Source organism: Danio rerio, chromosome 16 (genome assembly GCF_052040795.2).
Source record: "Danio rerio strain M-AB ecotype USA chromosome 16, GRCz13ab, whole genome shotgun sequence".
Taxonomy (NCBI): Eukaryota; Metazoa; Chordata; class Actinopteri; order Cypriniformes; family Danionidae; genus Danio; species Danio rerio.
This window is the reverse complement of record NC_141036.1, coordinates 47,641,628-47,713,716: the sequence shown is the minus strand read 5'-3', so window position 1 is coordinate 47,713,716 and position 72,089 is coordinate 47,641,628. Positions and strand designations below refer to the sequence as shown.

At 34.8% G+C, this 72,089-nt stretch overlaps 2 protein-coding genes across 7 annotated transcripts in view; one reads left to right on the top strand and one right to left on the bottom strand.

The window, feature by feature from the left end:
- si:ch211-225p5.8 overlaps window positions 1-2,635 on the bottom strand; it is an 8,837-nt gene extending 6,202 nt beyond the window's left edge. For 2 of the 3 annotated variants that reach the window (XR_015510491.1, XR_015510492.1), the window contains exons 1-2: window positions 2,310-2,635; window positions 184-350 (exon numbers count right to left, since the gene is read on the bottom strand). Coding sequence is in view for 1 of the 3 variants with exons in the window: in NM_001111151.1 (NP_001104621.1) it covers window positions 184-350; window positions 2,310-2,361 (219 nt within the window). In the remaining 2 variants the exon portion in view is untranslated. 3 annotated transcript variants of the gene reach the window in all.
- Window positions 2,636-11,546: 8,911 nt separating this feature from the next.
- gramd1a (GRAM domain containing 1A) lies at window positions 11,547-70,665 on the top strand. 4 transcript variants are annotated; one of them, XM_087287700.1, is made up of 21 exons: window positions 11,547-11,864; window positions 14,512-14,625; window positions 20,791-21,794; window positions 35,562-35,760; window positions 38,927-38,947; window positions 39,034-39,118; window positions 39,234-39,337; window positions 42,502-42,597; window positions 42,733-42,813; window positions 47,632-47,750; window positions 49,801-50,059; window positions 53,109-53,271; window positions 53,435-53,578; window positions 56,368-56,489; window positions 58,332-58,474; window positions 58,562-58,665; window positions 62,377-62,598; window positions 62,956-63,049; window positions 66,726-66,833; window positions 66,920-67,040; window positions 69,302-70,665. In XM_087287700.1, exons 3-21 carry the CDS (start codon window positions 21,364-21,366, stop codon window positions 69,395-69,397), a joined length of 2,712 nt encoding a protein of 903 aa, XP_087143826.1. In that variant the 5' UTR covers window positions 11,547-11,864; window positions 14,512-14,625; window positions 20,791-21,363; the 3' UTR covers window positions 69,398-70,665. The 4 variants fall into 4 exon arrangements, with proteins under 4 accessions (XP_087143826.1, XP_087143825.1, XP_087143827.1 ...); XM_087287699.1 differs by having other exon boundaries at window positions 20,778-21,794; XM_087287701.1 differs by lacking the exons at window positions 11,547-11,864; window positions 14,512-14,625; window positions 20,791-21,794 and adding an exon at window positions 15,666-16,258.
- The last annotated feature ends 1,424 nt before the right edge of the window (window positions 70,666-72,089 follow it).

The following is a 72,089-nucleotide window of genomic DNA, read 5'->3' as shown; positions in this document are numbered from 1 at the left end:
GCATCATCGAACCACGCCATTGTTTGTTGTGACTTTGTGCACTTTAGTGGTGAAAATGACGTACTGTGCCTTTAAGTTAAATTAGCAGCACTCTATACTTTGTTATAAACTTTTGTTGAAAATTCTGTTTGCTGACTGAACAACCTGACAGCATGCTTTTTGATCCACAGAATCACTACTAACCTGGATGAACTCCTCATCTCCAGGTGGTTTGAAGTGCCAGCTCACGATAGCAGAAGCAGGCACTTCTTCTCTTCTTTTGCAGGAAATGCATCCTAATGTGAAACTCTCTCCAGCCACTGCTTCTGTCATGGAATCCACTTCAGCACATCCGGTTTGGCCCTGTGGCACTACAGGTGAGACATATATGGGTAATGATAGAAATATTGGTCATGGATCTTTTTTTAATTCTAAATCGTCAAGGTACAAAGACACAAAGGTGCAACAATAATATAAAATATGTTCATAGAGCATCCCATTATGGAGTAAGTTTAGATTCAAGTTAGTTAGTTAGATTCAAATGGGTAACTGTTGTAAAAAATAAAATCTGGTAAAATCTTAAATCATCTGGTTAAATCTTAAAGACTTTAATGTCATAATTTAACAATAATTTTCTTCTAAAATTAACATTTTTATAAGGCTACAGTGTATACATTTTCTAACAGAGGCTCATTCTGAAAATGTGCCGCTATATACATTTCTGGAGAGTGCCAAATACTCTACAGGCTTACACACACATTCACAACTGTGCCTTGACAATCACTGCCCAACCCCACATTCCACCGGCAGGCCTGTGCAGAGACTGTCCAAAAGGGTTGTTGTTGTTGTCGTCGTCATCGTCGTTGTCGTCGTCGTTGCTGTCGCTGCACGCATTCTGATCAGTAGTGTTGTCACGCGCCTACTGAAGGGTGCATGTGCCTGCCCACTGGTGTGGGTAGGCGGGTTTGTGACCAGTGCCTCTTGGCTCCAGGACCAGATGGCTGCTGCCTTTATCGGACTATATTCACATCCCCTGTTGCGATGTGATGTCTATGTGCTTGTGCTGGGGCTTTGTCCCCCCTCAATCTCACACTGTCCTACTTCAAGGAAAGTGTGAGAGGGGCTTCTTTTCGCCTCTGACTCCCCTAATGTTTCTTATTTCCACTTTCTAAAAGCTGCCTCTCATTGACCTGTCTTCCCCTGAAATGTGTGATGTTTGTGTATGGTTGGGGGGTACATTTTCACTGCATGTAAAAGTTTATGTGACAAATAAAGGTTTTTCTTCTTCATTATCATCATCAGGAGCTTTTTTTTTTGCGGTTTTTGTTTTCACAAATCCACCAGAGGGCGCTGTGCTTTTTGAGATCCTACATTTCTCTCGCGAGTGCCATTCGCACCTGCTGTTCTTAAGTAAATCCACTAGAGGCTGCTGTTGACTGACTGAATGACTGACTGACCAATCGACTGACCCACCATCCTCCTTTCCTAAACCCAACCTATAGTGTTTTCAAAAGCACCGATTGACCCGTGGGAAGCTATGAACTGGTAACAGCAGAAAAGCCATCCACAATTAGGTAAGCGGTCAGCTGGTTACCGCGAAAAGCAATGGTGTCATACTGCCCTGTAGCGTTTTACTGACAAAAAGCAGCCATACATACTTCTGGCTGCATAATTCGCGATCTCAAAAAATGTTCATAGGGGTATGTTTTCAGAATGAGCCTGTGGCACTTTCATGGCTAAGAATATGTTGTTTTTATGGTCTTCAAAATGAAATAACTCAACATAAACAGAAGAGCCTAAGAATAATGTTCATTTTCGATGGAAATTTCAGACATTTGGAGGTTTTTAACTCGTATTTTCATGTTATTTGAGAATTTTTCTTATTTGCTTGGAAAGTTTTTTACAGATTTTAATTTATATGCTCCTGTTTCTGATTTTATCAAAAGATAAATGTAGAATCTTTAAAAGTATAGAATGTACACTGTAAATGCTGGGTTCCACACTTTCATGTTGTCCCAACACAAATCAATTAAGTTAACTTGATTGTTTTTACAAGTTTAAGTGGATTGAGGATAAAAAAAGAACCTCAAGAATTGTTGATTCAGCTCATGTTAAATAAGTAGTTTGGACAAGCAGCAAAAATTTTTTTGAGTGTAGCTTAACTAATGATGGCCTATAAAATGCACATGATTATTGAAATGTTAAAAATCCACTTTAATTTTGCCTAACACTTAAAATCCAATTTAACCTCAAACATATGATCATCATTATGTTCTTTAAATAATTTTAGCATTAAAAGTGTGGTTTCATTGGCATGTTTAATAACTTACCTTGAATACAAAAGATGCAAACAGACAAAAACGAAATGAGTCCCAGCTTCATTTTCCCAGTTTACACTGCTGTATAAACTGATTTGAAATACCGTGTCTCAAGTCTTGTCTTATTTATTTTCAGTTTCCCACACACTACAAGACGACAATAACTTCATTTCTTATTTTAAATCCAAAAGACATTGCTTTAGACGATTATTTCTTCAGTAGTTAGTACTTTTAAATAAATCCTTTAGCCTCCAAATTATTGAAAAAGTTTTGAAATAATATCGCGTCACAGTAAAACAGATAGTGTCTTGCAGTAGACTTTGACGTTTAGGAGAGCTAATTATAAACCGTGTGAATCCTTGTGCTCGCAATCATGACGGAATTTGAGAAGTGACTTTCAGATGCGTCCAGTTGCTGCTCACATGGCAGGCAGTTTTATCATTTAGCCACGATTATTTAGCCTTTATTTTATATTTAGTTCTTGGTTTGCAGCAAATACTCATTTTTAGAAATATTAGTTGCTTTACTGTTTAATAAATAAATACACATTTTTGTCATTGAATTCTACAGAGATCTGTGATCACATCAGTTCTGATGATAATGAGTATTTTCCTTTTTGTTTATAGGGGAGCGTGAGGCACAAAGAAATGTGGGGTAAAATGTAACAGACTTTTAAGGTGTTTGCCCAGGGTTGACCATGGCATGCTTCCAAGGTTTTCACCAGTGTCGACAGACGTCTTCCTGACAATTATTGAAAAAGTTTGACAAATTTTGGATAAGAAACACAAGAGGAAACATTTTTGCAGCATAAAAGTATTTTTTTACAGCTGATTTTTATTTGTTTATTTATTTTTATTTAAAATCTGTGAATGTAAGTAAAATAATTTATTGTCGTGATTACCGTCTTCTAGGCTAAAAGATGAAACCATTTTGAAAAATGTAAAAATAAAACACAGTGACATTCATTATTTGGCCAAAACCAAAAAGTGTTACTTTGTGCCTATTTCTGTTTTATTACAAGGGAAAAAGAAATGTAAGTGTACGGAAATGAATTAATGAATTACACTTGACAAAAAATATTATTTCCAAATTGAGTTTAACTTAATCTGCTTCTTTTCATCTTAATATTTGAGCTATTTATAGCAATCTCTGTGGAATATTGTTTCTGCAGCAAACTCTTTTTAGTGTAATTTGTATTTATTAGATTATGAGATTTTTAGAGTGTGTGGCTAGTGCTTACTTTTTTATAATTTTGTCAAATGACAACCCAATCACGCCAAGAATCTTGGAATTATTTTTGATCCACTTTTGCAGTTTGAGAAGCATGTAAACGCAGCTTTTACCAGTTTAGATTGGTGGTAAAAGTTAAACTGTTTCTGTCTAAAACAAAGTTCTAGAAATTGAAACTCATGGTTTAATTTCCTCCCGGTTACACTACTGTAACTCTCTGTACATTGGTCTACCTCAGTCAACATTGTCTCGATTACAGTTGGTTCAGAATGCAGCCGCCAGATTGATAACAGGAACAGTCTCCCTCTGAACATCAGGATTTATCCATCATTGGATGCTTTTAAATCTAATTTAAATATTTATTTTTACTCCATTGCCTTTAAGTGATGCATGCATTTTATATCTGTATTTCCGTTTATATACATATAATTTTTTTCTCTTATATTTTTAATACAAGTTTTATTATTCATAATTTTTTATTTATTAAATATTTTATTTGATTGTGAAGCACTTTGGATCAACTACAGTTGTGTAAAATTGTGCTCTATGAATAAAGTTTGTCTTGCCTTGCCTATAATTACTCAAAACAACTACTTTATCTAACTTTACACAATTAAATATTTTAATAAATGTATAATAATAATAATATTTACTATTACACAGCCTATAATCTAAAGTACATTTATCAGTAAATAAAAATAATAATAATAATTTTGAAATTTAATTGTAATTTTTGTTTTTAGTTTAGCCGGCAGCTAGCTCTCTGCAACTATCACATTGTCGCCCACTGAAGCTAAGCATGGCTGCACCTGGATGGGAGACCACATAGGAAAGCTATATTGCTGCCGGAAGTGGTGTTAGTGAGGCCAGCAAGGGGCGCTTAACTTGCAGTCTGAGTCCTAACACCCCAGTATAGTGAAGGGGACACTGCTCAGTGAGCTCTGTCTTTAGGAAGAGACATTAAACCGAGGTCCTGACTCTCTGTGGTCGTTAAAAATCCCAGGATGTCCTTAAAAAAAAAATAGTGGTTTAACCTTGGCATCCTGGCCAAATTTGCCCACTAGCCTCTGTCCATCATGGCCTCCTAACCATCCCCATATGATAAATGGGTTCATCGCTCTGTCTTCTCTCCACCAATCAGCTGGTGTGCGGTCTGGTGTAATTTGGCTGCCGTCGCGTCATCTATAGATGCTGCACACTGGTGGTGAATGAGGAGAATCCCCCAAAAAATGTGTAAAGCACTTTAAGTCTCCAGAAAAGTGCAATATAAATGCAAGGAATTGTTGTTGTTGTTGTTGTTGTTGTTGTTGTTGTTGTTATTATTATTATTCATTACAAAAATACTGTCATTATTCATCCTCAGGAATAAGTTCAAACCAAAGAGCAAACATTTATGATAACGAAAATTCAAATGTTGGACAGAAAATCAGAAAGCCGTGGTTTTATTATACCATTGTAATGATGGTGGGAATTATTGATGGAAACCATACCTCAGGTACTAATTTTGACATCTAGCACTAGTTTTGACATCTCTTTCTTGTCTTGCAGTAAAAAAAACTTTTGTCATCATGCTAAACAGACAATATAGTTTTCAATATACTCCTTGATATTGTTCTTAGTGTGAACAGGTCTTAAGTGTTAAAATGGCTTGCCACATTAAATCAGCACATAAACCAATGCCTGTCATGCTTTCCAATGTTCAAGTTTTAAGAAAATATATTTATGTTTTTAGTTAGACTTACGAAATGAACACACACACACAAACAAACACAAATAACTCATTGGACGAGCTTAAATTATTGAGACATTTTTTAATAAATTAATAAATTAGTTTAGAGCCAAGATGCTCTGAAGATGCAGATTACACAATGAATACAACAGATTTGGTCCAACACAATTTTATCAAATAGTAATTCATATATCATCAATCAATCAGTGAATAATTTCTATTTTATTTACCTCAAACATTGAATCATATATTATAAATACAGGGCAAGAAATACGATCTTTTCAGCTGTTGTGCTACTGAAAATTAATAAACAAGAATATGGACAATTGTTATAAAAGTTTTATATCTCATCTCATATAAAATATAATGTATATTATGGTACTAGGAAAACATTTGCATACTCCTTGTTTGTTAGACAGCTGCAGATGTAAACTACAATCACTTCAAATGTTACAAACTTCATGCTTTTTATAATCACTTTCCTGTGAAATAAAAGGTTATTTTTTCTCCTTTAAGAATTGGCATCAATAGATTTTGCTTTTTAGCATTTTGCAATATGGGAGCTGCTATAGGGGATACAAAACAGAGTCAGCATGCAAAACATGTCTGCTTAGATTTCCACAGGATTTCACTGGCAAATGAGCTTCGAATAAATTTACAATGGAGGTGCTTTTTAAAGATGCTATACAGGAGAACTGGTTTACAAGCTGCAAAAGTTCCCCACAGGAGAGTTTTTGTACTTTTTAAAGTATATGGATGAATTATGTTTGGTTTGAAGTCTCCAATAAGTACATTTAAAAATGTGTAACACAACATTAAATGTAATTTAAATGAGAATGTCTTGTTTTTTTTTGCAAAGTAATGACTGTCATACACTACCTGACAAAAGTCTTGTCACCTATCCAAGTTTTAGGAACAGCAATAACAACTTGACTTCTAGTTGATTATTTTGTATCAGATGTGGCTTACATAAAGGGCAAAGGCCTCTAGATTACACTTATTTTACTAAAATAAAATATGATCATGCCTTGATTTTGAATGATTTAATTATAGGACAGTAAGGTTTGACTTTGCTTAGACAAAAGTCTTGTCACTGAAAAGAAATAATGTACAGTATACAAAATAAAGTCATGGTCCAGTGGAAAAAGAATGAATATTGTATGACTCCTATGAGCCTGTACGACTGCATCCATACACCTCTGCAATGACTCAAATCACTTAATAAAAAAAATGATCTGGAATGGCAAAGAAAGCGTTCTTGCAGGACTCCCAGAGTTCATCAAGATTCTTTGTTCATCTTTAATGCCTCCTCCTTTATCTTACCCCAGACATGCTCAATAACATTCATGTCTGGTGACTGGGCTGACCAATCCTGGAGCACCTTGACCTTTCAAGAACTTTGATGTGGAGGCTGAAGATGCGCTATCCTGCTGAAGAATTTGTCCTCTCCTGTAGTTTGTAATGTAATGAGCAGCACAAATGTCTTGATACCTCAGGCTGTTGATGCTGCCATCTACTCTGCAGATTTCTCGCACACCCCCATACTGAATGTAACCCCAAACCATGATTTTTCTGTATCTTGTAAACTGTATTTTGAGTTCATGCAGGTTCCAGGTCTTCTGCAGTTACAACTGGGATCAACGACAAGACTTTTGTCAAGTAGTGTAAATTTTACATGATTTTGTCAGCCATACAGCAGGTAAAATAAGTATTAAACACATCATGACTTTTTTCTGGTAAATATATTTCTAGAGCTGTTGACATGGAATTTAACCAAAAACAAGCTAAACATACAAATAATCCTTAACAATAAAATCTGAAAAATTAGTTATTAGATATCAATAATAATAATACAAGGAGAGAGAATTGAACAAGAAAAGAAAACTGGTTTAATACTTATAAAAGGCTGTATTTGTAATAACAGCTTCAAGATGCCTCATGAATGGAAAATGGAGTCGCATGCATTTTTTTTCTAGACTAGTCTATACAAATCTCAACCCAGGCTCATTCTGATAACCTACTCTCATATACATTTCTTGTTTTCGCGAATCTACCGAGGCCACTGTGTATGCTTTGTCAGATCTCAAATTTCAGTCGTGAGTGCCATTCACGCCTGCTCTTCTCTCGTAGAGCCTGCTCCCGCTGTCGACTGACAGACTGACTGACTGACTGGCTGACTGACTGACCGACGTTTACCTCCACCCTCCTCCTTCCCTAAACCCAACCAATAGTCTTTTTTAAAAAGCATCAATTGACCCAACCACCCCCTTTCCTAAACCCACCCGCATTGTTTTGAAATGCAATCCAGAAAAAGAAAAGCTCTCTGATTTTTACAACGTTTTTACATTTTACCATATTCTTACCCTGTTGTTTACTTGTTTATTAAACATTTTAGCTTTTGTTTTTATCTTACCCGCTTTCTGGAGCTATTCTTCACCAGACTCCAACCCTGTTGTCGTGGTCAACTCCGCTTAGCATCTCATGTCTGCCGACATGCATGTCAAGCTACCGGACAAACTGGTAACAGCAGGAAAGCTGTCCATACGGAGGGAAGCGGTCAGCTGGTAAGCGAGAAAAGAAACGGCGTCATACTACCCCGCACTGTCCTTTTTAAAGATGAAATGCAGCCATACATACCTCTGGCTACATAATTCACTATTTCCAGAAATGTATATAGGGCTACATTTTCAGAATGAGCCTGATGTTGACAAATCTTGACGGTCCTGTGGGTGTCTATGAACTCTTGATCTTCTTATTTTCTGTTGGATTAAACTCAGATGATTGGCTCGGCCATTATAGCAGCTTTATTTTCTTCTCTGAAACCAGTTGAGAATTTCATTGGCAGTGTTTGGGCTCATTGTATTGCTGAAAAGTCCACATTGGTTTCTTCTTCATCATCTGGTATTGTAGGTGTTGGACTGAAGCAGATAATATTAATTTACAATGAGCCTTTGTACACGTCTCTTCCTTTATGTTCAATATGTTTTCCCTGTGTCATATCATTTTAGTACACATAACTTGTTTTTTTTCTTTGCATGTATGGATTACTTTAGTTGTTAATGACATCTGGTAAAAAAACTCAAGTCAACAGCACCTTTAGAAATATGTTTTCTGGGGAAAATAGTGACATGTTCAGTACTTTTTTTACAAACTGTATTAAGAATAATGATCATTTAATGACTTATTAAAAGAATCATTATCAATTTTTAAAAATCGCTTAAGGATCACAGTGCAGCCTTCACAACTGTCATTTTAAATATGCGTACTCTATTTGTAATAAATAATTAACAATAAAGTACATACTAATATAAATATATAACATAAATAATCATTGAAATCTCCAGAGGATGAATTCAAATGGTTTAGCCACTATAAGTTGTGTTTGTGTGGTGAAACAGGTTTATTTTGCTGAGGTTAATCACACAACTCTATTGTTTTCATTTCATGGAACTGATGCTCGGTGTCAGTTTACTTGGTCTTGTGCACAACAAGGCCATTTCATTGGAGAACAAGGTTAACTAAATACGCCCTAATGGAAAATGATCATTCCATTATCTCAGTCATCTAGTCTTTGTAATGACACATCCAAAAATAGAAACTATAGTAATTTAGAGTACCAATTGTGTTTTTGAATCGTCTAGTAAATTACTTGATTTAAACTTGTGATTTTTTAAATAGTTTTTGTAGTGTTACAACAACAAATTATCAACTATAGGCTGTACTACACCAGTTAACTGTGGTAAAAACTAAAATATACTACAGTATTAAGTCAATTTATAGGTTCACAATATTAATTCTATAATTCATTAACACATAGAGTATTATAACTAACACATTATAATAAACTATATACATTTTTGGTTCAAAAACACGTACAGTGCAAATTACTATAGTATGCCATTTTCATGAAGACTCTTATATACTAAATACTAAATAATTAGTTGTAAATTCTATATTAAAGTCTATTATACTCTATAGTTTATTACATATGTATCCATATTATATATACAACTCTATGTAAATGAAATATCCAGCATACTGTGTTAACTGTGGTTGATTGAAAAATTGTAATAAATACTGTAGTATAATTTAGTTTTTACTACAGTGTACTATAAAGTATATAGTTGTAGAAAAATACAGTATTTGATATGTTTATATTATTATTTAGTTGTTCCCATAGCAAATCATTACCACAACAGATTAATTCAATCTATATGAAACTATACTGTACCATAATATATGCTATACTATACTATACTATACTATACTATACTATACTATACTATACTATACTATACTATACTATACTATACACTCAAAAAATAACTCTGGATGAACTCAATTTAGTTGAGGGCCGGATTTCCATCAAATAAATTTGTTTAATGCCAACAAAAAAAAATATTTACGCAATTAAATGCAATAAAGTTGGCCCAACATGATGATTTTATTAAATAAAAGTTAAAATACATTTGTTTATATTTAACTTAAACTTGAACGTTTGATATTATCATTTATGTCTATTATGAGTACGTTTCGAAGTCTTTTAGTTTTATTTCAAGTTATCTTTAAATAAACTAAAAGAAACATTTTAAGCAAATTTTATGAGTTATATGCAGTTGATTGAGACTGATCCCAGAACCAATTTAGGAAAGGTTTTGCTTACTGAACAAAGCAACAAACTGCATAATTGCTAATTAAGCTGCCAACACATAAAGCTAGGGGATTCTGCAAAGTGGCAATCTCAAAACTCAAAACTTTACATAAAAATCTTCAAACTGAAGTGAAGATTAAACTCTTACAAGTCTTTCTATTAACTTTAAACACCTTTAAAGATTACCTTTATTGTCAACATTTCCCTCTCTTAATTCAATCCAGCGCAAAGCATGCTGGGAACTACAAATCCCCTAAACAGGTACTATACTATACTATACACTACCAAATAAAACAATTCATTGGATTGACCAATGAAAAAATTAGTATGGGCTGAATTTAAGGAAACAAAAGTTGAACATTACTAACTTGTTTGTTAAAATTCAGTCCAAATAAATTGTTAGCAACCAAGTTAAAAAGTTAGAAAATTCAATTAATGTTTTTTTTCAGTGTAATACTATACTATACTATACTATACTATACTATACTATACTATACTATACTATACTATATTTTACTATACTATACTATACTATAATATACTTTACTATACTATACTTTACTATACTATGCTATGCTATACTATACTATACTATACTATACTATACTATACTATACTATACTATACTATACTATACTATACCATACCATTTGGGCTTATTGGAACCCAAATTAGAATAAAACCTAAGTATCATCCTTGCATATGATGTACTTTCTGAGATAAATTATGTCTTTTTCCTGACTGTTTTTCATGCATTAATAACACACACATATATATTGAACATGTTTTGACTGTCAGAGAGTAAAAACTAAAAAATTGCCCATTTTGTACAGTTAAAAATAGTGTTTGAGACATTTCATACATTGCAAAACAGTTGCAGGATGACTATATGTCTGTACCAAAATATAAAACGTTCAAAGTATTTTAAATAGCCGCTTAAAAGCTAAAATGTGCTGTACACGTATGTGGCCACAAAGCCCTAAGCTTGTCGTCCTCAGAAAAATCATACAAAAAAGCATAAAATCATACAATGCAATGCCAGAACACGTCCTTGATCACTTTCAGCTTCTTCTCCGTCAAATTATGTCAGCCTTAAACGTGTATTGCATGCATTTTATGTTAAATCTAATGCAAATGTGACAGGACTGACAGAAACATGGGGACAATTGTAAATGTATTTGTATTATATATTTGTAGTATTTATTTGTAGAATTTATTTGTTTTTAATTAATCGATGTGAATGATAACAACTTAAACTTGCTGTTTCAGAAGTGTTTTTTTTTTCTAAATAAAAATTTTCAGAATAACAAAACTATTGAAGTTGTAGGTTCAGTTGGGCTGAGGACAAGGACAATGGCAGGGTTTGAATATTAGTATTTTTAATAGGGAGCAAAAATCTGATAACTAAATTAATAATAAAATTCATTTACAAAACAACTCAGTATATTTTGGAAATGTTTGGGATGAAATACTTTTTATTTACTTTATTTATGCTTTTATTTCAGATAATGTACGTTTCTGGTAAAATATCCCTTACATGCATTTTAACTTCTGCTATATTTCTGTCAAATCACTGTCCTTCAGATCATGCACGTGTTCGCGTAAAAGGTATTTACCCTGACTTGTCATGTCATGTCACAGATTGCGTCAGGGGTTTAAGGGACTGACTGATAAAGTGAAGGTTGTTGTTTTGGTCCTCGAGGCTCTAGCGTCAGACCCTCCCCACACACGAGTGGGCTGCACATTAGATTTCCTGCTGGACCCACGAGCTGGTGCACTTTTATATTTAGCAGAGCTCGAGTTTCCAGAAGCCCATTCACTGCCAGCAGACGAACAGAGGCACAACGAATATCTCTCTCTCTAGGCTACAAGACGAATCACGCGTGTGTGTTTATGTCCTTGTGTGTGTGAGACAGAGAGATGGCAAGTGTCGTAACGCCAAAATGCGAATTAAGAGGTGAGTCAAGGTTATTTGATATTTTATGAAGTAAATGTTCTCGCGGAAAACTGATTGTAGTAGGAAAGCTGTAAGCAAAACACTGGAAGCATGTGAATATGAGTTATGGCATAATGTATAGGCTAGAACCATACAATTGTATCTGTTGCTGTCCACATTCTCCAGCCTACACAACGTAAACGGATAATATTTAACTTTTAGCTCGGTGGTTGAATCATTCAAATTCACTGCTGAGAAAATTGTTTTGTTATTTTTTTAACAATCAGTTTTCACTAAAAACTAATAATTTAGCTAAATATAGGCTAATGTTTTTGGTGTGGTAATTCTAGTATGTTTGCTACAGCTATAGTAGCCTAATATAAACAAATTCTACAATACTGTAGTTTTCAACAACCATATTTAATTGAGGTAAAGTTAGTTTTACATTCAGACATAGGAAAATTTCCCCTTAATAATATAAATTCACAAAAATATTCTTCTAAATAGTGAAATCATATTAGCAGCCTGTGACTATCAAAGTACATCATTGTTCACAGTCAAATACATAGTGCTTTTGTTGTTTTCAAGTCATACTTGCATGTAATTTCAGACCGAATATTCAAATTACCATGGTAAACAATATAGGGAGCATGTCAAAAGTTGTCAGAATGAATGTACACATATAAAACCAACTTTACCTCAATATATTATTTTGAGCAATTTCATGCAAATGTCAACTTTGCCATGAAAAAAATTACGTTTTCACCAAAACAGCAAAACTGTTTCTGCGTTTTTTGTTTTTTTTGTGTGCAAGGAAGTATTTTACAGTGCTTTAAAATAGTCAAAATGTCTTTTTTTTATGTTTTCGAACAGTTATATTTGATTTACCAAAATCACACATGTGGCAATTTCACATCTGTCACATCTATAACGGAGAGATGTCACATCCATACCAAAGCTTTTCCCTCATAAATGCAAAAAATATCAAATAAAATAAATAATTTTTGTTCTATCGTTAGCCAACTCTTATCCTTTTGATTAGCAGCATTTATTTTGGATTGTGCAGTTTAATTCATAGAATTTCTACAAAGTATGCTGTATACTGAAGATTGATATTTTTCTGCTCCCATAACTCTGTGGTGAATTGTTTTGAAAAATATAACCAGATATTTCAATATAATGTTAACAAATACTTTCTGTGTGAGTTTATGTCTTGAGTTTTTACTGCAAATGTCACATCCATAACGCTGGAATTGCTCATATATAAAACCTTGCCATGAAAAAAAGTTTAGTCACTAAAATAACAAAACCATTTCTACGTTTTTTGTGTAAGCAAGTATTTTACAGTACTTAAAAACATTCAAAAATGGGACCTTTTACCTGAAATCTACATTATCTGTTCCTGAAATAAAAAAGTACAGTGAATAAAAAGTATTTCATCCCAAAAAAATCTAAAATGGGCTGATGGTTGATTTCTGTGAGTTGTTCTGTAAAGGAATATGTCATTCATTTGCTTCTCAGATTCTTGTTCTGTATTAACAACACTTTACACTGTACAAACTCTGTTATTGTCCTTGTTCTCAGCCCAATTGAACCTACAGCTTTAATAGTTATTTAGAAGGGAAAAAACTTCTGAAACAGCAAATAACTATAAATAAATTCTACAAATAAATACTACAAAAATATAATACAAATACATTTAAATTTTCGCTGTGTTTCTGTCAGTCCTGTCACATTTACATTAAGGATATAACTCAGAAGTGTCATCATTTGACGGAGAAGAAGTTGACATTGATCAAGGATGTGTTCTATCATTGAATTGTATGATTTTATGCTTGTTTTTGTATGATTCTTTTGAGGACGACAAGCTTAAGTCAGGCCCTGTCACATTTTTTAAAAGTGAAAATGTACGTTTCTGGTAGAACGTCCCACATGTCTGTCAATGTTTTCAAACATTTATATTTGATTTATCAAAGTCACACAAGTGCCAATTTCACATCCGTCACATCCATAACAAAGAGATGTCACATCCTTAGTGAAGCTTTTTCCTTATAAATGGAAATATGTCAAATAAAATAAAATCAGTCATTTATGTTCTATAAAGAACAACTCTTATCTTTTTAATTATCATTGTTTGTTTTGTGCAAGTTAATTAATAAATTCACAGAAATTATGTTGTATACTGTAAACTGGCTAACTTTTTTTGGTCAAATCCATAACGCTTGATTATTTCTCTCATTTAAAATATAAAAAATTTTGTACAGATTGATATTTTTCTGATCCCATCACTCTATGGTTAGTTGTTTTGAAAAATATAAACAGATATTTCAACATAATATTAACATATACTTTCTCTTTTACTGCAAATGTCACATCCATAACGCTGGAATTGCTCATACGTATACAATAAACCGCATAGCCTACTGTAGTAAAGTAGCCTATTTATTAGTTTTCAGTTCACTAGTTAAAACTACATTATGCCAAAGCATTCATTGAGAAAGTGTTGTAAATTCTATATTATATAGGCTACAACAATACACTTCATAAACACTGGAACACTGTATTCACTATAAATTAGCCTATAGTAGTAGTAACCGTTTTTTTATGTGGGCTGGAAAAAGTTACCTTGAGGATATTTATAATATAAATTGTTTGTGTTTTTCTTTAGCCGAATGGTGACCTTCTTGGGGAGAAAAGGGCTGGTGAGAAAATAATTTCCAAATGCATCTTGCAATGATTGACAGAATAATGAAAATGATATTTGCTGATACAAGCAGTCGAGGTAAGAAATTTATTAACTATGTTTTCATGCTTTAATCTTTTAGGATGACTATTACATTACTAACAGTCCTAATGTACAAAGTAATATTGTTGGACTCCCATCTTATTAAGGTATTCCTCCTTTAATTTGAATTAAACGCGCTACACTTAATGTCCTGAAGAGGGCGCAGTAAGCGAATAAATCATAGGTATAATAAAAAGAAATAAAGTCGAGGGATTAAATGAAATATAGCAGGGGCTTACAAAACAAGCATTTATTTACACATTTACTTATTATGGTAATTAACATGATTGACTTATGTACTTTTAAAAGAAAAGTTAACATTTCTATCTTATTTGTATTTAGTTTTTGAATCTAATGTTCATTTATATTAAGGTTTGTATCATTTACTCAAATTTTATAACTATGGGGGTATGGAAATATTTTTGTTCTTTAATTATTTTGTAATAATAAATATCCTTTTATTATTTAAATCCAAGTTTGTATAATTCTAATGCATATCTTAATCAAATGTTTGATTTTTAAAAAAATAATAATCATATTTTCCTTAATTGAATGTTTTTTTTTCATATATAATTTTTTGTTGATCTATAATTTGCTATGAAACATTATTCACTTTGACAGCTCTTAATAAAGCATTGGTAATATGAGCATATAGTCTAATTCAAATATTTAAAATAACCAATTTATTCTGTCAATTGTAAGCACTTTATAGCTATTTAAAATGAGTAATGTTTGTTCAGGCCTGTTGTACAAAACACCAAAAGCACCCGTTACTTTCTGTCTGTGTTCGCTGAAGAGCCTTTTGATGAGTTCTCGCTCGAGCGTACCATAACGTATACCAAGAGGGGGGTGTATGTAATCAAGTATAATCTCCATTTAATAACTTATGCCATTTTGAGTCGTGTTTTTATAAGGACAGTATTCATAGTTCATATTCTCATCTTTTTGCTTCAAACCTTAATTTACTGAAGTCACAAACTGCCACTATGCGTCTTGTTGTCTACATGCACCCCTGTCACTTTTTTGCCCGTTTCGTTGGAAACTGTTCAATCCTACTATCTCTTCACGAAGCATTTAAAGTTAGGAAAAGTTCGTGTATTTAATGTGTAATGGCTTCCTGATTTAACGAGCATATTTTCATAGAACTAACTATGAAATCCTCATTTAGTCCAGCGATTATGAGTTTAGAACGGCGAAGAGGCGAAATCACGGATGAGAAAAAGTAAACAGAGGACCGTTTTCTCTCCCACCGGTATCTTTAGCATTCTGCTAGCAGCCAACTAGCGTCTAGGATCCGATCCAACTGTCTGAATAGTACTGCTGACCGGTTCGTTAGCACCGCTAACCCCTATCATGGTTTGTTTACCTAAGTTTGATTTGTCATTTACGCATTTTCCTGCGTATATAATGTCGACTCGACGTTAAAATTAAATTCATCTTTAGAAAAAAGTGACTAAATTTGAAAACTGGCGACGAAAGATACTTTTTTTGTTAGCTTGCCGGCTAAAGTAGGGGTGCTGATGTGTTCCTACGAGAAAGTGGATTTTAACATCACCCCTCGTACTGTCGCCCGCCTGGTTTATGAGGCCGAACAAGAAAAAAACAATGGGGGAAATTCGTCTAATGGAAGGTAGGCATTGTTATTATTAATTAAATGATCAACATTTGTTGTTGTGTCATAGTTGCAGAAGATAAAGTGCTACTGTTAGTTTGACTTATTTGACTCTAATTAGGTTTATGAAGTACCTGTCATCGTTGTCCTTTATTCATTTGAATTTGATATTGATCGTAAAATCATTTTTAATTACTGCATGTTGTGAACTGATTGTATGTGTAAGTGAAAGTATTAATAGCTGTGGTTTGACTTGCTCAAACAAAACCTGAACATGATTTGGCTTGTTCAAACAGGAGAGTAAATAAAGTGGTAGATCTTGTCCCTGCCTTGGATAAATGGCTGTCAGTCTTGTTTTGAAACCTAGTGATGAAACTGGTCTGTAGGAGGAATTTATATCTTAATAATCTGATAATAATCAGGAAGTTTCTTAACAGTTTTAAAGGTCAAGATTGATGACTGCTGATCTGGCTATTTTTTGTGTGTGTGACAGAATATGTTACTAGTGTTTAACTCTGTCCTTTTTGTTTTTAGTAAAATTGTCAGTGGGTATTCTTATGGTAATAGTTTTAAGTGCAGGAGTGCATTTTTGTATGTGTGTGCACGCTTGTATTGTTATGGTTGAGTTTCCTCTGAATGGCTCACCAGGTTGTGGTACTGCTGACGGGAAAAAAGACTTTGTTTTGTGACCCCTTTCAGTTTTACCCACAGTAAACATTACATGTGCACAAATCTTACGAGGCATAATATGCAAATGTGATAGTCAGGTGAGTAAGAAAAACAGGTTTTTGTATTTACATGTCATTTTCTGTCACATGAATATGCTGTTCAAAGGAAGTGAAGTGATAAGATCCAATAGCATGCAGCTGAGGGCTAGGAGATATGGGTTAAATATTATAATTATTTTATAAAATATCTTACAATATCAGATTTTTTCACAAAATGCATATGCAATTGTTTCTTTTTGTTACATCTTTCTGCTTTATAATTACATTTAAATATATTATTAAAATGGTGACTATTGATTTATTTATTGTTTTAGCAATTATTTCTTTTAAATCTAATCAAATTTACGCAACTCATTTACAACAAAGCATGCAAATGCTGATCATAAAACATTTAATTTTCTTAAATTTTTGTAATATTTTTTTCTGATTAGTTCTTCTACTAATTGAAAAAGTAAACTTTATTATAAAATAGATTAGTTTAATAATTTCTTCAAGTCAAAGTTGAAAACCAAACTTCATTTACGTGATGTAGATTCAGTGTATGTTTGATGATCATTTTTGGTAACACTTTATTTTTTAAATGTCCGTTACGCTTGTTCCATGTACTTACTATAGTTATTACAATTAATTATGCATAATTACATGCAACTAACCCTAAACCGAGCTCTCATTATAACCTTAACCATAGCAAGTAGCCTATAATAAGGCCCACACGGAATCTGCAGAATCATGCAGAATTTTGCAGATTTTTAGCCTATCATTGATTCTTATTTACTTGTGTAAAATGTGTGTAAATTAATATTTATTCAGTTTTTAAATTAATTTCAGTAATATTAATATTGACTAATATGAAAATATTCATATGATTTATTTACAATACAGTTGTAAACTACAGTGTTTTTACAGTTTTACAATACAGTTGTTTACAGTGTAAAGTAATATTTTCTGTCTGTTAGTAGATATATGAGAGACTTGCTTTGTTTACCAAATAAAGTGGATCTAATTGGATGTGCATAGTAAACATTAAATAAAAATATTACTTTTATTTCATACATATATTAAGGTTTTAGTTATGATACTGCCAAAATCATTCCACAAAAATCCGCAGATTTTTAACAAAATTCTGCGCAGAAATAGCAAAAAATGTCTGCAGATTCCGGTCTGGCCCTACCCATAAGTAATTATTTAATAATACACAGTGCTTAACCACTCAGGAAACTTTAAAATAAAGTATAAAAGTATCGGTGAACAAGGCCACTTTTTTTCTTCCTTTCTCCATTTTCTCCTTTTTTATTGTTATTTTTTTTTATAATAATAATAATAATTTTTATTATTATTGTTTTATTTTTTTATTCTTTTTCTCTTGCTGGGTGTTTAAGGCAATTTCTGTCCTCATCTTCTCAACAGTGACATGCATCTAAACAGTCTCTGGGTCAATATGTGTAAAAGTTTTATACATGTTCTAGGACACTTTTAATGCTTCCAAACAGCTCAATGAAATTATAAATCGCCTATGTCTTGAGGTTGTTCATTATGAGGCGATTTACCTTCTATGTGTGATTTGAATGAACTGGAATCACAGGACTGATTTTTCTAATCCCCATAGACAAGTGCCAAAATTTTCACTGGCCCCACCAAAAGAAAAGGGAAGTTAATAGCTATTTTTTAGCCGCATATTTCAAATAATGTGTCAAAAATATAAAAGTCTGAGAGTCTGGAATTTGAATACTTAAAAAATGTTAATAAAAGTGTTATACAAACAAAAAGAGCAGTATGGAAAATGTGGAGGTATTTTCTTGCGGTTCGAAATTATTTAACAAAAGGTGGCTGACTTGTCAACCTGACGGCAAACTGTGCAAAACATCACTTCATTTTTTTGTTGCGTTGTTCACAATTAAATCTCTGCTTCCAAGACGTTAGAAACAGACATTTTTCTTCATTCATTCATTTTCTTTTCGGCTTAGTCCCTTTATTAACACGGGGTCGCCACAGTGGAATAACCACCAAATTGTCCAGCATGTTTTTACCCTGCGGATGCCCTTCCAGCCGCAACCCATCTCTGGGTAACATCCTCACACACTCATATACTACGGACAATTTAGCTTACCCAATTCACCTGTACCTCATGTCTTTGGACTGTGGGGGAAAGCGGAGCACGCAGAGGAAAGCCATGCAAACTCCACACAGAAACGGTAACTGAGCCAGCCGAGGCTCGAACCAGTGACCTTCTTGCTGTAAGGCGACAGCACTACCTACTGTGCCACTGCGTCGCCCAGACATTATTTTTTAGCCTTATAACTTGATGTTACCGCCACGTTGCAGTTTCTTCGCTGCACTGGTTGTTACCAGGTTATGGAAAAAAATAGCATGCTCAAAACATCAAATCAGATAAGATGAACCGGAAAGCAATATGGTGTTTACGACATCACAGAGAAGGTAGTGTTTAAAGACTTAAAAGCACAAACTTAAAATGCACACAACTGACAAATAGTCGCAGACAAATTAAATGTTAGTGACAAGGCAGCACTGTCTCAATCGGGCCAGTAACGATCCTGTCTACTGTCCCAAGCGTCTCTCTTGCTGGCCCTGGGCCACCGGGCAGTCCTTATTGTTGAGCTCTGAAGTAGTGACTCCAGGTTGAAGGAAAATAGTGGAGTAAAATTACAGATACAGCATTAAAAATGTGCTCAAAGGAAAGTAAAAGTTCACATTTTTAAAACTACTTTGTAAATTACAATTCCTGAGAAAAACTACTCCAATACAGTAATTTGAGTATTTGTAGTTTGTTACTTTATACCACTTCCCATACCACCATACTTGCCCCTAACCCTACTCGTATGCCACCTTATGAGCAACTATAGTATTCTGCAGTACATTATTAACACAGTAAGTATAATATAAGTTTTGATACAAGCACATAGTAGTTAAGACCACTTAATATAAAGTGACTGTCAAATTTATTCTTAGAACAGCTGGAGATAAAGTTCATGAGAATGGTTCTCGTTTATTGATACGCAGACACTGTTAACACTGTTTAGAATCATGTGTGTTTGTTTACTATAGACAAAGCTGTCCTACTTATTCACACAGAATATGTAGACCTGTTATTTGGCTGCTGACGTGTGTTTTTTCTGGTGTGAAAATATGACAGATTAATCCATATTGAGAGCTTCTCTTTGTTGTCAACATCAAATTTGATTGTGATCTTGATATGATAGAATTTATCACCCAGCTTTAATGACGACGCTCAGGAATACACGTATTATTTCATTATTATGTTTTCCATTTGATTAAGCAGCTTTACACTCTAGTTGAGTCAAGCCCGGATTAAAATCTCACTAGCTTTATAAATGTGTTTGTGTTGAGTCACCCCTTTTATTATTTAGTACAGTGGGCCATTTTTGCCCTTGAGAGAAAGGGAAAGTGTCTCAGCAATCCTGTATTTACTTTAGATTATTTGTCTTTGACATAAGTTTTCTCTATTGTTTTTTTAAAGCTTTCAGGTGGCAAGTGATTCTTTACACTGTATTCAATTTACAGTTACTCCACGCATGTCTTACATGTATTAAACACACTTAAAGCTTTATTTTATGTTTGTTTTTCTTTTGTTCGTCTGCTCCATCAATGTTGATCTCATTTAGAGGAGTAATATCATAATAATATGGGAGGAAATCATCCAACAGGAAACATTACTAACCAAATTTCTCTGACACAAATTTGGAAACGTTTAAATATTTGTATTGAAAATATGTTAAGGATGAGCAATTTAAAGAAATTCTATCCTTTTATTAATTTTGGGTTGAACACAGTTTCTCCTTTCAGCAATGTGATCTTATCATACCTGATGTGCGTACCTCGATGACACGACAGATTGCAAAATTGCATTTTTGTCAAAGGAAAAAGGGGCAGAGACATTATAAAGGAAGTCTTTAATAGCGAAAGAGGAAGAAGATTGATTTGACTTCCAGCAGTCTTGAGATCTAGCAAGTTTGAACTTCAGAAATGCTCTGTTCTTCCTTGAAAAATGACCTATTACTGGAAGATATGCCTCCACCCTTTTGTGTATATTAGAAATCTGTGATGGCTCCGCCCCATTTTTGCAAGTTCATACTGCAGGAAATTATCTCATATATATATTTGTCAGTACAGCTGTGAAGGAAACTGAACTGCTGACTTCTTTCTTCAAGACAGCCAGTTGTAATGGATGCAGAAGACCTTTTCAAATGTCATCAGATTGCATTTCCGTTGTGGAATATTTATTTTGGGCTCTAATGGAATTTCCAGAGCAGATGTAGAAGACTTGAGAACAGAGAGTTGGAAATATCTTGAGCTTCGCTCGTGCGTGATGAAACTTGTCTTTAAGGAAATTGTCAGTAGACTCTCCTTAAACAGGTGATGTATGAAGGTCTTTTAGTGATGGCGATGACGACACCACCTGAAATCCTAATTGCTGAGCCCATTTCAATTCCAATTCTGAACATTCTCCCGCCGTCATCCGATACGGAGTCATGGTCGCGCTCTCCAAGCCCACGTGCGCATCGGTACCTCTCACGTAGCCGAGAGAAAAGGAAAGCCAAGGCACAGCAAGAGGACAAATCAGGAGCAAAGCATTGTGATAAACAGAAAGGTGAACTCGAAAGAAGCCCATCACGTGCATCTGCATCCTCTTCAATGGTTTGTAATGTTGATGATGAAGAGCAGGGCAACCCCTGCGTGCTTCTGCTACCCCCGTCCCGCTCATGGTCACGGAGCTCCTCCCTAAGCAGGCGCTCTCGCTGGTCTATCCGTAGCCTTCTCAACAAGGACTCAGACTGTGACAGCAGCAGGTCAGTGTGTTCCCTCTCCCACTTATGCAGTCAGCAGTATTTCCTAAAGCGGCATTTTTTTTTTCACCCACACTAGATGCTCAGAGGGATATTCCTGTTCATGCAAAGCAATCAGATTTTTTTAGGATAGGGTTTTTCTGACAGTATCATTTCAATATCTCAAGTTTTTTTTTTCTCTTTTTATTTTTAAATGTGTTGTTTGAAGATTTAGAGAAGTTTTCAGACTGAGCATAGTCTAAATTAAGCTTTGTCAACAGTGTTTGTTAAAAGGCGCCTATTTTACTATTTTATCCTTTAATCAAGATTTAGGAGAAGTCTTTTATGTCTCTTTATGTGTCTGTGAAGTTTCAGCTCACAACACCCATCAGGTTATTTATTATACCTATCAGAGTATTAAAATGTTCTGCTCTAAACACTGTGGCTGTTTTTGTTGCTTGTGCCTTTAATGCTAGTTCTCCCCGCCCACCATTCCCACATGCCTGTAAGAGTGTGTCTTGCCAGGTCACCTCAGAAGAACTAACTCGGGAGACCACGAAAACACAAAACTCATCCTGTGAGAAATGAAATGCTTCGTTCTTCCTGACCGGTCACATGACCTTCACGCGTTTGTAACTGAAAATTATTTAAACATTACAGTATTCATACAATGATTTGCAGTTTTTTCCCTCTTCAATAAATATATAACATGCACAAAAACCTTACAAATATACTTTGCACAATACAAATAATACAGATTATAATACGAATTTCAGCAAATAAACACCCTTAATGTGTTTATGCTTTTATTAAGATTTTTATGGTAATATTTAATTTTACTGTCTTATTTAGGGTTATTCCTGAGATAAAAAATAATAATAATTATATCTCTAAACTTTAAAAAATTGCAATGACTTCTGAGGCGTTCAGAGCGAGGTCGGTGCTCAAGTCTGCATTGGTGCATCCTCTATACTAAGAACACATCCAGGAACTTTTACGCGTCCTCCGTTCTTGAGGTCTTTAGTTTCGGAACTGAACTTTGTTAGTTGAAGACACAAGATTGCTGAATAATGCATATTAAGAAATGGCCTGTGTCTCCGTCTCCTGCTGCATCAGATAAACAGCACAGTGACAAACATGAAGGAAGCAGATCTCACGTAACGTTTGTGAGAAATGCTACAGTAAGAACATATCCCAATGATTATTTGTTGTGGAGTTAATTCAAGCCTTTCTACGATGATGAGTCACACACAATGTCGTTACAAATTTCATGCACACACACACACACACACACACACACAGCACATGCGTTTAACTCCTGCACCGCAAATGTGACAGGATACACGTTAATATCCACTTTTGTATAGAGATCCATTATGTTAATGTACAAAATAAACCTGATTTAACGTCAACAAACCGGGATTAAAACGTCTCTTGTACTGACATGCGGCTGTAGTGATAAAGTAAAATCGCTGTAATTCATTTCAAACACTGTTTTTAAAACGTTTTAAACTTGTAATACTCAATGTTGAACACATTTGATATACTTTACTATGGAGACATGGTAATACGCGGATGTCAATCATTTCAGTGGGCAGGGAAACCGCACTCCTACATCACGTTGCTGTGGGCCTCAAAATGGGAGGGATTTGGATCTTTTTTTTAATGTCAGGAAATTTTAAAAATAAATATATTGTCTTTACATCCCTTTAATATGACTGTGGACACCCTATACCTACATACACTTTAGTCCAAACAGCTCACAAAAGCTGATTTTCATCATAGGTGCCCATTAAAGTTATATTCACCAAAGGAAATGGTGCAAAATAAAGTAAAGCCAATTAGGCTTAAAGCACGAAGATTTATGTTTTAATACTATTTAGTAACTTTTTAGCAACATGTAAGTAAACTGCAGCAAGCAACTTATTGCTCGCTATACATTTAAACAATATATAATATTGTTTATTATTTTTTGGTTATTATTTTGTCATATTCTATTTAAATAAAACAATCAACAACGTCGCAAATGCTGTCAGTAGAGCTTGTATTGATCCTGCAGCATTCTTTCAATGCTCATGCAAATGATTTATTTCGTATTATTTTTCACCATTTCTTTTTAACACTGGATTTTTAGCCATACAATAGCAGCCAGAAAGCATGCAGATAAACGTTATATTTGCTACTTATGTTGAATTTGTCCAGGTAAAATACAGAATTGTTGCCAGGGAACAAATTAAACAGAGAGTCATTCTGAAACACTGTAATTATGTGTGGTTTATTGAGTCCTTTTAATAGAATGGCAGGAAAGATGATAGAGTGGTAGAGAAGAGACCACAGAGGACGAGTGCTCTTGGCGCTGTAGAGATGGAGGCGGGGCAGTATCTCTCCCAACACATGACATCAATATCATCCAGTGGGAGTGATCCGCTTTTTCTGGTGATGTCACTGCCGGCCAATCAGAAGCCGGGGGTTTGATGCTGCAGTGAAGACTGTCAGCCAGTGAAAAGACGAGCTTAGAGAGCAAAAGGTGTTTTATGAACAGCTGTGCCCTTGTCCTTCTCATCCACCAACCGGTTTCACTGACCTAGTTCTTTTTGTTTTGTTGCTCAGCTATTTCGAAGGCACGCTCACAACTGGAGTCTATTGTGAGGTTTTACTAGCTTCTGGATATTGTTTAGCAAGTGCTGATTTATTCATTAGCTCGCTAGAACCTTAAACCTCACAATTAGCTAGTAACTCTGAGCACAATCCTTGTTAGTTGGAAAACTGAAGATGCATTTTACCAGTAATGATTCAGATATGCGTGAATAAGTCTTACATTATGAATCATTTACATTTTTGGAAAAGCAATACTTCCATTATCTGAAATTCCTGAGGAAAATCCTTTTAGCTGATTGTATAGTTGGCCTTGTTTGTTTAGCAATGTCTGTAGGTTGTTTATCTGTCCAAAATCGATGCAGAATCCTGATGTGCAAGTTTACACTTCATCAAACACAAGGAGGGCCCAGTTTTAGGTCTGCAATAAACATTATCTTCACTTATTCATAGTTAAATAATTATTTTAATGCCTCCTAATTGTGGTTTATAATTTAGGTGCTCTTTTATTTCTTCTTCTTCGCCTAGTTCACTCTGTTTACATCAGTTGCTTCTTAAGTCTGAAGATTTCATTCGTCTAAGCCTCTTTGGGGTGCTTTGGGCTTTTTGACCATGATGTACTTGTGGTCCACTGTACCATATGGCCCTATAAACTTGTTGAGATCTGTTGAGGAGGCCTGCACAAACCGGCAGACTTGATTAGAGCTGTTGCTTTTCTCAGATCACACACTATTTAAGCCCTGTTCCCTACAGATACATGCGATTGAAGAAATAGATTGACTCGCTTTGAGCTTCAAACTCTCGGGTTCTAGTGGATTATTGCACAGGCAGAGCATTTTCTGGGTTTGATCAATTCCACTAAAGCCTCAGAAGTGAAAGGTAGCAAGACATCGATCACCTGTGTTTCCTGAGGCCACACAGGTCTTATTGTACTGTGTTGACGTGCATCTGTAATGTACTGTGTACATGTCAGGTTGAAATTGCATTGATTGGAGAGAAAAAAAAAGAGATTTGCTGCATGTCATGTTGGGAACACGTTTTTAAAGTTAAGCATTAATAACAGTAAGCATATTGTTAAAGCATTATTAATAGAACTGTCAGCTCACTGCACATGAACTAGTTTTAGGTAATATTATATACATATATGTATATATCTATTAGGGCTGCACAATATTGAAAAAAAAATTACATTGCAAAATTTTCTTTCACTGTGATTTATACATTGCGTTATGGATACAGTTTCAACATATTCGACTTGACTATCTCTTTGTAAAAATGCATAATTTTAGACTGATTGTGATGATTTCATTGGGGAGTATATGTGCATAAAATACAACTGAAACAGGACAAGAAAAATAAAATATAACAAAGCAAGTATACAAATTAAATAAATAATTATTCAGCAACAGAAATGAAATTATCACTGTTTATTGTAATTCTAACACTATCTTTTTCATTGAGTAAACAATTATATGAATGTTCAATTAATCTTTAAGGTACAAACGTTTAATTTATTGTGCCCAAATGCTTTAAATTAGCTTAAAATGATTGGTCACAGGACTTAAAAACAAATGCAAGTAATTAACTTTTCACTCTAAGGTTGAAATTTGAAATGATGCCACTCTGTTGTAAACTGTAATGTCTGAATAATTATAATCTCAACTTGACCTTGCAGATTCTGCGATGTGACTATTTCACACTTACACATTGCGATATCGATGCTGTAAAGATACAGTGCTCAGCATGTATAAGTACACCCCTCACGAATCTATCTTTTAAATTCATATTTTGAAAAGGAAGCTCTACAATATTATATTTGTGCATATACATTAGATTTGTCCATACTGAAGCGAAATCTGGAGGTTATCTAACAAAATAACTTACGATAACGGTCTAAAAACTAGTACACCCAAATTTATATGTTATAGAAAAATTGAATACAAATTTATTAAAGGAAAAATCAAAAGACGCAAAAAAAAATTGAAAAATTTTGTACGTTGTATTTTTTGTTGTTGTAATTTGGCTTGAAATTAACTGTATTGTCTTTTAATTTCTAAATGTTTGGTGACTAAAATATTATTTTAATAAATATATCTGTTTAATAAATCTGTTTTGTTTAAATGCACCAAAATACATTGCCTATATTCACTGAGAAATGGATAAAATATTTATATTCAAATCGAAGTGTACTTAATCATGTTGAGCACTGTTTATTACAGCTGCACGTTATTAAGAAAAAACTTGCAATATTTTCCTATTGCGATATGGATACAATTTCAACAAATGACTTGAATATCTCTTTGTGCAGAATGCACAATTTTAGATCGATTGGCATGATTTCTTATGGGAACATATGTGCATAACTTTATGACTTTCTGGGGAGTCGCAACAGTATTCAGCAACGAAATGAAATTTTCAATATATATTTTACTAATAACACTATCATTTTCATTGAGTAAACCTTTAAAATGTTTTTGATCTTTAAGGTACAAACTTTTAATTTATTGTGCCTAAATGTTTTAAATTTGGTTGAAATCCTTAGTCACAGGCCTTAAAAACAAATGCAAATAATTAAAATGTGAAATGATGCCACTATGTTGTAAACCTGTAATGTCGGATTAATTATCATTTATATATGTTTTTGTCTTCAAAATGTCACATTTAATTTAGTGTTACTTGCTGTTTTCTGTCACAACAAACAATTGATGAAGATTTTTTTCAACACATTTCTGAACATGATATTTTAATATCTCATTTCTAATAACTGAATTATTTTATCTTTGCCATGATGACAGTAAGTAATAGTTTACTAGATATTTTTCAAGACACTTCTATACAGCTTAAAGTGACATTTAAAGGCTTAGCTAGGTTAATTAGGTTAAGTAGCCAGGTTAGGGTAATTAGGCAAGTTATTGTATAACGATGGTTTGTTCTGTAGACAGTCGAAAAAAATAAACTGTTTAAATGGGCTAATAATTTTGACCTTAAAATGTTTAAGTAATTTTACCTTAAATAATTTATTTAAAATATTAAAAATTGCATTTATTCTAGCCGAAACAAAACAAATAAGCCTTTCTCCAGAAAAAAAAGAATGGTATCAGACATTCTGTGAAAATCTCCTTTGCTCTGTTAAACATCATTTGGGAAATATTTAAAAAAGAAAAAAATTCAAAGGAGTAAGTTGCATTGGAATTTACCTATAGCATTTTTCAGAAAATAAAAACGTCATTAATTTAAATATTTTGTAAATAAGATGTTTTACGGTTCATTTTCTTAAGATATTACATGCTAAATTGTTTGGTCATTCAAATATTCAAAAATTTAGCAAGTACTATTATCCTATTATTTGCTAATAGTATTAGCATCAAATATTCAATCATTTAGCAAGTACTAACATTTAGTACGCAAGTACTATTATCCTAATTAAATTGTAATATATTCAAGTCTACATAGTTTATAAACAAGCAAATCTACATTTTATAAATTTGTGTACATGTATGTCTTGGCCTCGCTTCACCCTTCTTACGGAGATTATGGCAACCTCTCCCAGAAAAACAGATTATGGAGACGGCCAGACCTCTCAGGATTATTATGCACTCTACAGACTCTATAATAAACTATAGCCACAGTAAAGCAATTTACCAGTTACCATAATCTGAATGATGCCCTTCATTTAAATGACTGTGCCAACTTTGGGCGTTCATTCCATCAGCAATGCTTTGCTATCCACTGTTATTGACTCAAGTGCTTCCACATAAACTCTAAGCATAATCCTCTATGGGCTGGCCCGGGTGTGTGGTGGTAAAGAGAGGGCCACTGCCTCAAACCGTGTTGATTCCCTCCTCCACACAGAACATCCTCTTTTCTCCTCCCCCTCCTCCTCCTGGCCGTGTGTAGGCTGCTGCTTTAGGAGAGCCGGGGGAGCTCGTGGTGGAGACCGCGGTGGTCTTTGCGTTTTGCAGGGGGTCTGGTACCTCGTTTGGGATGGGGATGTTTACCGATCGCGTTCTGCTGGACTAGAACGGGCTGCGGATGAAAAGAGGACGCGGTGTCTCCACTGCATTGGGCTGCTTAATCTGAATGTACCGTCTGTTGTGTCGGCGCAGTGCCATATTGAGAGGCTACTGTAACATAAACGTGGACATCGCGCATTGAATTGAGAAAACACCCAATGACATGTTCGAGTAAGTAGCGAATGTGTTTATTGCAGTGCATGCGAATGTTGTATTTCTGCAGAGCCGTATGCTAATGCTGATTGACCGTTCACTTTTATCAGTTGTTCTTGCATCACAGTGCAGGAGTAGGTTGTTAAGGCGTTTACGCGCATGCAACCGCGATTGCGTCCCTCAACCGCACTGATGACATCAAGATTTTGTTTGATCAATCTCAGTGTGCACGTTCAGCACTGGAGATCGGTGCTGTAGTTTTAGTTGCTGCGCCTTCAGAATACAAATTGGCATCGCGTTTTACGTGTACTTCTTTTCAACACACTCTTGTTTATGCATAGGTTTACGCAGTGTTGATGTCAGTCAATGAAGCTCGCGGCTTTAGTATGGGATAGCTTCAGTATTATTACGCCGCCCATTCATTCTGTTGACATTTGCTGTACGGGATGTCCAAGTCGTTAAGGAGTTGTTCAAATGAGTCGGTTCTTTTAAACAAATCATCCGACTGGTTATCGAATTGTTCTGTCGCCAGTTGAACTCGGGACAACAACTCACTGATTCATTGAAATTAAGAACCGTTTCTTTCGAACATCATCATCGATTTGTTATATCGTCACACTTCAGGTTTAGGAACAATTCTTGCTATTTAGAAACTATTATGACAGCCACAAACGTCCAATTTGATGCTTATTAATGGTTATTAAGGCAATAGATATGTTTAGGTGTTGTGTAGAAAAAGATCATGCAGAATAGGCCTATGTCTTTTATAAATGATAAACAGCCAATATCTTAAACATCTAAACAGCCTTATGTCATTTACTCACTCTTCACTTGTTTTAAACCTGTTTGACTTTTTTTTTTTTTTTTTGTTAAACACAAAATAATATATTTAGAAGAATGTTGGAAACCTGAAACCATTAGAATTTGTTTTTCCTATATGGAAGTCAATGGTTAGAGGTTTCAGCTTTTTTCAAAAGATCTCAACCATTCATGTTTGGGGGAACAATCCTTTTAATAATAGGCAGGTAATGAGTAGGCCCACCCGGAATCTGGGCATGCAGAATTCCACAGATTTGTAGCCCATCATTCTGTTTATTTACTTGAGTAAATGTGTGTAAATCTATATTTATTCAGTTTACTTTATTAATTTCAATAATATTATTGACTAGTATGATAATGTTCATCAGATTTATGTACAATGCAGTTTGTAATATTTTCTGTCTTTTACTAGATATATTATATGACAAACTTGCTTTATTTACCAAATAAAGTGAATCTAATTGGATTTGCATTTTAAACATTAAATAAAAGTTAAAAAGATTTTATTTTTTTATTTCATATATTAAGGTTTTAGTTATAATTCTCCCAAAATAATTCTGCAGAAATCCGAAGACTTTTACCAAAATTCTCCGCAGAAATAGCAAAAAACGTCCACAGATTCCGTCTGGCCCTAGTTATGAGCCATAATTAATAATGAGAAAGAGTTACTATTTAAACTAAAGTGTTTTATTATATAAAATCAATGAGAGAATGAAGCAAGAAAATGGACACTACTTTAACCGACAAATATCGGTAATTTAAACTTGATGATTGTGTACGCTTGATTGAACGATAGTGTCAGAGGAGCGCAATACTGCCCATTTACATTTTTACCATCGCATAACAATTCCATATATTTTTACCATTAATATGTTCTAAAGGGCAGGAGGAACCGATGTAATCATGGTTTTAAAATCTTTTTTATTCTGACTTTTTTTATGCATTTCTTTTCTGTTTTTTTTTTTTTTTTGCTTTTTGTATTGTTCTGTGTTGTTTTAAGGTCAAAATAAAACTATAATATTAAAAAAATAATGTTCTAAAGTTATATATTAAAATCAACCTTATTTGATACAAATAGCAACATTATTAACATTGATTTAAGCAATGCAATCAGTATGTCAAAGCTTTTAACACTTGTGTACTTAACGGCTTTAATGAAGGAAAGAACAACGGTTCCATTATCGAGTATGATGATATGATACGCTGTATTAAAACTATTGAAAGTAACCAGAAGGTGTCATGGCCGATAATTACCAGTAAATTTTTTTGTAAAAGATTTACCATGAATAACACATGGTCTAGATTTGCAGATATTGTATTGTAGATTTAGAAACAATAAAATTCAAATTTATTGCAAAATAAGCATACCATTCTCAGCATATATTAAGTACACCCCTCACCAATTTTATCTTTTGAATTCATATTTTTAATAGGAAGCTTTACAATATTATATTATTGCATATTAGATTAGTCAGTACTGAAATCAATTCTGAAGCTTATCTAACAAAATAACCTAGATAATGATCAAAAAACTAGTACAAACTAATTTATATGTTATTAAAAAATATTGAATACAAATTTAAAGAAAACTAAAATATTTGCTATATATATATATATATATAGCAAATATACATATATATTAGAGGTGTGAACCTATACTGGTTTCAATTCGATTTCACGGTGCATTGACGATGCTTTCCATACACAGTGTTATATTTTCGGTGGAGGCTATAACAAGCTGTCTGTATAAACACACAGACACACAGCACCACACTGTCTCTCATCCACACACATACACAAACATAGACAGCACCAAAGAAACAAACACACACACACACATTTAAGCCCTCGCAATATGTGTTTAGCCGAGAGATCTCGTGCTGAGCGGAGCAATAAAAAATAAAAAAATGTAAAAAAATACGCACTTTTCAGACGGTCCCTTACTGAGAGCTCTGCTCTGTGCGAGCATCCCTGGCTAAACGCATATTGCGAGGGCTTAAAGGGAGCAGTGGTCGGAATGTCGAGCGGAAAAAAAAGAAAAGAAAATGACAACTGTGAAACATAGCCAGCTTTGTCTTTTTGTAGGAAACACACTTCAGATCTTTTTAGTGTAAGAGGTTTTTGAGTTTTTGCCGCTATAACTTAATGTGTCAGGAATATCGAAAACAAAACCAACTTACCCGCGCTCATTTCTAGCGCCCCCCTGGATGTACAGGGCCCTTAGCTTTTGACTATATTGCCTATGCCACGGGCCGGCTCCGAGTTGGCTCCTGATAGTTGTAAATACCGGCGCTCACCTCCCTCGCGACAGAGCGCATAATAGATAAATGACGTCAGTACATAATAACCGGTTATGATTATTACTGAACTGATAACGAATTGTCCACGTCTGCATCGCAGTGCTTTGAAAAAACAATTAGTTTTGACACCCCTAATATATATTCATATATATATATATATATATATATATATTTGCAAAACATTTTCAAAGCACTGCCTTTACAAAACCAGTCCAGTCAATTGCAATGCTCATCTTGAGTTGCTTTTTAGTCAACCGTGAGTTTGGAATGCTGTTTTACAATGGGACGGAGTGAAGGGAACTTGAGAGTTTATGGCAGGCCTGGACCTACTGGGCTGTAAAGGCAAATCATATAACTGCATTTTGCAATGACACGTAATGCAAGCTCTGTGATTGATTGGCTTGGTAGCGCTGACAAGTGTGAGCAGGGATCGAGAGCCGCGCGAACCCGTTGCAGCGAGTGTTTAGACCCCTGAAGGAGGTCCAGATGGAAGGTTTTGTTTTGTGTTTACCTTATGATTAAAGTTGTTGCACGTCCGCTGGTTCTTGCTCCAAATTGAGTGAGTATGAGCTACTTGTACATTAAGGTAACGTTCAGAAAAAAACAAAACACCAGCAAAGAAACTCTACACAGAGGAACATAAAAATCTCACTTTCAGCTAGCGTTTCGAAAGTGCTATTGCAGAGTAACACAAACAGCAGCATGCAGAAGTATAAATGCATGACAATGCGCAAAGCTTGTGCTGTGGGTCACGCCGATCACTCGGCACAGAAGTATTATCCTGGCTTAAGACTACCCTGGTGATACTGTGTCTCCAGGTGATGATGTTGTTTAAATGGAGACAGTTCCCTTGACTCCACCCGCTTGTCAAATCTTTTCGTTTTTATTTCTCAAAACTTAATTTTCCATTCGCAGTTCTTTATTTTTGTTATCAAAATACATTTTTATTTCTCAATTAATTTTTACTATGCAAATTTTTAATTTATTTTATTAATTTTTTTGGAGATTTGTATTTATTTATTTATTTTTTGTTTGCAAAACTTTCTTTTATTTTAAAAGGGATATATGACCCTATATTATTGACTCCATAGTGTTTACATAAGACTGTAGTTTTAATATTTTTTGCACTAGCTTTGAAAATGATCTTTGATTTAATTGCTTTAATATGAGTCTTTCTATTGAAAAAAATCTAAGGGGTAAAAATATACAAAAAAATGTAACTAATAATTTATTCTTGCCGTTATCAGGATCTTTATTTATGTTGCTTTGCTGCTATTTAGTTATTTATTATTTTACTGCTTTTGCTGACATGTAACTGTTTAAATATGTTCACATTAATTTGGTTCTACTGACTTCTTACTCACATGTGAAGCCCACTACAGCAACTAGAAGTGTATTCTCGTGATCCTGCCACGTTTCCTTGGAGACTCCGATATTTGCCCTCCCCATCCGTCTGTTACCAGGACGACATGAGACTGAGATCCGAGCAGATATCTGCAGGCAGAATCCAAAGTTGTCAAAGATAAAGTACACCAATCAATAAAAGCGTATAGACAGTTTGATAAAGATTAGTTGAAGAGAAATTGAGTCAACCAGTCATTATACTATATGTCATGCTTTTCTGTGAAAGCAGTGTTCAGACCAGTCATTGATTCATACAGGTTTTTGGTTCCTCCCATACTTGTATATTTGGTTACATCCTTTCACATAGCCTTAGTGTATTTTTAGTGAGGATCTGTTGCTATTGTCTTCTGTGACTTGTCTTGATCTTCTCGTCTTGCAGATGTCCTGAAGTGTGACTCTCTGTAATGGATTTGTATGGTGTATTGCAAGCTGCTTTCCAAACAGTTCTTGTGCAAAATATCCAGTTCAAACTTCAAACTAACTGAACCCAATCACCCGATGCAATATGTTACAGGAAAACTTGTGGTCAAGGTTGCTGGGATATATGCATATTATTCAATATCTCAGATGCCATTCTTGCATTAGTTAATTCCCAGTGGTGCTATAAAGGGAGTAGAGTTAGTACACATTAATGATTGCTGTGGTCTTTAATAGCTTGCATGCAATGGATGCATAGACAGTTGGACTTGGTGATTTAATAAATATATGCAATTTAATCCTAATGATTTTTTTGTGTGGTGAATATTGAACATCATGATGGTTTTAATGTTCTTTAATGTGCATTTCCTAAACATCTTATCATTCTCTTTGGGATGCATTTTTGCTCAGAGGCTCTTTTTCATACCGACAAAGTATTTGTAGGTAAACACTGCTTATTATTATAGTTGAATATGAAAATGACTGGCTTATTTGCTATATTTTTTTATATGTATTTTTTTTTATTTTGTATTATTTTTTATTATAATGTTAGCATTTTTCAAGTTTAGTTTTTTAAAATTATTTTGTGTATTTATTTTTCATAAAGAAAATTAAGAAGGATATTGTTCCCCTAAAAATGGTCAGGGTTGGATAATAGACAGATAGAGGCATAGTTATAGATAGACCAACAGATAGATAAACATATAAATGGAGAGATGGATAAAGTTTTTTTTATCTTAGAGTTATATTATTTTGTTAAAAAATGTTTATCTATCTATCTATCTATCTATCTATCTGTCTGTCTGTCTGTCTGTCTGTCTGTCTGTCTGTCTGTCTGTCTGTCTGTCTGTCTGTCTGTCTGTCTGTCTGTCTGTCTATATCCATCCATCCATCCATACACCCACCCACCAATCAATCCATCCATCCACCCATCCATCCGTCCACCTGTCTATTTGTCTACCAACCCACCCACATACTCTTCCATCCATCCATCCAATTATCCATTTAACTACCTACCCACCCACCTACCTACCGACCTACCTATCTATCTAATATCTATCTATCTATATATATATATATATATATATATATATATATATATATATATATATATATATATATATATATATATATATATATATATATATATATATTATTATTATTATTATTATTATTATTATTATTTATTTATTATTTATTATTTATTATTTATTTTTTTTCTGTATCACCCAGCCCTAGGAACAACTACCATTATCAAGGATTGATTTCACATGCCTTTAAGCCACTATCATCACTCCTTTGACTAAGCAGGTCTCATATGTCTGGCATTTAAATGTCTCATCAAACTGATCAAATCCTGGTGAACAGATAAGGCTTTGTGTTTGTGTACAGAAGCCCTTATCCATGTTGTCACCTTTATTTTACTGGAACAGGAATAGAATGCTGCTATGGAAACGATTGTTATTAATATAAATACATTCTTTGTCCAAGAACTTCGAACTGAACTTGTAAACTTGTAACGTAGGATTTTTTTTAATGTTCCCTTGGCTTTGTTAATGTTTTTCTTAATTACAGGTTAATTAAGGGATAACTCACCTAAAAACTGAACATTTAGTCACCATTTAGCCACTTGAGTGGTCAATTGTTTTATATTCAATCCACCTTAAGTTTGTAAAAACTAATAGGTTAATTTAATTCCTTCATGTTGTTCCAACATAAATTGATTGTATGTATTAGTGTAGTAGAAAAAGCAATACACTGGTAGTCATTGGCTTCTTCTAACATTCCTCAAAATATCTTCTTTTGTGTTCACCAGAAACTCAAACAGGTCTTATAGTAATGAATTTTATTTTTGGATGAACTATCCCTCCATTTAAAACTCATTCGTTAATTAACACAACTCTATGTTGTAAACTGCAGTCAGTCGTAATCAATTCATGCTGTCTGGTAAACAGGAGATAAATCTTGTCCTTCCTGCCGTGTTTTCAGCATGACCCAGTTGTCCTTTAAGGTTGTCTGAAGCGCAGTGCTGAAAAGCCAGATAATGGCCTGTATCTCGTTTCTGACGTGACTTTCTCTCCGTCTTGCAGTACAGCCAGTAACTCTCCACGCAGCACACCCGGCAGCTCGCCCTCCTTACGCCGGCGTGTGTTGGGAGGCAGAGCCAGTGAAGGAGAGACGGCGGGAGAAAAAAGCGGTGGCGGTTCAGACAGCCCTCTGCCTCCCACTCCATCCTCATCCACCTCCTCCTACCCCCTCGCTGCACGTCACTTCACCCGCAATGCCAAGGTAAACCTCAATATCAGCTGTCGGATGATTATCACGTGTTGAAATGTCTGATCGAGCATTTGCTCTCCCACCCACATTCCACATTGCTAAAAAAAAAATGTTCTGTTCAGGGTGAATAAAGCAGAAAGAATGCCAGTGTTGAAACATTTGCTTGGATATTGTTATGAAAGATATGCTTTTTTTAAAGTAACAAATCTTTTTTTTGATATGGGTTTAAAGTTTAACACATGCATATGAAGAGGATCCAAAAATCTGTTTGCTTCAGGAATCTTGTATTTCCGTATTAGGTATTGTCAATATAAGTTTAGTTTGGATTTGTTTATTGATGAGAAATGGCAAATGGGATGAAAGTATAAACAACAAATTGTATGAAGTAAATCCATTTGTGAATAAAATAATTTATTATTATTTTAAAAGTAGACGTGATTGGTACATATTGGGGTTGTCACAATATCATCAATTTAGGCCACGATAATATGCCAGCTGAAGTTTCATGATACCAAGTAGTGTCATGATAATTTATTAATTCATTACTCAAATCTATGAAACAAAGCAGATTGTCAGAAATACTATAATGCTTATTATTAAATTATGAATATTTTACTTTTGTTTAACAGTTTGGGCCGTGGAAAAATAGAGACTTTTGGTGCACATCACTTGACCTCAAATGTTGTTTGTTTTTTCGTTTATTTTGTAGATAACTGAAAAAAACAAAAAAAAACATTAAAATTAAGATCCAAATTAAACCAAATTAAATAAGTTACAATAGATTTTCTTAACAAAAAATATAAATTGAAAAACTATTGTTTTCTTAGTGTTTCCTATAGCTATTGTTTGTTTTTCTCATCTGTTTTTTTTTTTTTTTTTTTGAGTTTCATAAAAAATTTCACTTTACTGAGTTGTTCTTTTTAAGAGATCATCGTGGTCGTTGTAGCTAAATCATATTCACAGGAACAGAAATAACGGATTCAGATGCGTGTTTAAAGCATCAGAAAACACCGTTTCTACACAGTCTTGCAGCCTTAATCCAGACTATTAAATAAAATAAAGTGTTCTTAATTATTTGCCGGCACAAATGTGTGAAGATTTTAGTGACTTTTCCACATGCAACATTAACTATTTTACAACCATTAATAGAGATACTAATATTTTGGTGCCATATTATCACGGTGCTGCTGAAGTAGCAGTAAACTGTGCAACCCTAATACATATGAGATGTATTGGCCACTCAAGACTTACATATTTATTGAAAGGGGAAGAAAACCCTATTTGTGACTTGAATATTTTTATAAATAAATGTATTTGAATCGAATGTGTACTTTTAAGTTATATTAGAAAAAAAAATTTTCAGGAAAAATTTTAAGGGAAATGTTCAAAAAGGTGTCTTCTGGGGGAATTTTAGCTAGGATGTTTATCATTGATCAAACTGAAACAACTTATGTCTTTTTATCAGTGTTGTTATTTGTGGATTTGTTTGTCCAGTGAATGATTAAAAAACTGTTGGGATTGTAAATTATATATTGAAAATTTAGTACAAGTGTTGCTTTGAATATAACGAGTGCTGGTAAAACTGATATGGCATTAAAACATAAATAAATTAATTAGTTTGGTTTGGGAAAAGGGGTTAGGCTTTTAAAGTCTATGCTTGTGTGTGTGTGTATATATTGTGTGTATATATATATATATATATATATATATATATATATATATATATATATATATATATATATATATATATATATATATATATATATATATATATATATATGATGCATAAATAAAATTAAATAAAAAATCTATGAAATGCTTAAACTTATTTACACAATAAGATGGTACAGGGTTATAACAAAATAATGCAATACCACAAAAGAATGCATTGAAGATTCAGAATGTTGTAATATCTTACTAAACCGGTTATTGATTAATTTTCCTTCTGCTCAGTCCCTTATTTATAAGGGGTCGCCACAGAAAAAAATTTTCCAGTCGCAACCCACTACTGGGAAGCACTCATACACTCTCATATTCACAAACTCACTCATACACTGGACAATTTTTAGATTATCCAATTCACCTATAGCACATGTCTTTGGCCTGAGGGGAAAACAGAGCACCCGGAGGAAACACACACAAACACGGAGAGAACATGCAAACTCTACATAGAAATGCCAAGTGGCCCAGCTGGGACTTGAACCAGCGACCTTCTTGCTCTGAGGCAACAGTGCTAACCACTGAGCCACCATGTCACCCTGAACTCGTTTATAATTTTTCTAAAGATTCTTCAGTAACACTTTATTTTAAGGTGTTCTTGTTACATAACCCACGTTCTAACCTAAATCATATAGTAAGTACATGTAATTAACTGGGATTACTCTATAGGTATATAGAGTTATACTTTTAACAAAGACACCTTCAAATAATGATACTGGTGCTTATTTTATGTAAAAGTTTATGCATTAAATTATTTATTTATTTACAGTTTCCACAGCAATATACAGTTGAAGTCAGAATTATTAGCCCTCCTGTTTATTTTTTCCCCTATTTCTGTTTAACGGAGAGAATTAAATTTGGTCCTGGAGGTCCAGTGTCCTGCAGATTTTAGGTCCAACTTGCCTCAACACATCTGCGAGGATGTTTCTAGAAAGCCTATTAAGAGCTTGATTAGCAAGCCTAGGTGTGTCTGATTGGATACCGGCCCTCCAGGACAGAGATTGAAAACCCCTGATCTAGATCTTTCCATCCCATTTTTTTTTAATGAAGAATCTCTATGCAAATGTACCATGTTCCCCCCTCCTTTTGTGAAACATTAATGAAGATTTTTAGCTGAAGCCACATTTAATAGCCCGCCGAGGACCATGGTTTCTTCATTAATGTTCAACTGAAGATAAAAAATAACTTGCGTTCGGAATAGCCCGAGGGTGAGTAAACTAACAGCAAATTTAAACTATGCTTAAACTGAGCTTGCATACATGTGTGCACAAAAAAAACAACTTAAGCTGAAACAACAAAATTTCACAGCTTTTTTTCAGGTAATTTACTAGATTTGGGTTGGGACAACAATAATGAATTGTGTAAAATGCTGCTTTTTACAGTGTGTATATAGTGTATACATATATTTTTATAGAAATTATAATTTAAACCTTCATTAAATTTTTCTCCTTTATTTCAGAAAATGCAGAGCTGGTATAATGTGAGTATCCAGGAGTCCTCAGGGTTTGTGCTTTAGCTGACATTGCTGGTTTGCTCTTCTAACACACATCTCTCTCTGATATCCAGGTTCTCAGCCCTACATACAAACAGAGGAACGAAGACTTCCGTAAACTCTTTAAAAAGCTGCCCGATACAGAGCGTCTCATAGTGGGTAAGCATGACTACAGAAAGCCAAATATCATCTGTGACTATTGCAGGTTTCAATATGAAGATCAGTGGCATTGTGGTGTGTTCTTTTTTTAATTAATTTGTTTATTTTCATCTAGATTACTCATGTGCACTTCAGAAGGACATTCTACTCCAGGGTCGTCTCTACCTGTCAGAGAACTGGCTCTGCTTTTATAGTAATATCTTCCGATGGGAGACTACGGTAAGTCTCACATTACTGAAAGCAGGAATTAGTGCTGCAAAAACTAATAATCAGTTAACTACTAACATATTAACTGACTAAGATGTGGGCTTTGGTTTGTCTTGTTGTTTAGTTCAATATATGCAATATGATTAGTAAAGTCTTATAATAGTGTTGTTTTAAAGGAATTATAATAGAAAAATTAAATGTGATTGTTTGCATTAAAATCAGATAATTTATTAGAGTAGGTGAAAGTGATCAGATTGAAATTATAATTAAAATTTGTATTATGCAGGTGTAGAGGATCTTTATATGTTTGCCCCAAAATTGTAATTTTACATTTCTCTTTAATAGTTGTAGTAATTATAATAATAATAATAATAATAATAATAATAATAAATGCATTATATGTGTGTTTTAATCATTTTTACATTGTATATGCTGTAAAATATATACATTTTATTTAAAAGCTAGGGGTCAATAAATGTTTTATGAAAAAATTGTATTACCCTCCAAGGCAGTAAAAAAACTCCCTATATTGTGAAATATTATTGTGATTTCAAATTAAATGTTTTCCATTTGAATATACTTTATAATACAATTTATTTCAGCATCATCACTCTAGTCTTCAGTGTCTCACAAGATCCTTCAGAAATCATTCTAATATGATGATTTGTGTAAGAAACATTTATTATTATTAGTGTTGACATAATTTGTTTGTGTAAACTGCTATTCTTTGATGGATAGTTAAAAAATCCTTTGAAATATTTTGAAGCAATATTAATGTCATTACTATCTTTTTTGAGCAGTTCAGTGTGTTTTATTTATCTTTGAATATTAAAAGTATTAATTTCTGACCCCTAACGTGTTAATGATATTAAGTGTGTATAATATACAGTACTCAGCATAATTGAGTAGACCCCATTTTGAAAGTGAATATTTTTATCAATTTCTCCTTGAATATGGGTAGGGTTTTTGGTGCATTCGAAAAAGATTTATTAAACCAATACATTTATTTAAAAAATATTTTAATCACCAAACATCTGGAAATTAAAAGAATACTTTTAAATTTTAGTGAAATATTGCAGAAAACTAAATTTCAACTAAATTTTGTCTTATTTCTCTTGATTATTTCTTTTTTTTTTTTTATTTAGTATTTTTTTCTTACCAATACATTTTTGGTTATCATAAGTTTTTGTTAGATTATCTCCAGATTTGGTTTAAGTAATAACTAATATTATATTATATTAAATTAATAAAAATATTAATTTAAAAGAGGCCTGTGAGGGGTGTACTCGATAGGGATGCTCAAAATAATCGATTAACCATTGACCAAATGGGTGCGTTTTTGACCAATTAAAAGTATCAGTTAAATAATTTTGATATTTTTATAGTTTGGCTGTATAAGGGAGAGATCACAGCAAACACACTTTTTTTGCGTTGAGAAGTGTATCTTTTAGATGGTTTACTAATGGCCGTGAGTGTTTTGCGTGCTGCTTATGTGCCCTGCATGCCTCACAATTTTGCTGTTACATGCTGTGTGCACAATAAAAGTCAACCCTTAGAGGAAAAAGAGCGTTACGTCAGTCACGTCTTTTTTATCCTTCAATCAAATAAAAGCAGAGGCAGGGTTTCTGTTGAGGTGACAGCAGTGTTTGTGTTGTCAAGACGACTATGGAGACTTTTGAAGATAAAGGAGAGACTAGTTCTCACTGTTTCAATTTATCTAGAGCTGTATTACTTTACAAATGTTAAATTTCACAATATTATTAAATATTCCAATTATGACAACATCGATAGCAATACTCACACACAATACCCAGCTGATTCAGTCATTTCCTAGTGACAAAAAAAGCACCACGCTTCTTCTTTTTTTTCTTGTCAACAAAAAGGCCGTGTGCGTGCGCCTCGCGTTTTTGGAATAGAAAGGCACATTCGGTGTGATCGGGCCCTGATGTGCAACATATTTGTTAACTGGTGGTACGGTAACACGAGCAAAATGAATAAAAATAAATTGCTGTTCACAGTTTGACACAGACGAGTTGATGCCAAACCAGCGCTGATGCTGATAGCCTGCTGTCCTGGAGCCGCTTCATAAACTCAACAAATAAATTATTGATGATTTAGTGTACAATCAACAAACCAACCTTTTTTTTAATTGGAAAATGACAGTTAATAATAGTTCATTAAAAAAAATCATTTTTTATAATAGCCTATGTAATCTACGAATCAAACAAATCCAAAGACTTTTTTGATTTTTGCATAATCATAACTACACACCAAACTGAGGCTTTCATTTTATAGCTTATGTATATATATTATATGTAAACAACAAAATTGTTATATGTTACAGTAGCTTATACTTTTCAAAAAGTCAACAAATGAGTCTCTTCATTGTCTTTCACGCAGCGCGCCCACATGAACTGCGAGTGACAGATGAAATAAAGGTACACAAGCATAAGATTAAATTAAATGCTCGACATAAATTTTAAACTTTAATGACTTGTATTAAAATGTTGACAGAGACTACAGGAATTAAAACGGATCATTAATTAAATGCAAGACCTAATTTTCGTGGAGTGGTCAATTTAAGGTAGCCTGTTATTTTGTTAGACGAAAAAAAAACATGTGATGGGGAAAAACTGCCGGTTCTTCAAAAAGATTCTGTCAGTGTTTTCGTTTTGTAATCTAAATTTGTAATTTTAGTGAAAAATGTCTCAGGCAGGACTATTTATTTTATTCTTTTTATTTTGTTCATTCTTTATTTCTGTGCTGTTGGAAACACTGCAGGTGCGTGAAGATGTTCTGTTGTTAATATGTTCGCATGTTACAATAAATCAGTATTTTAAAATGCAATATTTAACCTGTCTGACCCAAAATAGACACGTCAATTTTTTTATATTAAAAATTCTATATTAATCAGACAAGTTAACTGTTAATATTCGGTTAGCGAGCAGCGGTTGTCGGTTGGCAAAATTAAGCGAAATGAGCAGCCCTAGTACTCGTAAATGCTGAGCACTGTAATTTGTATATTTGGAATGTACGAGTAAAGAACCAATGAATATAGCAATTGATTATAAAAATACTTATGTTGTAAACCTAATTGCGTCCTGAACATTTTTGCAATATCTGTTCTGGTTGGTTATCTTTGATGAACAGCATTTCTAAATCCTAAATATCACCAGATAACCATACTTCTGAAAGACGTGACCAATCTGACCAAGGAGAAGACGGCCAAGCTCATCCCGAACGCCATCCAGATTAGCACTGAAAACGAGAAGGTACTGCTGTGCGGACACTGGATATGCATGCTAAAATTACCTGTAATGGATTTCTTTTGTTAGCTGCATTTTGAACCTCCCAAGACAATAAACCCCCCTCTGCCTTGGATTCACCTCTGATCTTGCATTTGTCAGCACTTCTTCACGTCATTTGGGGCAAGGGATCGCAGCTACATGATGATCTTCAGACTATGGCAGAACGCACTGATGGATAAGGTGAGTGATAGTGCACGAATGACAAAGCCATCTGAGGTCTCCTGTAAGAATCAGCGCTGTGTGTTTGTCACTGTGTAGTGTAGACAGTTTTATGTGGCAGACGACCAACATCACTTTGGCTGTTATCCATAATAATTAGCACTTGGCAGGATAACAGGTGGCGGGTACAGATGTGTTGTAATGCAAGGCTGTAACAACTTCAGCAAACCTTGTCTGTTAGAATTGAACACCACCAGTAAAATGATATCACGGCTTATATTTTTGCAACTAACATTTCAACAACTGCTGTTACTTTAGGGTTACTACTTAGGCTTACACACAGCTCTCAGCTCTCTGAATTGCTATCAATCTCCCCTGTGTCTGTGTTTGGGTTGCCGGTTTGCAAATGAGCATAATGACACGCCCCTTTTCATGCAAACCCCTTCCCTCTTTCGCCACTGGACGCTCCCACTTTAACAAAGCTGGACACACCCATTTCTTTTATTTTTTTCAAATCAGGGGGCTGAAAACACCCTGCTGAGAGGGGATTTCATGACCCTTTAAAGAGATAGTTCAACCAAAAATAAAAATGGAATATATACTGTACATGTAAAAATAGTATTAATTAATATATTGTATATAGACCATTTAAATGTTGTCATGTCATTGGCCCATAAACGTTTCTATCTATCTATCTATCTATCTATCTATCTATCTATCTATCTATCTATCTATCCATCTATCCATCTATCCATCTATCCATCTATCCATCTATCCATCTATCTATCTATCTATCCATCTATCCATCTATCCATCTATCCATCTATCTATCTATCTATCTATCTATCTATCTATCTATCTATCTATCTATCTATTTATCTATTCCATGTAACTTTTTTTAAATTAATTTTATTTCATATTTTAAACTTTAAAAAAAAAACATTTTTATTAGTTTTTTATTTTTATTTAGTTTTTTTACTTTTATTTGACCTAGTTATTTTAGTACATCAAGGTTAATAAAACGACATAAAATGAAATTATTTTCATAGGCTAGCTGAAATAAAATAAGATTTTTTATTTTTATACTGTTATTATAATATAATATAATATAATATAATATAATATAATATGTGTCAAGGTGGCACAGTGGGTAACACGATCACCTCACAGCAAGAAGGTGGCTGGTTCGAGCCTCAGCTGGGTCAGTTGGCATTTCTGTGTGGAGTTTGCATGTTCTCCTCATGTTCGCATGGGTTTCCTCTGGGTGCTCCGGTTTCCCTCACAATCCAAACACACGTGGTACAGGTGAATTGGGTAAGCTAAATTGTCTGTAGTGTATGAGTGTGTATGGATGTTTTCCAATGTTGGGTTGCAGCTGGAAGGGCATCTTATGCTTAAAACATATGCTGGTTAAATTGGTGGTTCATTCCGCTGTGGAGAACCCAGATTAGTACATTTACATTTACATTTAGTCATTTAGCAGACGCTTTTATCCAAAGCGACTTACAAATGAGGACAAGGAAGCAATTTACACAACTAAGAGCAACAATGAATAAGTGCTATAGGCAAGTTTCAGGTCTGTAAAGTCTAAGAAGGGAAGTATTAGTAGTATTAGTATTTTTTTTTTTTTTTTGTACAGTTAGTGTGATATTCTAAGAGGCAATTGCAGATTAGGAAGTGAAGTGGAGACTAAATAGTTGAGTTTTTAGTCGTTTCTTGAAAATAGCGAATGACTCTGCTGTTCTGATGCAGTTAGGGAGTTCATTCCACCAACTGGGCAGATTGAGCGTGAGCGTTCGCGAAAGTGATTTCTTCCCTCTTTGGGATGGAACCACGAGGCGACGTTCATTCACAGAACGCAAGTTTCTGGAGGGCACATAGATCTGCAGAAGTGAGAGCAGATAAGAAGGAGCTAGGCCAGAGGTCACTTTGTAGGCAAACATCAGAGCTTTGAATTTGATGCGAGCAGCAACTGGCAGCCAGTGCAAACGGACTAGCAGCGGAGTGACATGTGCTCGTTTAAGTTCATTGAAGACAACTCGTGCTGCTGCATTCTGGAGCAGTTGAAGAGGCTTGATAGAGTTAGCTGGAAGCCCAGCTAGTAGAGAGTTGCAGTAATCCAGTTTGGAGAGAACAAGAGCTTGAACAAGGAGTTGAGCTGCATGTTCAGATAAGAAGGATCGGATGTTTCTGATGTTATAGAGTGCGAATCTGCACGATCGAGCAGTTCTAGAAATGTGGTCAGAGAAGTTTAGTTGGTCATCAATCGTTACTCCAAGGCTTTTCACCATTTTGGATGCAGTAATGGTTGCCCCATCCATCTGGATTGAAAAGTTATGGTGTAGAGTTGAGTTGGCAGAAACTACAAGCATTTCCGTTTTTGCGAGGTTCAGCTGAAGATGATGATCTTTCATCCAGTGTGAAATATCCAACAGGCAGGCTGAGATACGAGCTGGAACCGAGGGATCATCAGGATGAAAAGAGAGGTATAGCTGGGTATCATCAGCATAGCAGTGGTAGGAGAATCCATGTCTCTGGATGACTGGTCCTAGAGATGATGTGTAGATGGAGAAGAGAAGTGGCCCAAGAACAGAGCCTTGAGGTACCCCAGTGTTTAGATGCTGTAGGTTGGACACCTCTCCCTTCCAAGACACCCTGAATGACCTGTCAGAGAGGTAAGATCGGAACCATTGTATAACAGTGCCCGCATAGCCCAGTGACTCGAGCGTAGATAGCAGGATCTGGTGGTTGACAGTGTCAAAAGCAGCTGACAAGTCCAGCAAAATGAGGACTGATGATTTAGAGTCTGCTTTAGCCAGTCTGAGATCCTCCACGACCGAGAGCAGGGCAGTCTCAGTTGAGTGGCCTTTCTTAAAGCCGGATTGCTTGTTGTCCATGAGATTGTTTTGAGTAAGAAAGTCCAGAACTTGATTGAACACTACTTTCTCCAGAATCTTGGCCATGAATGGAAGCAGGGATACTGGTCTGTAGTTTTCAAGTAGCGTATGGTCCAGGTTGGGTTTCTTTAGCAGTGGGGTTACCCTAGCCTGCTTAAACGAAGTGGGGAATAAACCAGAGTCAAGAGATGTGTTAATTATGTGAGTCAGTGTTGGTATGACTGCAGGAGAGATGGCTTGCAAGAGATGAGAGGGAATGGGATCGAGTGGACAGGTGGTTGCATGGCTAGATAGCACGAGTTTGGACACCTCAGACTCAGAGAGCTGGGAAAAAGAGGTGAGTGTGTGTGGTGTTGGTGTTGTATCTTGCGTGTTTGTTGTAGGTGCAGCAAATTGAGCACTGATTTTTGCAGTTTTGGTGCAAAAGAATGTAGCAAAGTCATCAGTAGTAAGTGTGGAGGATGCGGGTGGAGGAGGAGGATAGAGGAGGGAGGAAAATGTTTTAAAAAGTAGGCGAGGATTAGTGGCATTGTTGATTTTCAGACGGTAATATGTCTGCTTTGCAGAAGTAACCTCAGCTGAGAAAGAGGACAGAAGAGTTTGGTATGTTAAGAGCTGTGCAGGATTTTTAGTTTTCCGCCAAATTCTCTCTGCAGCCCGAAGTTTTGAGCGATGCTCACGGAGAGCATCCGAGAGCCAGGGTGCAGGAGGACTGGCACGGGCTGGCCTGGATGCAAGAAGACATAATCGGTCTAGACATGATGCTAGTGTGGAGCAGAGTGTATTAGTGGCACTGTTCGAATCAAGTGCAGTGAGTTTGCGAGATGGAGGAAGAGAGTCTGAGACAATGGTGGATAGTCTATTGGGTGAGAGAGATCGTAGGTTTCTGCAAAAGGTAACCAGTGTTGGAGTGTGTGGCGGCTCAGGAGTAATGTGGATGTTGAGAGACAGAAGGAAATGATCAGATATTTGTAGTGGAGTTACTATAGTTTGATCAGTGAAGCAGTGTCGTGTGTAAATAAGCTCTAGCTGATTACCTGATTTGTGGGTAGCAGAAGTAGGTGCTCTTTTTAGGTCAAAAGAGGCTAGCAGAGTCTGAAAGTCTGCAGCTTGCGGTTTGTCAACGTAAATGTTGAAGTCACCTAGCACCAACAAGGGAGTGTCAAAATTAGAAAAAGATGTGAGAAGTAAAGTGGAAAGTGGAAAGAAGTAAAGTGACTAAGCTGAAAAGGAAATGAATAAATGAATGATAATATAGTATAATATAATATAATTAACTTTAAAAACCTTGTCGCTATGTTGTTGTTGTTGTTGTTGTTGTTATTGGTTAGATAATAAATAGGTTCAATGTAAAAATAACTTAATTAAACTGTAATGTTTTACATATAAACTCTGCTCTAAAATCATCACAAGATCATATGATTTTGTCACGAGTGAGCCAGTCCCAAAATGCATTTTGACAAACCACAGTGGAATAATGAAGTAGTAATATATATAAATATACATGCATGCCTATTTTATTTTTAGATAAGTAGTGAAATAATATCTGCAAATAAAATAATTTTAGTTAAAAAAAATGCAACATGTAGGATCTTTTCACTTCAAACCTCTGCTTTCCTCTTCACGTTGCCTTCTCTGCTTTCCACTTTGCTTTCTGCTATTACTATCACAATAAAGACATAAATGCTGAAAACAAATCTTATAACTTTAAAAGAAACAATCACTAGGTTTTCTCAGTTCTGTGTGCGGTGCGTTTTTCACTCTAAAAACACAGTTCATATTATTAGCATACTGATTTTTATTTTTTTATTTTTTTGGCATAAAAATGTCTCTTTAGTCCTAAATGCTATGTCATCACCTCTGCTGCCTCACAAAAGTGGTGTTGAAGCAGTTTTTTTATCCTCAAAGTGCCCTGTACTGAGGTTATTTTTGTTCTCTTTAGACTCTGTCTCCTAAGGAACTGTGGCACATCGTTCATCAGTGTTACGGCACTGAGCTCGGCCTGACCAGTGAAGATGATGACTACGTCTCCCCTACTGCTGAACATATGAACGGCCTGCTGTGAGTCCACACTGACACAAATCTGCTCTGGAAAAAGGTTTTATAAAATTTACCTTGCGACACAAGGACAGATACAAAAAGCGTGCATCTATCTTTAGTGTTTTTATGGGGTTTGTTTTGAAAAGGCCACATTGTTTACATACTACTTGTATTGCATATTTAGTTATTTATTTTTATTTTTTAAGTTATTTTTTTATTGTTTTATTTTTTTATGTGTAAAACTACCTTTTAAATGTTATAATTTACTTTAGGTTTCCTATTATCTTACTTTCTATTTATCACAGTACATTCACTCTCCCTCCTCCGTTTATTTAAGTAATTAGTTTGATTATTTCAAAATGTTTTATTATTATTATTATTATTATCTTATGTTTTTTAGTTGTACATATTTACTTCCATCAATGAAAATATTGCTGAATATATGATTGTCATTGATTGTCAGTATTCAGATGCTTGAAAGTACATTTTCCCAACTCTCATCTGTTAGAATTGAGCACTCCCAGTAAAATGATATCGTGGCTCATATTTTTCCAACTAACATTTCAACAACGGCTGTTACTTGAGGGTTACTTAAAGAGATAGTTCACCCAAAAATGAAAATGTACACAATGTTTACTCACCCTTGTGTGGTTTCTGACTTTTTTTTGTGTTGAGCCAAAAAGATGATATATCTTTAGGTAACTGGTAGCTATTGACATCCATAGTAAGAATAAAAATGCTATGGAAGTCAATGATTACCAGATTCTGACATTTTTCAAAATATCTTCTGTTGTGTTCAACATAAGAACAAAACTAAAACGGTATGGAACAAGTGGAGGATGACTAAAAGATAAGTGTTTAAATTATAGGATGAATTATCTCTTTGTTTTAAGATACTATTGTAGTTTTTAGAAGTCGTTTGTATTAATTTGTAGCACTTTTATTTCTCCTGTTTTTATTTTACTTTCTTGTTTGTTTGTTGTTTTTTCTTTAAAAAAAGATAACAATTTGAAATACTTTTTGTTTTTCACAAAAAAACAATTTAACATAAAATTACCTTTGAACACAAGAAAAGTCAAAATGCACCATTTTAAATTTTTTTTCACATTATAGAACAAGTATATACATATAAATGTGTGTGTGTGTGTATCCCATTTTTTTAAATAGTTTTTTTCTTAATATTACATTTACTAAAGGACAAGACGTAGATATTTATGTTTTTTTTAATCTTTTGGTTTGTTTGGGTTTTTTGTTATGTTTTTTTGCTATTTTTGTACAGAAAAAAATCTATGCATTTATGCAGAATGATTTTGAGAGTGTAGTAACTAAAACCTTAACACTTTAAACAAAATATAATGCCTTTTTAACTATTATTAAATGTCTATAATGCAAAACCAATTCGAACCACCTTTTTGGTAGACAAAGAATTTTGTGATTTTCTAATTTCTGAAATTATATTTCATATAATAAATACACTAAAAGACAAAAAATATCACACTACAATCTGTATTGTTCATAAATCATATACAAATGTGTATTATTCAATATCATTACTGAAATTAATATAAAAACAATGTTATTACTGAAATTGAGATAAAAGCTGATTAAATATTTACACACTGTTATATTTGTAAGTTAATAGAATAAATGATGGGCTGGACAAGTTTCTGAATACAGAATGATTCAGTTTTAAACATGGCTGATATGTTGACATTTCTGCTCATGGTTTATTTTTATATAAAGATTACATTTTATTCCTTTTTCCAACAAATCAGAACAAAAACACTTTCAAATGACAACATTAAAACAAAACGACATTCAATGTAAGTACAAAGGTCACCAAATACAATCTTTTTTTTTCATTGATAAGTATTTTTGTTTAATCAGGGTTACATATCAAAGATGGAAAATCTCTTGTGGGGGGATTCCAGATACATAAAATTCTGTGTATTGTTTTAAATAAATAATCATAGATTACTGGGATTATTAGTAACAGTAAATCAGTTAAATCAGAAAAAACAGTCTTCTTAACATGACTGAACTCTTGTGTCTGTGTGTCTCTTTACTGTAGGCCCGGAGAGGAGCCGGTCTCCGTCACTGACCTGCTGGATCTGGGATCAGTGCCGGTGGCTCCAGCGAGCTCCTCTCCACCCTCATCTGCCTCAGTTCTTCCATGCGCTTCAGGATCTTCTCCACCATCCTCCTCGTCCTCCTCTCAGCCTGTGGAGGTGCCGTCTATTCGGGCCAGCATTGACCCAGAGCCCAGTCCACCCAGTTCCCAGAGCTCACTGCCCCCGTTCACAAACACTGGAGCTGTCCCGGCCTCAGTAGTAAGTACCAGCAGATGTCAAACACCAGCCACTGTACTCATGTCAGAAAAACTTTACATTTTTGTTAGAGGTGTGAACTTACATTGGTCATACAGTTCGGTTCGGTTACGATTATCATGCCATTGATTCCGTTCAATTCGATATCTCTGTGCATCACAGTGCATTGACCAGCTTTCCATACACAAATTTATATTTTACTTTATAGCACAAGAATTCTTGTATTAAAATGTATACATTTTAAATGCATTTTATATGTATTTGTAACACAATCTTGTCCTTTAATACAAGTAGTTAGTTATATGGACTGTACCTTTAATTTGACCTGCTCAAAGAAAACACTCTTTTTGAGTGCATCAAACAAAACTCAAGTACATTCACAGAACAACATGAGCATTAGGAGCAAATAAACAAATGTAAATATATTCCCGCTTGCTTTTTGAGCTTTGTCGAGTGAGTTCTTACACTCCTATGATTGGTCACGTGCTCAACAGAAAAGGCTGCGATTGGCTCCAATGCTCTGGCGGTGTTCACAGATGAGTGAGACTGATAAACAGCAATGGCGATCACAGCTGATCCATGGTAGACACAGAGGAGAAATCTCACTCTGCGGACACGCTCGTGTCTGGATCCACAAGTATTGCTGTATGAGCTGAGAGTCGAGGAAACGTTACACCAGCAGGTCAAAGGTCCACAGTGAGAGAGAGAGAGAAAAATGGAGTTTACTTTCATTTTCTCCACAGCAGTGAAATAGGGGCTTCCGCTGTGACTTTGGTGTCAGTGAATGACTGTCCAGCAAACACACGCAGTGAAATGTGCAGAGTATCTGTGTTTTTATTACTCGTGCTCACCTCCTTCGCCATAATATTCTACTCCCACTTAGCACACATGAGACAAATGACATCAGTACGTAATAACCGGTTATGATCTATTACTGAACCTATTACTGCATCGCAGTGCATCGAAAGAAAAACAATTAATTTTGCATTCAAACAATCAGTGGTGTAAAGTAACAAATTACAAATACTAAAATTACTGTATTGAGTAGTCTTTCTCAGGAATTGTAATTTACTAAGTAGTTTTAAAAATGTGTCCTTTAACTTTACCTTGAGTACTTTTTTAATGTCAGCAACAGCCATATCACCCTGCAGCCCAAGACCGGTTACTCACTGAAGCTAAGCAGGGCTGAGCCTGGTTAGTACCTGGATTGGAGACCACTAGGAAACACTATGTTGCTGTTGGAAGTGGTGTTAGTGAGGCCAGCAGGGGGCGCTCAACCTGTGGTCTATGTGAGTCCTAATGCCCCAGTAAAAGTGAAGGGGACACTACACTGTCAGTGGGTGCCGTCTTTCGGATGAGACGTTAAACCGAGGTCTTGACTCTCTGTGGTCATTAAAAATTCCATGGCACTTCTCGTGAAAGAGCAGGGGTGTAAGCCCGGTGTCCCGGCCAAAGTCCCTCTATCGGCCCATACGATCATGGCCTCCCAATCATCCCCTTCCACCGAATTGGCTCTATCACTGTCTCTCCACTCCACCAATAGCTGGTGTGTGGTGAGCGCACTGGCGCCGTTGTCCTGTGGCTGCCGTCGCATCATCCAAGTGGATGCTGCACACTGGTGGTGGTGTGAAGAGACCCCCCCTCATGATTGTGAAGCGCTTTGGGTGTATGGCCATGCGCTATATAAATACACATTTCATTACATTACATTAATGCAGTATCAGTACTTTTACTCCACTACTTTCCTTCAACCTGCAGTCACTGCTTTATTTTTTCTTGTCTATGAGGATTAGAAAATCAGTCCTGTGATTCCTGTCCAATCAAATCACACATACTGTAGAAGGTAAATTACATCATAATGAACTACCTTAAGACATGTGCGCTTTATAATTGCAGCAAACTGTTTGGAAGCATTAAAAGTGTCCAAGAAGATGTCCAAAATCTTTACACGCATTGACCCAGAGACTGTTTAGATGCATGTCACTGATGAGAAGATGACGGATGTTTACTGTATGATGTCTGAAATGGCCTTAAACACCAAGAAGGCACAAGACCTCAACATGACGTCAGATTGACGTTGTACCCCAAAGTTGTGGAGACGTTGTATTTTGTTTGCAAAGGAAAATCGCGTTGATGTCAACGTCAATCCTAAAATCAACCAAATATCAACGTCTAATGATGGTACAGCTTGATGTTTCCACTATGACGTCTATCATATGCTGGATTTTAGTTGCCATACCTGATGAATAAATGTCAGTATTTGATGTCAATATAACATTGGTTTAAAATGTTGGCTCAACGTTGGATTTTGGTCACTTTCTAACACAACCTAAAATTAACCAAATATCAACGTCATTTGACGTCATTCTTGGAGATCAAAATAACGTTGTCCTTAGACGCTGACTAGAGATTGAATTTTGGTCAACTGACATCACAACTTAAATCTAATCAAATACTAACATCTTATGACGTTGTGTGCCTGCTGGGCAATAACTAAACACACTACAGAATGTTACGTTTACACGCATTCACAAATTACATGTAAATGCATCAGCTTTTTACAACATAATTCCCAATACACACTACTCACTAGTAGTTTTAAAAGATCTACTTTTCACTCGTAATTTGAGTAATATTTACTTAGATACTTTTACTCTACTTGCACTACATTTTTTACATTTTCACTTTATCTTGAGTATGATTTTTCAGAACTCTTTCCGCTATTGCAAAAAATACTATCAAATGATTCATTCAAAACCGCTGATTCATTTAGAGACTAGACAATTGACCATCTTTAACATTTGGCACAAAATGAGTGATGCCTGATTTATAACTAGTTTCTAGTAGTCTGATTTAAAAAAAAAAAAAGATAATAAAACAGCATTTTTAAGTGTGAATTTGAAATAGTATTTATTAGCTTTTACCACTTTAAATTAAACTTGGTAGGCATCATTTCTGTGTTTATGCTTTTAGTATTTAATTTTTTTAGCTCTTTGTTACTCCAGCTTTACGTTTAATGAGAGAGCTTATTCTCTTCATCTTTTTTTTGTAGATTTTAAAAGAAGGCGGGGACAGCCAGTCAGAATCAGCCAATCACTCACTTCAGTCTCCTCCCTCGATCCCACACAACCTGGGAAACCTCTCATCATTGGATATGACCAATGATGAGGACCTCCCAACTGACCCAAGCAATTCCTCTGACACTCAGGAAGAGAGTGAGTATTTCTATATCCTTCTTACTTCCAAACTAACACTGACCTTCATTTCTTAGATTAAAAGGATTTTAAAGTTTCAAAACAATTATCTCTCTGAGAAAATAAATGTGCATCATTGATAAGATGTCAGTCTGGTTAATTTGAATGCTTTTAATCTCCTCAGGTGAGGTGGAGTCCTTCTGTGCGGACCTCAACGGCCGATTACATATTAATACAGTCGTTCGCATGGGTGTGGACAAACTCCACGATCTTCTGTTCTCAGACACACACTTCATACAGCACCTCTTCTCACAGCGTCACTTCACTGGTCAGTTCAGTCTTTAATGGATTTAAATCTGTTTTTTATTTATACTGTACATTTTCAAAATGGAATCGCTATATTACAAAATTAAAATACCAAGAATAACTGATTGACTCGTTCAGGAAATTATACTAAGTACAAGAAAAATCTGTTGAATTACACAGTCACAAGTCACTTTATTAGGTACATTATGCTTATATCAGGTTGGATTGCCCTTAGAACTGCCCTAAAGCTTCAAGACATTGATGAAAGCATAGATTTGGCTCCGAATTGACATGACTGCATCTCACAGTAACCCTAAATTTGTCTGCTTAACATTCATGATGTGAATCCTCTACTCCACCACATGCTAATTATCTTAAAAAAGAAGGGAGAAAAACTCAATCATGAGAAAATTCTCGTTTTAGTTGATGGATAAAATTAACATAAAACACTCTTTGAAAGAAAATTAAACTTCTTTCATGAACCGAAAAAAATGCGAGATTTGGGAGGAAATTAAAGCTGTGATTAGAGGAAGAACATTCTTCATTATGATCGTGAGCTCCTCAATGTCATCTCTTTTTTACGTTATACATGCTGCTGTAAAATTTTTTGTTGGAATGTAGCGTTACATTTAAACTAAGTTCAATGATGCAACACAAAAATATTTAGTAATGTGTAAGTTAGGTTGTGCTCACACTATGTACAGTCTTGAATCGGGCTGAAGTACGCTTGTCCCCCTCCCCTATTTCCCGACGGCCTGCACTCGCATTGCATCCGAGCCTGATCAGGCTTAAGTCATCGATAATGCGCTGTTTAGTTTAACAAAAGAGCAGTGCTCTTGCTCAGCACAGTCGAGATTTCTTTAGTTATACCATTTTATTTGTTTTTTATGCAGTGGCACATAGTCAAATATTTCGACGCTCAGATCAATTTTTTTCAATGCTCATAAATAATCATAAAAGTCCTTGTGCTGCAGGTATTAGGAGGTTTGTTAAAGGGGCAGCTCACATGCAGCTGAGGGTTTGCGTCTTTAATAAACTATGAGTTTGCATTCATTAAACAGTAAGAATGATTAATAAATCCATATGAAACAGTCCTGTCTCGTCTTTAATTTCGGGTTCAGGTGCGCTTTGCACTTACACTAAAAGCAAACTGCACCAAAGTCCAAGTGAACTGCGCTCTGGCACACCTCTTCCAACTGGGCCAGGGCACTTTGTTTTGCTGAATATTGGTTTTAATAATCAATAATGGCTATTATAAAAGTATAATGTACAATAAGTTTATACAATATCGGAAATAAATGCAAGCATTTAGTCAAATGTGCTGAATCAGTGTATGTGGTTACATTAATTAATATATTAACTTATCCTTGAGCTCAGCCAAAACACATTTCCTGAGAACAAGTAATAGATTCAAAAGAGCAAAGTCAGGGAATATGTCAGTAGATATAGACAAGATAAATTAATTATCACGTTTAACAAATATAGCGAGATAAGATCCAGCGGCAGATCCTCGATCAGCAGTCCGACCTGCACAGCTCTCATTACTGCAGTGCATGCCAGAGTGTGTGTGGTCAAGTGATGTGCATCAGCGGTATAGTGTGAATGGAGAGTTGTTCAGAAACGCTGAGTGAAAGGCCAGTGTGGACGTGAATTGTTTTCATTCTAAAACGCGTTTTTTTTCACGGAAATGTATTAGTGTAAATGGGGCCTTACACACCGCTGGTGCAACCGGCCCCAGAACATTAGAAGAGACTCTGGAACCTGAAATTATTCAGATAAGGGAGACATCCAAAATGTGTACTGTCGGTGTGCCTCCAGGAACAGGATTGGGAAACATGCTAAAAATTGCCATCATTATAAGTGATGCATTGTGGTCGTAAATTTATGAAGATGGTCAGCAACAGCAATCAGGATGATTAAGGTGTTTAAACAGTGCTCAGTTGGTACTAAAGGGAAAAATTCACTACCATAATGAAAATACAACACCACCAGCAGCAAGCTAATCCATTGATCCAAGATGGATCCATTTTGTTAAATCCAAATTTCTGAACTTACCATCCAAATATTGCAGATGTTTCAAAATTCTAATCAATATTTGGTTTACTGAGCAGTATATTATAAGTATATTAAATGAAGTAGTCAGTTAGTGTGTGTTATTGTTAAATTACCACAATACATATCTAAATTGTGCATGTTTTCTTTTAAAAGTCATCATATAATTATATTTCTTATTATAAGTAATTATATTCTGTTAGATTTCCTTTGTCTTTCAGAATCCTGCTCTGATGCCCTTTGGCATACTTATTGAAACACTGCCCCTAGTGGACTGGGGTTCCTGCTTTCTTGAAACCTTAGACTCTTTATTGCTGACTATTCAATGCATGGCTGCTTTCTGCTGTTTTGTTACTGCCTTTTCCTGCAGCTTTCAGATCCCACGTCTCCTCTTTCCTCCCTCCCTTTCCTTCTTCTCCCATAGCTGTTTGTCCTATAGAAACCACTGAAGCAGAAAATGAGAACTTGACCATGTGCTTTCAGTCTCTTTTCTATTTTAAAGTTCCTAGTGCCTTGTTCTTTTTTCCTTTTATTATCCATAACTTTGATAATGCTTTCAAAATAGTAATGCTAGATCAGTGTTGCAGTGCAGTTTTAGAGGTGTATTTTCTTGTGCTAGGCTCTTTTTCTACAGTATGTTGTCTGCATGGATAATTGCCCCCTTTTCTGTGCCCCTGCAAGTGCTCTGACTGTAATCATCCACCCTCGGTCCTCTAACAGCTCTTTTTCTGCTGTTTCTCTGTGGTGTGATTGGCCCAGATCTGTCAGTGCACGAGTGGCAGCAGGACAGCAGCAGCGGGAGCAGCAGTAGAGTTCTGAGTTACACCATCGCCATCAACAACCCGCTCGGCCCCAAAACTGCCCCTGTGGTGGAAACACAGGTGGGTTCATGCACATCTTTCTTCTTGTGTTTATCTGTCAACCTCATACTTATTAAAGTGAAAAAGGAAAAGTTTTTTTATTATATATTCACCCATATGCTGTTCCAAACCTGTATACAAGTCAGTAAGCTTCAAAATGAGTTAAATTACAGTGATTTTGCCCTCTTTGAACAAAAAGCATTAGAAAAAAATCTCATATATATTTAAAACTGCATGAGGGTGAGTTATTGGTGAACAGTCATTTGTAATCTGTAATCTTAAATTAAAGTCTTAACTTCTTTTTAAGCAGTAAACTAATGTTACTTTATATTATAGACTGTGCTGAAGAATATTTTATGCTGCGGGAAAAGTTTAAGCTTAATGCAGTGTATTTGTTATGTATCTAATTACGGTTCTATTTGTAATTCCTCAGGCAAAATTGTCATACATGTTAGTAATCTGAGGAGCAAGAAGTTTTTGTGTTTTGCGTATTGTATTGTCGTGTCAAGTATATTTGTGAGGCCAAATATGAATTTCCACATGTTTGGACAATAAAGACTTCTAATTGTAATTCTAATTCTGTGCTGACATCACAAAAATATTTATTTTTATTATTATTCAATATAATAGTTCTAAAAAATATTTGATTTCTGGAAATAATTCTAAAAGAGTTTCAAATAGTGCTCAATTTTGTGTCAGAAAAATATGTAATGTTATTAATATTACAGATCTCGGGGAATAAATCAAATTGTGGCGCCTATTTCTTCAATATGATGCCTAAAACTAAAAAAGAAAATGGCAAAAAATATATATGTTTATGTTAGAAAGATCTGTAATGTTGATAATATTTCAATGATGGCAAAAATAAACAAAATCCATATACTTTTTGGTCTTAAAGATATGTAGTGTTAATATTATTACACATTTGGGTGAATAGATCAAATTATAATGCCTAATTTTTCAAAATGATGCCTAAAAATAAACAAAATACCTACTTTATGTCTGAAAGATATGTAATGCTAATAGTATTACAGATTTAGGGGGAATAAATCAAATTGTGTTGCCTAATTCTTCAAAATGATGCCTAAAAATTAAAAAAGCCAAATTTCTTTACATGTAAAATGATGGTTTTGTGGGAATATATCAAATTGTGATGCCATATTTTTCAAACTGATGCCTAAAAATAAACAAAATGCCTACGTTTTATTTCTGAAAGATATGTAATGTAATAATATTACAGCTTTGCAGGAATAAATCAAATTGTGATGCCTACTTTTTCCAAAATGATACCTGAAAATGAATAAAATGCCTACTTTTTTATGTTTGAAAGATAAATAATGTTAATAATATTACAGCTTTGAGGAAATAGATCAAATTGTGATGCCAAATTTTTCAAAATGATAGTAAAAATAAACAAAATTTTTACTTTTTTTATGTCTGGAAGATGTGTAATGTTAGTATTATTACAGCTTTGGGGAAATAAATCAAATTGTAATGCCTAATCTTCCAAAAATATATGTATTGTTGATGCCTAAAAATAAAAAAGCCAAATTTCTTTATATGTCAGAAAGATGTAACGTTAATAATAATACACTTTAAGGGAATATATGAAATTGATCAGAAAAACGTATAAACAATAGAAAAACTAAAATTGTGATGATAATACTTCATTATTTATCATAATAAAAAATATAATTATGTAATCCTGTTATCATAATATATCTTGCTTTTTTATTTACAAATTGAAATACAAGTTAAAATGTTTCTCAAGTAAAATTTTTCTCTTGTTCTAAACCCGTAACTTTCCGTTAATGTTTTCCATTTGTTTTATCGATTTTGTTGCATTTTGTGTTCTTTCTCCAGACTCTCCATAAGAGCAGCTCCCGGAGCGAGTGTTACGTGGTGGACTCGGAGGTCATCACCTCAGGCATCCCATACCAGGACTACTTCTACACTGTACACAGATACTGCCTGACCTCCGTCAACAAGCACAAGAGCCGCCTCAGGTACAGCTTCCTGACCATTGTTACACATGCATTGTTGTGCTTCAAAGGCAAACACAGCTGAGCGAGCCATTGTGCGTGTGCCTGCAGGGTCTCGTCTGATATCTGCTACAGGAAGCAGCCCTGGAGTCTCGTCAAAGCGCTTATAGAGAAGAACACTTGGAGCGGCATTGAGGAGTATTACAGACACTTGGGTAAGGAGGGTCTCATTATGGTGCAGACTAGTGTTGTCAAAAGTTTTAGTATGTTGGTATGTATCAATACTAAAATACAGTTAAAGTCAGAATTATTAGACCCCTTTATATTTTTTGTATACACATTTCTAAACATAATAGTTTAATCAATTATTTTCTAATAACTGGTTTCTTTTATCTCTGCCATGTTGACAGTACATAATATTTTTCGAGATACTAGTATTTAGCTTAAAATGACACTTGAAGTCTTATCTAGGTTAATGAGGCAAGTTTGGGTAACTTGGAAAGTCATTGATTGCATTGTAAACTGCTTTTAAGGCCAGTTTCCACCAGGTGGTACAGTACGGTTCGGTACAGGTCACCTTTATCAGGCTTGTGTCTCCACTGCTAAAGGATACGAGTGGTACACTTTTGGTGGATGTGGTGTATGACAGTAAGTTGCAGTCAACGTCCTTCTCTCTCGAGGAAATGTCTACAGTAAAGTCGTATGGGTCATTCGCATATCATATGGGAAGCACTTCTCACAACACAGATGCTTTATACACATAGATACTTGTGTATAAATGTTCATCTCTAACCTTCTATGAATGTGACCTTCTATGAATTCTATAACTGCAGATCAATGACAGTGCAGAATATCCTACTGTAACGCCTGTAATTATATAAAATAAATAAATAAATGCAACATATATGAACACATACAGACCTTTACAGTCTCTGATATGTTATCAAGTACAGAAAAACTACACACAGCATACATTTAGTCCTTATTTGGGTTCAAAAACACTTGCTCCTTTATTTTTGGGGCTCCATCTTTGTTTTTTCGTGCATTACTCGCATTTGTCAATTTCTAAAAGGATTGAGTGTCTAAGGCACTTCAATAATCACACACACGTTATTATCATCAGCTCAAGAAGTTTGTTATTTCAAATATAAAAATACGCTAACTCTCTGCCTTTTGGTACCCTTTTGTTGTGCTGGGAACCCTTTGGAAAGGGTACCCAAACAGTGGTATGGTACGGTTTGCTTTTTGCTACCTTTTGACAGTGAAAATGGCCATAAAAGCGTACCGTACTGTACCACTTGGTGGAAATGGGCCATTTGCCGAAATAAATCTATTAAGACTTTCACTGGGAGAAAAAAAATATAGGAAATACTGTGAAAAATTCCTTGCTCTGTTAAACGTCATATGGGAAATATTGAAAAAAGAAAAATTCACAGGAGGGCAAATCATTTTGACTTCAACTATATATAACGATTTCATTATGTTTTTTTCTGTATTTAAAAACCATGTAAACAGAGGTTTTTGATGAGCTTAAACCGACTAAAGTCGTACACAAAGTACACACAAATTTAATAAATTAAGCTGAAAGCGTATACTAGTCAAATAGGTTCTACATTTGAATTTGAATGTACTATGTAGTATGAATTTAAGTATGCAATTACAGACACACTGGTTGAGTATTCTTATTTTAATAGCATTATGGAATAGTACACACCTAAAGTACACAGATGCTTCTGTTGTGTACACTGACTTTTAAAATATATTTCCATAAAGATCTTTTGTAAATTTCCTGGTCAGTAAGTTTAGTCAATTTTTGGTCAGTTATGTGCATTGCTAATCATTTCATAAAGACAAATTTATCCATGTTTTTCTCTGTTTTTAATAAAAAATTTTTTTTTTGAAGCCTCAGAATGCAGATTTTTTGGATAGTTGTATCTAGTTGATGTGTAAATCTCAATTTTCAAAAATTGACACTGACAGTTGGTTTTGAAGTCCAGGGTCACAATTAACAGCACTTGAACTTTTCATAAGATAAGAAAATAAAATGCCCAAAACTATAGATGGTACCATAAGGAAGATGTACAGTAAGTTTTAAGAAATTCTGTCATAGTCAAATTTACACATTAATGGTACTAGCTTAATGAACTTTCAGTGCATAAAGTAATAGCATCCTTTTCATTAATTGTTTGGCTCTCAACAATAAAATAACAACAAACAAATAACATTAACACCTTTTACATGACACTGTTTCTTTTCAGAAGGTTAAAGTAGAATAAAAAATCAGTTGTAATTAAAAACATATTTATCTGCTGTTTCACTTTTACGATATTCAGGAACCATGTGCAGCCACTGGCTGGTAAAAGCTGCTGCTCTCTCTCTTCACTGTTGCATAAGTGCTGAAGAATTGAGGTGCATGGGCAGTGTTTTTCAGTCTTTTCTATGAGTGTCCTCCAAATTTATCCACAACCTATTTATTTTATTAATTAATGAAGAGTCATTTCTCCCAAAACTAAAAATTCTTTCACGATTTACTCACCCCTCACTGTTGAACAAAAGCCATTGACATCCATAGTATTTGTTTTTTTACCATGGAAGTCAGTGGTTACAGATTTCAAACATTTTCAATATATATATATATATATATATATATATATATATATATATATATATATATATATATATATATATATATATATATATATGTATATATGTATATATATATATATATATATGTATATGTATGTATATATGTATATGTATGTATATATATATATGTATGTATATATATATATGTATGTATATATATATATATATATATATATATATATATATATATATATATATATATATATTTTTTTTTTTTTTTCAACAAAAAAAGGGAAACTCATAAAGGTTTGGAACCACTTGAGTGTGAGTAAAGGGTGAGAATTTTCTGGGTGAACTTTCCCTTTAATTCATTTAGCAACTTTTTTTCATCAGTGTTTCGTCATGACAGTTATTCACAGTCGCTTCCTGTTGTTAAAAATAATAGTATTGCGTGTGAAGTATGAAAGCATTCACAATTCACAGTTGTCGGCAAAGTTTTGCATTGTGGAGCCAGGTGAACGTATAAATTAGTGTTTTAAAAAGAACTATAAAAGTAATTAAAAAATGCATACAATTAATGACTACTGTAGAAAGATTTTTTAGGATATTTAGAAACCCTGGTCATACACATTTTTAGAGGATATCTCCAGGAAAAGAGGCCATGTGATTTAAGGCTGCACACTATATCATTTCATCATCGATGAAAACAATAGTCACATCGCAAGATATGCAATATGAAGTCTGAATCGCCATGAGCTACAGAATTGTATTTAGTTACTGTATTTATATGAGAGAGAAAAACATTTCTTACTTAGAATTTTTCTCTTGTTTCTAGTCCAAATATCAACATTTCAAAGCAAAAACAAGATAATTTTGTTTACCCCATTGGCAGATATTTGTGCTTGCTTTAAGAAAAAACTCTTAATTTTGCCTTATTTCCTCTGAAGGTGAAAATAAAACAGTATTTTTACTTGATCTAAGAAATGTCAAATAGTATTAATAATACTAGAAATAAGAGAAAGCAAAGTAAGAAAAGTATTTTTTGTATTGTAATTGTTAAATTTCCATAGCTGAATACTGTTAGACTTCCCAGAAAACCATCAGTTGGAGCTATTCAAACCAACTTGTGAAGCTGTATTCATATTGCAATATTTATTACAGGAAAATAAAATATTGCAATTCCAGATTTTTCCATTATCATGCAGCCCTTATGAAGCAGTAATTTAATTGAATGATGTTGCAGTATTTCTCTATGTTATCAAAAATGGTATTGAATATCAATGGTTTTAAAAGGTATCTGGTCATCTGTTGCTTAAACAATCTTGTGTGTTGATCCTCAGAGATGGAGGTGTGTAAGCTGGAGACGCTCTTGCAGACGGAGGTTACTGTAGTAAGTGCTGGTGAAATGCCCTCGCCAGACTCCACCAAGACGCCTCCCGGCCTGCGCAGGCGCAAGCGCACCTGTCCCCGACGAGCAGGAGAGCGGGACAGAGACAGAGAGGCAGCTGGAGGAGGAGAACGGGGAGACAGAATCACAGATGAACGGGACAGGAGGGAAGCCGGTGAGTCAGTGGAGGCCGGAGAGCACAGGAACATGACATCTAGTGGTGAAACATGGAGTTGCTCTTACTGGAGTAAACAGGATGCTATTTTTGACTATTTTGAAATGTAGAATCTACGTTGTATTCTTCTGAGAAAAAGTACACAGACAAAATGTCTGTTGGTTTGTTTTTAATACTCATGTAATTTATATGATATATTGAATTTACTGTTTGCAATTAAATAAAAATAACATTTAAAAGCATAAAACAAAAAATGTTAACTGATAATAATACATGAACTATTAGTTATCAATTATTATTCATTCTGGCTTTTCCTTATATGTGTTCTTCTGTGACGAGGATTTTCTGGTTTTCTAGGTGGTCAATATATGAAATTAGGAGAGAGGTGGCGTGCTGGAGGTGGCAGCAACAACAACAGCATTTCAACCATCCTGCTCATCGTCAGCTTCATGTAAGTGCTTTCACTTTTGGCGGCATGTTCAGTAAATAATACCCTGTGCGCTTTTGTTATGTCAACATTAACATGAGCCGCTGATGTCATCAGACCTGCTTTAGGTTTACTAAATCCAGTCTGAGCTCTTTCAGACTGCAGGCTGTCATCACCGTGGTCCTGGCTTCTTTAGCACTTTCAGCTCAGCACTAAACACACTATTTTGAGTTGTTGAATTACACATTTTGATATTTATTTTTTGTGTCACAAATACTTCAATTACTCAAAGATTTCACCAAAAAGATGTTTAGAGGTTATTGTTGTTTTTTTCCTTTACACTGAAAGTGAATTACGAATGGAACGATGGGCTATTATATACATTTTTTTACATGGTGTTTAAAGAGTGTGCATACAAAATTGTCCTACCATGGTAAAAATATTTACCCATTTTCTTTTTTTTATGATAACAAAAATTAGTAGCAATGTATAAAGTTCATAAATGTTAATAGGCGTTTGGTTTCTAACACATTTGCAAACAGTAGACCAATCACAACAGGCTAGAATAGATCTGACCATTCAGAACAAAGTATGCTTTTAGATAGGTGGGGTTTACAGTGACCGTTTTATGCCTCCTCCAATATCTGAAATATTGAGTGCACCATTTCAGATTTAAAAAAAAAGAGCAATGATATTTTTTGTGCATTAATGTATTATAGGAATCCCTCGGTTCAAAATGCAATATTTGGAATCTTTCAAACAGAATGGTAGTGTTAAGTTTAAGATTTGAATATTTAACATTTAGTCAAGTGAAATGTCACATGTGAGTGATTTTGCTTACATTAGCTGGATTTCTATCACCATATCTTAATTCACATTTTGAGGTATCATATTAATAAAAGAGTGTTAGAAATAAAAAAGATTTCGAGAAAAACCCCTTAATCGGCTAAATGTTTTATGGAATAATGCAAGATGGAAATGTATTTGCTGAATAAACTCGACAGACGTAAAATAAAGACGTAGTGAATTACACCTATTTAAGTCATTTCCATTACACTGACTTAGTTTGCTGTTGGTTGCTAGGTGACCAGTACTACAGTCAGCTGCTCTAACAGCTTGATGGAAACAAACCTAACGCACATTTGGGATTTTTCCTGTTTTTTAAACTAAGGATGGAAACCCATTCACATTTGTTATAGTGAAATAAAAGCAGACTGGACATGCTGCTAAATATCTATCTGTTTTATATTTAAGTCAATGAAAGTGAGTACATATATTAGGGCTGGGCGATTAAAATCGGTATTTATTGACTGAACACCGCTGTCAATAACGATTAAAAAAAAAAAAGTTCGGTATGAAGTTTCGGTACGAAGGCTATAGTTTTATTAAAATGTGACTGCTCTGCTGAGTGCGCGCCTTAGCAGTGATGCCAATAAGCTTAGGGTATCAGATTGTCATTTCCAATGAAGGCGCACGACTTGCATGACGCGCACATGGGAGCATTGCACATATGGTGTGCAAGTGGCACATACATGACATCCACGCATTTTCCAGGTACATTTAGGTGAAAAACATCAGAACTTTTCCGAATGCCGCATGTGCACCCCAATTCATGCAAGTAGAACTAACCGGTCTGCTTCAAACTTTGTATGCAATATACACAGTTACAAGATACGCCTAGTCACCTAGTTACAAGAGATGCCAGGGGAGCACGAGTACAAAGCGCATTAAAAATTGTAATGGAAATCGAATCCACGTGCTTGTGGTTGTCACTTCAGGTCAGAATAACAACACACGTGAAAATGAGCAGTGATGAGATTGTAAATAAAAAAGGATGAAAGGATGTCGCCATAGAGGCTTTTTGGTTTCTGGTGCAACCCAGCCACTAGCTCCCCATCTGAAAGAGTTTTTAGCATAAGGGGGTAATATAGACATTCAGCTTCACAATTTGTAATGTTGCAGTATGCATTTGAATAATGATGGTTGGTTCCTTTACTTAAAAGGTCAGATTTGATCTTCATAAGTACTTTTGTTGACAGAGTTTGATTGTATCAATATTATTCACACCTTACTGATGTTGATCTACAGTACCTTTACCACACACTTCTAACATTTAACATTTTATTTATTAAATTTAAGGGTGCTTTCAGACCTAGACTTTTGTTTCGGAACCTGTTTCGTTTGCTCAGTTAGCGCAGTTGGTTTGGCATATGTGAAACCACCAATCGCGCTCTGATCAGCGGCAAATCAATCAATCTGAGATCGCTTGAATGAGGTGGTCTCGGCTCGATTGAAACAAACTCTGGAGCGGATCAATTGTAGTGAGAAAGCGATATGATCCAAGCCTGGTTATATTAGTGTTTTATGGATATGTAATAGGCATACGGCTATATGAAGAGAGAATTATGAGTAGGGCGGGAGGTCATTCCAGACATCCCTAGTCTCCCGGATGTTTCAGTTGTCTCCCACAAATGCACAGAGACTCCCGGATGCCTACAAATGAGTGATAATCTCCCGGAAATGGCGCGTCTCTCTCCCGTTTCTCAAATACATTGCACACCCTTCTCACCCCTCTCCACCGCATCCCTCCTTGCTCTTCAGACACGTCGCGTGCACACTGTCAAACAACACCAAACCACCACCTCCCCCTGACAGCTGAGCGTGACTCTGCAAAATAAACCATGAAACTCTGACCAATGTGAGGAGAGTTTACTAACACATTACTTGTTTTAGCTCTTTTGGTCTGTTTAGAAACTTTGCAGTGTGAAAGCGAACCGCACCAAGAACAAAGAGCAACAATGTAACAACTTTTATCCCAGTTTCGGAACAACTGAATCGATTCACAGGTGTGAAAGCACCCTAAGAGTCTCTTCAAATCAAATCAAATCACTTATTATCACATCAGCAGCAGCTTGTGTGCTATGATGAGTGAAAAGCTTAGGTGCTGGCTCCAGACAGTACAAAATACAGATAGTGCAAATCTATATTAGCACTGATGTTTATTTTGTTATAAGAAAAACAGATATTTTGTTTAAATATTTTTGTTTTTGACTATCAATTCTATTCCCCTTAGTAATTTTGGTAAATTAAAATAAAATGGTAAAAAAAACTAAATATATTGTTAAATTATTCAATAATTATCGATATCGAATGGAATGAAACATGATATCTTGATTTTTTTTTTTTTTTGCAATATCACCCACCCACCCATGTTATAGACGCTATTTGACTATGCCATTTAACACACTTTTCCTGGCATAGTCCTCATTTACAAAAACACAGCTCAACTAAACAAGTGTCTGTCTATAAAATTTTTCAGTTCCTCCCTTTGTTTGCATACTAATATCTCTCCTTGCTGTTCCTCTCTTTCTCATCTTGCTTTCCTCGCTTCCTCCTGCGTGTAGGATCTGTGTCAGGTAGAGCCTCAGACTTTGTGCTTTAAGGAAAACACTGTGTGTGTGCGTGTGTGCGTGTGTGTGTGTGCGTGTGTGCGTGTGCGTGTGTGCGTGTGTGCGTGTGTGCGTGTGTGCGTGTGTGTGCGTGTGTGTGCGTGTGTGCGTGTGTGTGCGTGTGTGTGCGTGTGTGTGCGTGTGTGTGCGTGTGTGTGTGTGTGTGTGTGTGTGTGTGTGTGTTTGTGTGTGTTTGTGTGTGTCAAATATAGACAAGTATATTTGAAAGGTGTTTCTCTTCTTCCTTGCAGTTTGGTGGTTCTGGTGGCTCTGAACATGATGCTGTTTTATAAACTGTGGGCGCTGGAGCGGGCCGCACATACGCTGGAGACCTGGCACTCATACTCTTTAACTGACAGGTATGATGAAGCTAAGTGAGTGCTTGTAAACACACACCCATGCAGTTGTTTTTGGAGCTGATGTGTGATGATGATGTTCTCTGCAGTCCTCTTCCTCAGTCAGCTGGAGAGTGGGCTCAGGTCCTGCAGCTCCAGAGGCAGTTTCATCAGGCCCAGATGAACAAGTGGCAGCAAATCTTACAGTCGTCTGTCACACTTCTGGATCAGGTGCGTTGTTGTTCTGAATAACAGGATTTGATTGAACTTGATTTGTTTGAATGTGAGTGACAGGTCATCCGTGATGTCATTATCCAACCCCCATAAAGTTTGAAACTTTCCCCAAGTGCTGTTCAACAGAGATTTGTTTTTAATTAAGTAATTCGTTTTTGCCATGATAACAGTACATAATATCCTACTAGTTCTTTCATTATTAGCTTGCAATTTAAAAGCTTAACTAGGCAAGTTATTGGATATATTATTTATTTATTTATTTATTTCAAAGTAAGACTTTCTTCAGAGGAAACATAATAGTAAATTATGTGAAAATTCTGTAAAATAGTGCTTAATTTTTTAAAAATTACATCTTCGCAGGAGGGCTAACAATGTTACTTTCAACTGTATATTACCTACATATGTTTCTAACAAAACAAATATTTATTGACCTAAAATGTTTTAAAACTAAAACAAATTTTACTTGTGTAAATCTTCACTTTCAGGTGAAAATGTGGGTTTTTTTTATAATAGAGGTTTAAAAAGTGGTTACTTACAGTTTTATTAAATCATTGTAAAAGATCTGATGAAAATTAAACTGAATGACAGTACTTGTTTAAAAAAGTTTTAGGGTTGAAAATAACTCATGACACATTATGAAGATTACAGTTACATAATTTAAAACGTAATAATTATATGTGCAGACCAATCATATATAATAATAAAAACTGACAATTGGTAAGCAATTGACAATTTTGATTACATAGTGACTTTTATATGTTCAACTTTTAATCATAAAGTAATAGTCAGTGTTAATGCATTACAAGTAATGTGAGTTACTTAATACAATTTTACAAGTAGAGTAGAGTAGAGTAACAAATTACTTTTTCAAAATTGAGTAGTAATATTTGAGTTACTTTTTAAAAAAATGTAATTCGATTTACAGTTTAGTTTAGTTGATTGACTTTTAAAAAATAAAATTGCTAAATTAAAATGATGTAGTGATGTTAAATCACGCAATGAGAGAATGCAAGAACAGACAGAAATGAAGAGGGCAGAGCCTTACATTTCTGAGATGGAAATATTCTCATTATTTTGAACACATGGAAGAAAGGGAAAAGAGGATTATTTGGATCAACAGTGATTTTACTTTTTATTATGACAAAAAGTAGCAAACGCCTTGCTTTAAACTTTCATTAATCTGTATATACAGCATTTAGATGGGTCAGGAAGTTCTGCCAAGAAAAAAATTGATTCAAGGTAAATATAGGGTTATACAGGGTTATACAGTGTATTGTTAATTGTAGAGCTCCTCTATTTAAAAAAAAAAAAAAGAAGAAGAAAAATGTTCTGAATGAGATAAAGCCTCAAGCCTCCTTTTTTGTAGTTACTTTTTTTGGGAAGTAACTCAATATTGTAATGCATTACTTTTAAAAGTAGCTTTCCTCAACACTGGTCAAAGTGTTGTCACTATACTATAATTTCCAACTTGAGAAATGTCAATATTCGATACCCTTTTCAATACTGTGGAAAAAAACAAATTCGGCAACATTAAAAATATGCAACATATATGAAATTAATATGAAACAATAACTAAATATATACATATAATGCTTATACCAGGTACATCAGCAGTCAAAAAGTCAAAAGACAATAATTACACAAAATAAAAAACTACAATCTCATCTTGTTTTCTGATTAAAACAAAAGTGTTAACTTAATAATATTATAGTTATTCATCTCCCCGCATGCTGGTAAGAAGAGAGGCTGTAGAGAGCAAATCCAGTATCGATACCTACTTAATGAAGACTGAATCATTTTAAAATGTTTCAGTATCGATATTAACCAATATATCGATATTTTTGACAACACTATACAGTAATTTGATGGATGAAAAAAAGTTGTCTGCTAAAAACAGTTGCGACAATTATTTAAAAAACTAACCCTCTAAACAAGAAGAATATAAAAGGAGGTCGGAGCCTGCTCTAAATGCACAGGTCAGCTCCAATTGGATGGGACTGAAGCTCCAAGTGGGCCGTCCAAACATTGTGGAGTTTTCATTGATCTATTGTATATCTCTACATGACATTGAGTCCAAACTATTGTGTTATGCTAACATCTACACCTACCACAACCTTAAACCCAACCTCACAGTCACCGGTTGTGATTTATTAACATCTACACCTACCCCAACTTACTTGCTCCTAACCCCTCTTCATTAAACAAGTGAAGCATGTTGGTTTTGAGTCGCTTTTAAGCTGTGTTGGTGTGTGGTATAGATGAAGCAGTCTCTGGAGAAGCTCCACAGAGGAATGATTCCTCCTGAGGGGCAGCAGGAGTCTGATCCCGAACCGGACACACTGGCGGATCAGTGACCCGCAAAACACACACATCACACACAGGAGACGGTGCTCAACTCGGTCGGGTATCCAGGAGCAGATACAGGACTGTATAAAACCCACACACCATCAACATGAACATCATGAACTCTGGGTCTGAAGCAATAACACACACATGGGAGCATCGGTCACTGCATCATGTACTGCGTGTCTGAGCTGAACTTGTAGAAATCTGCAATTGATTGTGGACCTTTTAAAAGATGTGGAAAAGAGGGAAACGTCTTTCTCTTCTTCTGGAGGACTCGAATCAACCTCCAATCTGCTAGGAGACGTCATTTCACTTCACAACAGATATGTTTTTATGTTTTCCTGCGAGAGAATTGACCGCTTTTTCTCGCATCTTGTTTTTGTTTGTCAGAGCGGTTACTGAACTTGTTCAAAAGCGTGTCAGACCATTACAGTATTTATTGAACAGACTTGAACTATACACGTGTGTTTCTGCTCGAACAAGGACCAATGTAGAGTTTGGTGGAGCGACTGGTTTTAAAATCAGTTCCCATTTTAGCAATAATCACATGGACAAATTGTAAAGACAATTAGAAGTTGAGTTTAAAGAAAGAAGTGGAATGGACAACTGTTACTTACTTGAGGTAGAGAGAATCAGAGTGATGATTGTTATTATCCTCCCTAATGTTTTTAGTTATTATTTCTGTTTTTAAACCCTGTGTATTTATGATTGACCGGTGAGAGGAGCAAGTTTGTGTCGCTGAGGTGTTGGGGAACTTGAGTTTTACTGGAATCAAACTTGAATTGTTCACAGTTACTGTTAAGCCCAAAGTTACTTCAGTTTTTACTATTACACAAGGATCTATAGCAGTAAAAGGGGGTGAGTTTTATCATCGGAGCAGTATCTGCGTACTGTACATGCACTGCCCAATTTTAATGTTTATGCGCAATTTATGCACATGCTTTGAATTGATATTCATGCTTTGAACTTGTTTTGCACTAGTTTGTTTGCAGTGTTCATTTTGTCAACAAGAAAGGGTGAAAATGTTTATTTAAAATATTTTTTTCCAAAGTTTTCACTCGCGCTTATTACTGATGTTTAACGGCTCATGAGTAGGCCCACACGGAATCTAGCCCACCATGACTAATATGAACATTTTCATATAAGTCAATAATATTAATTTCAGTAATATTATTGACTAATATGAAAATGTTCATCTAATTTATGTACAATGCAGTTTGTAAAGTTATATTTTCTGTCTTTTAGTAGATATATTATATGAGAGACTTGCTTTGTTTACCAAATAAAGTGAATCTAATTGGATTTGAATTTTAAACAATAAATAAAAGTTTCAAAATTATTATTTTTGTTTTTATATATTAAGTTATAATACTCCCCAAATAGTTCCGCAGAAATCTGCAGATTTTTACCAAAATAGCAAAACACATCCGCAGATTCCGTCTGGCCCTCTCCTTGAGTCATGACTAAACAAAGGGCGCCAACGTGAGCGCGCATACTGACAGAGTTTTTCATCACTTTATTTTCATTCATGGCTTTTAACCCTTTCATGCAAGCTTTTGACCGTGTGTTTTTGTGCTGCTGTGGTCGAGGTCAAACACAAGTGGAAAAAGGTATGCGATAAATAAGGAAAAAGGCATGATGGTGATGACTTTTTTTGGGCAACAAGTGAGTGTCAGAGGCGTGAAGTTGCTTAGCGCCATCTTGTGTAAAAGAGTATTTAGGTGATTTATTAAGCGGCAAATAATGTCAGGGCAATTCGTCTCATCTCTAAGGAAAGTTGTTTGGTTATAAATGGCAAAAAATGTCTCAAAAAAATTACAAAAAGTGCGACGAAAGTTATGCCGTTGCGCACAGGTCTTAAAAATAGACGAAGATGAGAAGGCACGGATATTAGAAACTATATCAGCATGTAATACTTTCATTAGAAATGAAATTTCTAACATCATTTACTCCATCAACTTATTTCAAACCAATTTGAGTTTTTTTTTTTTCGTTGAACACAAAAGAAGATATTTTGAAGAATGTTAGAAACTTGACATCAGAAGTAGGAACATCAAAAAGTATGGGTGTGAATAATCGCATAGTTTTTAGTCACAAAATTGGCACAGCAAACCTATAAAGTTTATTTCAAGCCAGTCTATGAATGTTTTTCGTCTGTATTTTTGTTGACGAAATTAAAACTGTCCACAAACTGTCAAAACTACACAGTCTGTGGAAAAAAAGAAGCTTAAAGATGACACATGCGGCTGATGAGTGAATGGTTTTCAACAGGCATAAATATAATTTTTAAACACTGGACGAGGATGAATCTTTCTAGTGTGCATGTGTCGGTCACTATTAAGTGAAGTGCACTTTGAAAAGCTGTGCATGTCATAAATGAAGTGAACTTTGGGCTGAACGTTTGTGAGAACTCAGTCCTTCCTGAAGCTGGACGTTTAAGGACCAAGCAGAACTCAAGGATTGACATCAACATTTCACTGAACACTGGGTCATTCTCAGAACACTGAACCCGTCCGCTTGTTTCAGCTCCAGATCAAAATAATTTTTTTCCATTGTCAATTTTATGACAATTTGAATTCATTTTATTCAAATCATTAATATTTAAATGAAAAGTACAAGTGTATGAATATATTATTACTCCTCAATAATGGGAAGAGTGAATGCAAAAAGAGCTAAATATTTGTTCTGTTCATTTTTTTA

Bases quoted from the DNA above. Each gene is read 5' to 3' on its own strand.
- gramd1a (XM_087287700.1), top strand. From the start codon at position 21,364: ATGTATGAAGGTCTTTTAGTGATGGCGATGACGACACCACCTGAAATC. The intron at 42,598-42,732 runs GTACTGCTGTGC...TGCATTTGTCAG, and splicing joins TTAGCACTGAAAACGAGAAG to CACTTCTTCACGTCATTTGG. The intron at 47,751-49,800 runs GTGAGTCCACAC...TCTTTACTGTAG, and splicing joins GAACATATGAACGGCCTGCT to GCCCGGAGAGGAGCCGGTCT.